The sequence below is a fragment of the Pelodiscus sinensis genome, chromosome 3, assembly GCF_052426305.1.
Source record: "Pelodiscus sinensis isolate ZL-2025 chromosome 3, ASM5242630v1, whole genome shotgun sequence".
Taxonomy (NCBI): Eukaryota; Metazoa; Chordata; order Testudines; family Trionychidae; genus Pelodiscus; species Pelodiscus sinensis.
This window is the reverse complement of record NC_143054.1, coordinates 70,488,221-70,560,309: the sequence shown is the minus strand read 5'-3', so window position 1 is coordinate 70,560,309 and position 72,089 is coordinate 70,488,221. Positions and strand designations below refer to the sequence as shown.

General features: G+C 41.7%; 1 protein-coding gene across 4 annotated transcripts; it reads left to right on the top strand.

Annotated features, from left to right (window-relative positions):
- The first annotated feature begins 12,395 nt into the window (after positions 1-12,395).
- Positions 12,396-60,136, top strand: GPR63 (G protein-coupled receptor 63). 4 transcript variants are annotated; one of them, XM_075923907.2, is made up of 4 exons: positions 12,396-12,707; positions 13,143-13,256; positions 46,448-46,564; positions 53,341-60,136. In XM_075923907.2, exon 4 carries the CDS (start codon positions 53,485-53,487, stop codon positions 54,742-54,744), a length of 1,260 nt encoding a protein of 419 aa, XP_075780022.1. In that variant the 5' UTR covers positions 12,396-12,707; positions 13,143-13,256; positions 46,448-46,564; positions 53,341-53,484; the 3' UTR covers positions 54,745-60,136. The 4 variants fall into 4 exon arrangements, 2 of the variants coding, with proteins under 2 accessions (XP_075780022.1, XP_075780026.1); XM_075923911.2 differs by lacking the exon at positions 46,448-46,564; XR_012902605.2 differs by lacking the exons at positions 46,448-46,564; positions 53,341-60,136 and adding an exon at positions 32,066-36,676 and having other exon boundaries at positions 12,400-12,707.
- The last annotated feature ends 11,953 nt before the right edge of the window (positions 60,137-72,089 follow it).

Genomic DNA, 72,089 nt, shown 5'->3' with positions numbered 1-72,089 from the left:
AGGAACCACAGACGTGCAACCCATGGCCCAGATTGTCCACCAGGGCTTGTTCCTGGAGGCCAATAATTTCGAAAGAAAGGGCTCCCCCCGTCCAGACTCACGTTCTTTCGACGGATCTCCCTCGAAAAAGGCGTTCTTCCTCGTGAAACGAGGTTTACCGCCGTCGAAAGAAAAGCCGCATTCTTTCGATTTAATTTCGAAAGAACGCGGCTTGAGTCTGGACGCAGGGGAAGTTCTTTCGAAAAAAGGGTACTTTTTTCGAAAGAACCCCTGAGTGTGGACACGGCCATGGTGGGGACAATGGGCATCTTTCAGGGAGGCTTCAGGACCCGACTGCTGAAACCCTGATCCCTGGCATTCTCCTTCCTCAGGGTTGAAACCAGGAGTGTCAGGCTGAAACCCTGATTCCCAGCATCCACCCGATGGGTGAAGCTATGAGTCGTGTGGGGCTGAAGCCCAGAACCCTGGTGCTCCTGTGTGGGGCTGAAGCTGGAAGCAACACAGGGCTGAAGCCTAGATCCACCCCACAGGGCTGAAACCAAGAGCAGCACAGAGCTTGAAACACTGAGCTCCCTTCCCCAACCTGGAGCAATAGATAGCTGAAATCCCAAGCTACCCTCCTCCCCACCTCATCCCTGACATGGGCAATAGCTCTGAGCCCATGGACAGAGTTGAGTGAGCATGAGAGTGTTGCCCCTGCAATTGCAGCGCCTTACCTAGAGTGGGGCAGTCCTGAAGAAGCTCCACCCTCCATCTCCTGCTCTCCCCTAGCCCCTTCAGGTCCCATCCTCTGGTCAGATTGTAGGTGGGAAGTCAGAGCCAGGCAATGGGGGGCTGCTGCTCCTCTGGCTGGTGGAGCATCAGCCATGGAGTGGGACTGTAGCATCAGCCACAGAGTGGCAGCCAAGGCATTCCCTCATCTGCTGCTCCTCAGCCCCCAAACCTATTTGACTGCTCCACGGCTGATTACAACTGTCCAGGCAGAGATTGGGCTCTGGAGCCAGCAGAGCCCTCAGGGAGCAGCCACTACTACACAGTCCCAGACAGGTGGGTGACTTGCTGAGGTGACTTGGGGTGGAAGTAGTGTTCCCTCCCTGGACCACTGTGCAGCCCTGCTGGCCCTTGCCCCTCTCCCCCTCCAGTAGAAGTCAAACTACGTCTATGTGCAAGGGTCCCACCTCGGCATGGAGCCCAAGTCATTCCCTATCCCAGTTGGGTCTACACACCAGGGCTAAAGTCAGAATCTTCAGCTATGTCAATTGCGTAGCTGAAGTCAAAATAACTTAATTTGGCTGTTGGTGTGGTCTACACAGCAGGAAGTTGAAGGAAGAACACTCTTCCTCCTACTTCCCTTACCCCTCGTAAAATGAGGGTTACCATGAGTTGTAGTAAGAAGTCCTCCAGCTTGATATTATTTCGAAATAAAGGCTTGTAGTGTATATGCACTCTTGTAATGTAGATATGTTATTCCGAAATTATGCTGCTGTGTAAAGGTACCCCTAGAGTTTTTATAGCATGGTGGAGGGGAGGGGCTCAGAAAGAAAAAGGTTGAGAATGCCTATGCTAAAGTATGCAAGACAACTTTAGCACTATGGCAAAATTTAGTTTTCCTAATAGTCTCCATGTTATATATAAAAACAAAGAGGATTGCTATTTTTCTGTCCTATTTTACTGTACATGCTTTCATCTTATAGCTATGAGTTTGCCTATGGAAAACTCCAGAGATTTTTGAAGAGTTCTGTGGGTGGATTCCTTTGTTTTTAAGTCATTAGAATGTCACTTTTTCAATCTTCACCAACCAATAATGTAGAGACTCCAAGATCTCTCCCACATAATAGTGATGAATATTTAATTTTCTGTTTGAAAGACAAGATTTTAAATTTTTAAAAAGCATCAGAGGCTGAAATGTAATATGAAAGTTCTATTGAGAATTGGGCTAATCCATATTAGTTTATGACTAATATTCTAGATTAACAGGCAAGAAACTAAATTATTCCTGGCAAGATCTGCTTACTAAAATCACAGTTGCATATAATCAGGGATCTGTTCCACCAGGCTTTGAGAAGCCTGCTCTTCCTGTTTTTTGCTCCGTAAAGCCTTGTAAAAGCCCATGAGAATTTGGATGGATGACTGATATTTTCCCAAATGCTATTTTTCTTTATTGGTCTCCCTCTTTCACTTCTTTCACCTATATGTAGCTCCGTGTTCCTGTCCTGCATCTGATATCTATTAAGAGATTAAATTCTTTGCAGTGATATTGGTGTGCCGGCCTCCAAAATACTTGGGAGTCCATAAAGGAAAGGCAGGCTTACAAGTGTGGGGTGAGGGGATGTGTGTGAAGACTGATTATGATCGTTGACGGGACTTGATGTTGAACATTTTTTCTCACTTGGATATTGACATAAGATTGGAAAAAGCATTGCCCTGCCTTTAGCTGATCCTTGCTTTCTCTCCTCCCCCGCCATTTCACCTGAGAAATTCATTACAGTACTCATGAACATCTAAATCAAATGCAGTAACTGCTCTTGTCATGCACATGAACATGATGGGAATCTCATACTTTTATTTGCACCTTCTATTTTTTCATTTACTCTACTAAGTAAAGACTTGCCTGTCCTATGCAAGAACACCACAATTATTGCTTTATAATTTGTGGAGGCTATTTCTTAGGTCTTTGAATTTTGTGGTGAGGCACATAGTCCATCTGTAAGTGGTTTTAGATGGTATTTCTCACCATGATATAGGAGTGCCTTTTGAGATTATATGGGGCTGCTACTGAGGGTGTTTTAAAGTAAGGGTTCTTTGCACCTGTTATTCATTAACAACCTGAATGTATTAGCTTTACAGAAATGTAAATGATTGTTCAAGGCAGCAGAAAATCAGGCTTGTAATTTCTGGCTTCCAGTGGAACTATTCTGTATTCTTCTTCTTTGTTGTCTCTGATTTTACAAGGAATGAGCAACAAAATAACATGGACACAGAAAACCAAAACCAAACCAAACCAAAACACTTCCAACAACCTCCATAATCTGAGTTTCTACTTCAAACATATTTGTTATTAGACTGCCTGGAAAGTACAACTAACAAGAAAGTCACAGATGCTGGCATAGTAGCAGAGAGCAGTGTACTAGAACCCAGTAGTGAGGCCTTACTCTGTTCTCCAACCATAAAGGATAGAAGTGGCAGTAAGATGCAGGGATTTGATAGCAGTTTTGTAGGTATCCCCAATGGTTTAGGTGAACATCACAACTTTTTAGAAGAGAACCACTGGCGGTTCATTCCTCACTTGAAAACTATAAAACAGAATATTTTAATGTATTAGTTCGAATTTCCGTCTTGGATGCATATTTGCTCCAATGGTAGAAATGAGGCCAGCCTTTTGACAAAGTTGAGGTAAAGGCTCTTTAGAATTTATGCTGCTTCTACAGTTTGGAACGTCACAGATTCAAGAAATATATAAAAGTGCATATTAAACACATGCACAAAGAGTAGCATCACAATTGCAGTGCTCATAGTTATGATTGAGAGTAAAAGGCAGTTTGTTTTTAATAGTTGTTTCAGTGATTTATAATTGCCTATCACTATTATCATTTAGAAGAATTTCTTATTTTATGTATCTGTTGCAATTTACAAGATATGAGAGGGTACCTTTCTGTTAATCTGGTGCTTTAGATATTATTTTAAATAACTCATAAAAAACAGAACCAGTAACAACCTCCTAGGAAAAATTACAACTCCTATTCAACATACTAGATGGGACATTCTCCACTAAATCTCCTTCCATCAGGTCCCAATTTATTCATCCACTCAGAAGAAAAATCACTGCAACACGTTTAGAAGACAAATGATTCCTGACTAATAAGGACCAAGGTGGAAGCTAAATGCAGGACAATGTAGCACTTTAAAGGTGGAAGCTGATTTCATAGATGAAAACTCATTGTGGAGAATATTCTACCATTCAGGTACTTGAATTACAAGCACAAAAATAGTATTTCTATAAATAGGAACAATTAAAACAGTGAAGTCAAGACTTGTGTGAATCAAGTGAGCAGGGTTTGAAGTGTGTGTCTGGGATAAAATGTTTAGTAATCTCTCTCCAGATCTTTATTATTTAGTTGAGTGTTGTTATATTTTGTTGTTCTTTTTCCCACCTCTGAACTATTAGAACTATTAGATGGTCCTTTTAAAATTATCTTAATCTTAGACTTATCACTTTATTTTAAAAGACTAGAATTTAAAGAGGGTATTAGTACAATAGATCATAGCTTACATGAGGAAGCATATGTTGATGACTGCGCTGTGATTGCTTCAGTGAGTGAAACTGCTTTATTTCAAATTAAATCAAGCACTCAGGTCTTCCCTGAGTCAGTTCTGTGCCATAACAATACCAAATAAAATGTGGTCACATATGATTTTTCTTACAGGATCAAGAACTACAGCCTGTTGTATAAGGCTCTCTACAAACATAGGAAGACAAAGGGGAAGACAAAGGGGCAGATATGTAAATGTATTCAGACACCTGAAGATGCAGATAGGCTCCCAACTCCATTGTCATAAAAGGGCATAAAAGTGGAAGATGGACTTTTGACATAGTTGAGGGAAAGGCTCTTTAGAATTTCAAGGTCATAAATGGCACCTTGAATTTCAACCAGATTAACAAGATGATGAAGATGGCACATATACACAACAGGATTTCTTTTGTCTAGACCAGTGTTTCCTTAGAAAAAAAATACCAGTCCTTAGAAAAATTATCATGCATAATCCTATTAATTTGTGTGACGGGGTAGCAGCACCCCGCACTGCCAAGCGGCCGGGCATGCTCTGTACCGGGCCTGCTCCCAGGTGGCGGGGTTAGATCTGGCGGGTGCTAGGACCCATGGAGAAGGCCGTGTGCTGTGCACACCAATGCAGAACACCCAGCGCCAGCCGATAAAGCAGCCGGGAATAGGGCTGGGGGGGAGGGGGCGGAACAAGCCTCTGGGTGCACCAACACAGAACACCCGGCGCCAGACGCAGCCAGGGGAGCCAGTGCCGGCCGATAAAGTGGCTGGGATTGGGACCGGGAAGGGGGGCGGGGTGGAACACTGGACCATTTATGTGCACCCGCCAAACAATCTGGGCCGGCCCCACCCCCGGGTATGTGGCACATGCTGGTGCCAGCCCTGGGTGCCAGGCGCATTGGCGGCCCCTGCCCCAGGGTCACGGCACATGCCAGTGCCGGCCCTAGGCGTGCGGTGCATGTGCCGGCCCCGCCCCCCGAGCATGCGGTACAAGCACGGCTCCGCCCCCGAATGCACAGCCCATGAGCGGCCCTGCCCCCAAACACGCGGTGCATGAACGGCCCCATCCCTGGGCGCCCAACAGCCTCAAAAGGTTGGGGACCACTGCTCCAGAGGGAGGGAGCATAACAGGCAATCCTCACATGATTCCTCTCCTGTCACCTATTTCCAGACAAACAGAGGCTAGAGACACCATTCCTACCCATCCCGGCCAATAGCCATTGAAGGACCTAACCTCCATGAATCTATCTAGCTATTTTTTGAACACTATTAAAGTCTTAGTTTTCACCGCATCCTCTGACAAGAAGTTCCACAGATTGTGCACTGAGTGAAGAAAAATTTTCTTTTGTTTGTTTTAAACCTGCTGCCTATTAATTTCATTTGGTGATCCCTCGTTCTTATATTGTAGGAATAAGGAAATAACTTTTCCTTATTCACTTTTTCCATATCAGTCATGATTTTATAGACGTCTATCATATCCCCTCTTACTGTCCTCTTTTGTAAGCTGAAAAGTCCAAGTCTTTTTAATCTCTCTTCATATGGGACCTCTTCCAAACCCCTAATAATTTTTGTTGCCCTTTTCTGAACCCTTTCCAATGCCAATATATCTCTTTTGAGATGAGGAGACCACATCTGTACACAGTATTCAAGATGTGGGTTTACCATGGTTTTATATAGAGGCAATAAGATATTTTCTGTCTTATTCTCTATCCCTTTTTTAATGATTCCTAACATTCTATTTGCTTTTCTGACTTGCGCTGCACACTGAGTGGATGTTTTCAGAGATCTATCCACAATGACTCCAAGATCTCTCTCTCTTGAGTAGCTGTAGCTAAATTTGTACCCCATCATATTGTATGTATAGTTGGAATGATTTTTTCCAATGTGCATTACTTTACATTTATCAACATTAAATTTCATTTGCCATTTTGTTGCCCAATCACTTAATTTGGCGAGATCTTTTCAAAGCTCTTCAGAGTCTGTTTTGGTCTTAACTATCCTGAGCAGTTTAGTATCATCTGCAAAGTTTGCCACCTCACTCTAAATCATTTTTACCCCTTTCTCTAGATCATTTATAAATAAGTTGAATAGGATTGGTCCCAGGACAGATCCTTGGGGAACCTCACTAGTTACCTCTCTCTACTCAGAAAACTTACCATTTATTCTTACCCTTTGTGTCCAGTCTTTTAAACAGTTATCAATTCATGAAAGAACCTTCCCTCTTATCCCATGACAACTTACTTTACATAAGAGCCGTTGGTGAGGCACCTTGTCAAAGGCTTTCTGGAAATCTAAGTATACTATATCCACAGGATCCCCCTTGTCCACATGTTTGTTGATCCCTTTAAAGAACTCTAGTAGATTAGTAAGGCATGATTTTCCTTTACAGAAACCATGTTGACTTTCCCCTCAAAAAATTATGTTCACCTATGCCAAAGTGCCACTGACTTCTGTGCACAGATAGATGGCAGGATATTATTTCATATAGTATCTTCAGCTTTGTCATTCTTTTCAGATTCATTGAAAAGGGGTTAATTTACAAATCCTTGCTGTGGAAATCTGAGTCTAAAGGCAAGTGAAGAAACAAGAGAGCCACTTTTTATCTATCCTCTTTATTCTTAAAAAACAGGATATGATTTATTTTGGGTTTTTTTAAGATTTGTCAATAACATTTTTTTAATCTCAGGTTTCTGAAGGTATGACCACTATCTCTGTCTTTCTGTTTTGTTGCCTACTAAGGGAGAGAGAATACTAGAACTGTGAAGAAATAATGTGGGAATAGGATGCTTGCATTTTAGCAACAGCAACTTCAGAACACATCACAAGATGACTTTGAGAGGTGTGAAATGATTTTCATGCTACATTTCAAGCTCAGCTCCAGTTCACCAGCCTTCTGCATCAGTTAACATATAAATGTCATATGCTTCCACTGGAAAATAGCAGTCTATTTTTTCAACATAACCCTTATTCATCTAATCTTTCTTCCTTTGGTTCAGTTATTGTGGAATGCATCTGTGGCCTAGATTCAGCAAAATAACTTAATCGTGTGCATAATTTTAGGTATGAGTCGTCATTTTCAAGTTCATGTAATTGTGCATGGGCTGTGCTAGACTGGAGCCCTAATTGTTGCTGCAAGTGTTTGCTTTTTTCATTATCTTCAAATGTAATCCACTAGTACATTGAACAAACAGACAGTAAGAGGGTGGACACCATAAATTCTAGGCACTAGAGACATGAAAAAACCAACCCCCCCAGATCCAAGCTTCTGCACACAGGGAAAGAAGTTCAGACTCAGAACAAGTATAGAAACTCAGATGCTGTTTTTGGTTAGTACATAATGGTACTTTATAAAGGACTCTGAATATTTAATATTATACAATTGCTTCATAATACAATAAGTGCTCTTTTCTGAAGTCTATGCAGCACCTCATCTTGTATGCCTAATTCCTGAATCTAGAGCTACCATTACAAAATATATTTGGTTTATTCCACCGTGAGCCACATTTTGACAATTTCCAAAGTATTTTGGGTGTGTGTGTAATTTTGATGTCAGACTTTCCTATATTATTGGTCTTTTGCCACTTTATGTAGCTACCTTCTCTCTCCTTTCAAAAACGCATGCAAAATCTTTTAAATTGTGTTAAGCTCCATTGTGAGGGAAGTCTGAATGGGATATGGCTCAGAATAGTACTTTCGCTGTTGAAAGCCACCCTCCCACCGCCACCTCTTATGCATGATTGAAAAAACAACATTGTAGATCAAAGAGAAATATTAATGCAGGTGTGAGCAAAATAATTCAAAACGTCTAAACAAAACACAAATATGCTCATGTAACATATTTGTGGGTAGTGATTGCTTCAAGGATTCTGACAGTTGTATTCACAGAAATAAATTGCATAGTACTTGTGCTAATCATTGTATATTATGCACTGTGAGTAAGACATGCCAATGGTATTTTAGATGAGTACCCACTGCTCTAAAAAATGAAAACCATGCCAGGTTAAGGGTAAACAAAGGTCTTAACTGTGGGGGTAGCATTCTGCAAAGTACCAAATCTAAAATGAGTCTTTCCAGTCATAATTGCCTATTCCCATAGATCAGGAATTAATATAGACCATTCTTTACTAGCATACTAGTCCACTGCTTCAGTTCTACAGATGCTAACAAAGGTGGGAATGTTGATATGGAGCAGCCACTAGCATTTTGAGCATTATGTTATTTAAACCTGCAGTCCTAGAAGAAACAGTAGTAAAAATGTCAATAGCCAGTCTTTACTTGCACTCTCACCACTGGAGAATATGAATTAATGTTGAGGCACTGGGATTTCAAAACACCTCCATGTAGATGTAGCCACCCATATAGATGTAGAGGGAAACTTTCCCTCCTCTTCCCCCTCATTCCTTCCCTCTCTTCCCTCCCCCCCACCTCCGCCACATTTGCTTCTGGGGTAAAATCACCAGAAAAATCCCTTTTTATTCAAAGGCATTAGCAGGTCTATTTTGACCCTTCTCTTACTTATTTTTTATTCCAGACAATGTGTTTTCCCTGGCATACCAGCTTAAAAACCCAAAATTTCCTCCAGCTACGGGCCAAAAGTAACCCTTCCCTGTATTTTTTGTACTATTAGTTTGTCAAAGAGCTCTCTTTCCAGACTTGGTATCTTATCTTGGGCAGTTATTATGCGATTGGCTTTTCTATTTCCCAATTCCAGGGAAATTTGTTAATCCCTTCCTGCTAGGTATGAATATGCCATAAATATTTATTGCTACGATCATTTTCTCATTATTTGGAGCTGTTCTGTGTGCTCTGAATGGGCATCATGGGTAAAAGGTTCCATACTCACTGAAGGCTATTTGAAAGGTTAGGAGGAAAAGAGCCCATTTGTATGCACTTTTTGACCAGCTCTGTGGGTATTGACTGCATAGTTGGTCCAGTGAAGAGACAGCTTACCTATTACAGGGCCTATCAGTGTTGCCATAATAATATTTTTGTAGGAGTTTCCTAAGCTAAGTTCTGAAAGACTAACAATCTACCAGTTGGTCTCCTTAGGCACTTTGAATTGCCAGTTGGGAAGACCAGCTGTATGAGTGTTTAAAGATGCACTTAAGAAGGGGAACCTTCTTTTGAAAAGCATAGCTTATATTCACTAGACAGCAGTGTTTCTCTAAGGGTGATATACAGCCCTCCATGGAATGACAAAGCTCTTCCCTCAGATAAGAAAGAAATAGAAGTGAAGCTGATGCATTAATTCACGGTAACAAAGAAGAACACCATGTGCCCATTGTATTCTATCCTGATGGACAGAAAATATAAAGGTCAAGGCAAGATTTATTCCTTTTCTCTGTGATGAAACTCCACTAACCATGCTGGCCTGATGGTTCAGGTACATTCAACTGAAGCATCTCTCAAGTAAAGCCCAAACTGTGTATGCATATAGTAAAATGAGTGAATAAATGAAGAATGCTGTGGGAATGTTGGTCTTGTGCAGTACAGGCTGTCAATGAAATAAGCTTTAAAGATGTTTTAAGAATATTCAGGGAGTTAATTTCCATCTGCATAGCCAATTATCCATCCAATCATGACTTATTTCTTTTATTTTGGCAGGGACTTACCAACCCTCTTCCCCATTGGGATTGTTAGTTTTGATCATTCAAAATAATTACTTTGTGTCTATATTGTTGTTTTTCCATGAGCTGCAGTGTAGTGAAAAAATCTGAGAGTTTTCAAACAGAAGCAGCACAATGTATCTTTCTTGCACAAGTAAAAACCATTAAAGATTTTAACCATCATGATCAGAAACCTCACTGAAGAACTCTTCTCCCTTTTCAGCTATGTTTCGTTTCAGATGTGTTGGTAACAAAGTGCATCTTATGAACCAAATGGAGCCTACAGCCACTCTTGCCTTGCAGCTAAAAATGCATATGATGTATTTTATGGATTACATATGATGGATTTTAAAGTCTTCACTGACTATGAACTCAAATAAGTCACTTCTAATAGTCTTTTAAAGACATACATAAACAAATATGGTTTTGTATGTAAGTTTCATTTTTCCCCTCTGATCTGGTGCTACCACTGTGATACTTATTTTTGTAACTTTGGGATACGGTTGGATGCCCGAGTGTGCCACCATTATTCATTCAAAATTGTGGTTCTTTCCTTTTGACTCTCACAAGTTATTTTTGGCTAAAATACTTAAATTAATTAAGATGTTATTTCTTAGATGAAAAGCAGTATGATCTTTTACAGGAAACAAATTTCATTTGAGTTCCACACCTAGTTCTGTCAATGGTTTACTGGGGGGCATCTGAAAAGTAACCTGGGTCAAATTTTCTAAGCAGTTGTTGATTTTAGGTGCCTTCAACCAAGTGTGCCCAAACTTGATTTTCAAAGTACCTAGTACCTGCAACTCCACCTAAACTTAATGGAAGCTACACGTGCTCAGCACCGAAAACACCCCCCCTCCAAAAATACCCTGTCCCAGCTTGGTCACATTTAGAAGCTACTACTCAAAGCACACGCCTTGCCTACGTTCTCAGTTAGCTGTGCAGCTACCTATTAAGCCCCACACAACCTCAGGGCTGTTTTAGGGAGAGATGCCTCTGCTTGCTGGCCCTAGGATGGAATTGCCCTGGACTTGCTGCAGCTGGGGGAGAGGCACCCCTCTCTTGGTCCGAACCCAGCCCGTGGCACAGACTTGCCACAGCAGGGGAGAAGTGTCCCTTCCCCAGCTCCCACTCAGCCTAGGTCAGATATACTAGGGCCATGGAGTGTTGGCCCTCCCCAGCCAGATCCTGCTGGAGCTGCTGTTGGGGAGAGGCACATCTCACCTGGCCCCAAGTGGCTGTGGTGAGAGGGCTGGGGGTAGTCCTCTCTCCTCAGAGCATCCTGTACCCCTGCCAAACCTCTCATCCCCAATCCCATCCTTGTGCCACATGCCAATCTGGAGCACCAACTCCAATCCCATACCTCAGCCCTGAGCCCCTTTCAGAACCAGCTCCCAACCCCAAATCCTGCATTTCTGGCCACACCCCAGAGCCTGAACCCCCGGCCAGAGCCCTCACCCCCCAATTCTCTGACCTAGTCCTGAACCCCTTCCACACTCTTAACCCCTTGGCCTGCTCCAACCACACACCACCCACATGTGGAGGTGTTTTGTGATATGTACCAATGTGGACATTATGTGTTACCTATCACCTTCATATTGAAGCACATAAAATTGATTCTACACCTTGGCATGAAAAAATAGAAGGAACGCTGGCTCTTACCTCTTTGTGTTACAATTCCACCATCTGTACAGTGTTACAAATTAATATGAGGGAACTTGAATCTTTCTGTAATCCTCATTTTTTTCTCTCTTTCATTTTGGGTTATGGTCCAATACTTGGAGATTGAATAGAGTCAAGTGTTGCATGCCTGCTATATTCACTGTAATAGCCATAGTGCAGCCTGATTTTGAAGAGCATCGTGTGGCTTGAAAGCTTGTCTCTCTCACTAAGAAAAGTTGGTCCAGTACAAGATATTAACTCACCTGTCTTGTCTGTGTAAAAATGGCATTCTAGATTTTGGCTCTCTCTGAGAGATGAAATGCAATATAAGTGAAAAAGAGAAGACTTTTCATAGCAGCATTATATCCTTCCATTCTTGAGACTGCTCCTATAAAAACAACTAGTCTTGCCACAAATTATTTTAACTGAAAATAGAATGTGACAATTAATTAATTAAAAGCTAAGCTCATCCTCTGCCTGAATTGTGTTACTGATGCAATTAACATGCATCTTGTTTGAAGATTCTGCAGTTAAATTTAGTTAACAGTTTTACTGATGATGTATGAGCCAAACTGAATATACCTTCTTCCTCTTGCTTGTATTGGCTCTGTGGGGAGTCGAAAGTAATACAAATTATTTTAGTCACTAAAGTCAGCATACATGACTCAATGCACAAAGGAAGCAGACCTATGGAGTGAGGAAATACTATTTTTACAGTCATTTTTCTGATCATAACTACAGTTGGGATAAGGCGGGGGGATTCCATTAGAGAAATGGAGCATATTGATATTTATGTGCCAAGCCAATGAGAGGCAAACGATTTGTTGTAAATAGCGAGCAGCAACATCCATCTCCCCTAATGGGAATGCCATGTGTGCATGTGCTTTAAGCATCCTATTTAATAGCGAGAACTTAATGCGAAGGTGAGGACCGAATAAAAGCGGGATCACCCACACTCAGTGTTTCCATAGCAGAGGCTGGTAATAATTTGCAGGTGGTGCCCAGAGCAGACTTTCCATTGCACGCCCCCCTTCCCCCCGCCGGTGCAGGCAGGTCCACTCCGGCTCTGAGCAGCACCTGGCTGGCAGCGAGCTCTTTCCCTCGGAAAGTACCAGCTCCTCCATTTCAGCGGGCCTCTGACAGCGAACGCAGGTGCAAGGTGCGCAGCTCCTACATACCTGGAGCGGCCGGCGTGGCGAGCCCGGCCCGGGGGATGCTCGGCGGAGCGCGCGGCCACTGGTGCACGCTCGCGGAGTCTCCTCCCCTCCCAGGCCGGGACCCGCCCCCGCAGCAGCAGCAGCAGCAGCAGCGCTGCTTAGCCCGGGACCGCCAACAGCAGGGAAGTGGTTAGTTGAAGGAGGCGGCTGGCAGGGAAACGTTCCCTCCCCCGACCGGGCTTCCAGCCGCTTTGCCCAGCAGCCGCAGATCCAGCCTCGAACCCATGGGGGAGGTGGCGCGGAGCGAGGCGCAGGCGGGCTACCGTGGGGGGCAGCCGCAAGCAGAGACAGCAGCTCGCGCTTGCAAGCAATGCGCCTCGCGGGCCGCCGCCTCCTCCTGCTGCTGCTCCCAGCTTTGAACCTTTTGTTTTCTCCAGTCGGGGGCAGCGAGCTGCTGCTGCTGCTGCGATGTCGGGAAAGTTCCGGGAGGCATCGGCTCAGGCCGGGCGTTTGCTCCGCCGGGATCCGCAAGGCGCGGCGCGTGCTCTGAGGTGAGACTTTGTTCTCTCGTGCACCCTTCGCCAGCTGGTCGAGCCGAGCGGCTCGCTCCAGTTGTGGGTGCGGGGCGGGCGGACGGGGTGGATGTGCCTGTGTGTATGCGCCAGCGCGAGTGGAATAGGAGAGAGGGCAGAGGTGAACCCCAGCACTGTGCCGGGCTCGCTTTCTTGATTTCGAGAGTCCTGCACAATTCTCCTCGGTGCATTTGTTTTATGTAACTTGCCGTGCGGGGGCACCTCCATGGGAACCCAGTCCTAGCCGAAGTCTCGCCTTTCTGACTGGGGCTGAGCTAGCAATGCAGCTTCTCCATGGCACCTGGGGCTCTTCCACTCGGGCTGTGGTCTCTAAGCAGCTAGGCCATTTTAGAAATCTGTACCCGAAACACTACTTAGACTCCTGGGCCCCAGGCGACTGGCTGTCAAACCCAACGCAAGCGGCTGATCCTCTCCAGCCTGCCTTCTAGGTGGAGAAAATCTGCTTCATCCTGGCTTTACTGCAGGCAGTAGCCTCCCCAGGAATTGAATTGGGGGGGGGGGGGGTGTTCGAATATACAAGGGGGTGGGTGTCAGGGCCGATAAGGGGTGACACCGTGAGGGTGAAGGTGGGCTGTATGGCACCATAGTTCACAAAACTGGGGGGCTGTTGGGGAAATTCAGGGGGTATACACCCCGATGGGCTGTGTGTGTGTGTGTGTGTGTGTGTGTGTGTGTGTGTAGGGGGGAAATCCCTGACTCCAGGAGCCCTTTATCTAGCTATTAATTAAATAGGCAGAGTGGTTACTAGGGTTTTGTGACAGTCTTCAGCAGTTGCACTGCTGGGGAGTTCAGCGGAAGACACAGACTCCTGTCCAAATCTAAAGGTGCTAAAAAGGAGAGGTTTTGTCAGAGATGAGGTAGGCACTTCAGGTTTCTCACACACTTGTTTCCCCAGACAAACCTGCACATGAAGCCTTTCAGTTTTTTCTGTTTTTTCCTTCAGCTGCCCCTTCAGATTCTGGCATTATTTTATATCTGCTTAAACTTGTCTATAGTGATCTTTGCAAAGGTGGCAAGAACCCACAGACCATATGTTTTCATTTATTGCCTGAGATGGGGATTTGGTCTGTGGGGTGGCTTCTAAATAAAAGCTGTAGGTCAGTATGTGATCCAAACACTAAAGCTCCCTATTATTCTCTAGACCAGTGTTTCTCAACCCGTGGTACGAGTCCCTTTAGGGGGTACTTGAGAGACGTTTTGGGGGGGGAGGGAGAGACACTGCTGCTAAAAGTACCAATGACTCTGAAGTTGTTGCAAATAGATAGTCAAAGTATCTTATGCTTAAATAGGATATTGAAATAATTTTTTTACATCCAATTAAGTTGCTTAAACGAATGTGTTGCAATGGTAGAAAAAAATTGTGTGTCTGAAAACTGTAGGTACTGAGAATACTTATATTTTTTTTCTTTGAAAAAGGAGTACAGTACTTTATAAAAAAAGTTAAGAAACACCGCTCTAGAAGATACATTTATAGTAGATATTTAAAGGGATCAATGTCATCTCTTGTCATTGCTTACCTTTTCAATTGTGTTTTTTTTATTTGATTTTATAGCTTATACGGTGTCCGTATTTCTCTGTTTTTTTTACTTCCAGTTCTCTCTCTCTTATGTATTGTGTCCACTTTGTCTGCAGAATTGCTGATTGAATTGGGTAGCTAGGGACCCAATTTCTATTTTAAAATATATTCTGTAGTTTTGAAATACAAAATACTTTTAACCAGAGGATTCATATTATTTATTTCCTAAGAAAAGAAGATTGTCAATTCTTTGTGAAAACTGCAACACAATCTAGTTATATTAAAATTTTCTGTAGTTGCCAGCAGTATTTTGTATCTATCATCTTGATTGTGCAAAGTTTTTGATTAGGCAAACATATGCACCCATTGATATATTTTTGATTAAAGAGTCTTTTAGTCAAAAAAGTGCCCTATATGAAAACATGAGAAATTGCATTTCTGATCAGGATAGAACAGTTTTATTTGTGGGCTTTGTGTAGGCAAAGCAACTTTTTGCCTAGCATCTTTCACACATGACTGTATAAAGTCAAATAATACAAGGCACGCTATGAAGTGTTTCAATAAGTAGAAGAGTAAGTCACTTCTAACAAATCAGTTACGGTATAGCTATTTTCCTATTAAAATGGAGTAAAACAAAGGAATATATATGCATAAAGCTACAGGTAACACCTTTGTTTGCAAAATGGAGCAGGAGAAGATGTGGCAAGCAAGCTGTGTGTGTTTGTGTGTGGCTGGCTGAGGGGGCTGTCAAAAATGTTTATTTTTATTGAAGAATAAATGTTTAAATACTGGGAAATACATTTTGTACAACGATTCTGTGCTATTGTGAGGGATATATGGTGCATCTTTCTCACATTAAATAGACCATTTTTGAATATCTGTTACAAGCCATTTTTCAAAGGCAGTTACATGGAAAAACTAAGCACTGCCAGCTCTTTAATGTGCTTTGCTTCAGTGTTTGCAAAGTGTTCTACTCTCTACTGTCAGTGATGTCAGGTTCAACAGGTCATATTAGACTTAAAAAAATCATTGTAATGAACCTATCTACAAAAGCAGATTTGACACTGATCAGTAGTATTAGAGTGTTTTTTATTCAGTGTGATCATCTTTGAATATTTGTTGCTGGTTTTCATAACTGAAAAATTGAATTTTTGCACTCATTATCTCACATCAGAAACCCAGATGCTTTGCTTATGCAATTTTACATGCATAAGTTACTAGGCAGTGTCTTTATGATCTCAATGTGTGTCAAATGTATAACTGCCTTTTTATAAATGAGAAAAAGTATATGAATCATGTCAACATTAGTGAATCACATGCACAATCTATATGTGAACAGTTTTAACCAAGAAGGACAAAACTGACAGGGACATACTCATTTCCCATTATCTGCTCATCTCTTAAGAGATGTTGACACTGTTAGGATTATGCCTAATAAAATTGCACATTTCATTTCTGTGCTATTCTGAAAATCTCCCTTTAATAATAAGAGTAAGTAATGTTTGTAGGCATAGCATATTAAAGGCTTCTTCTATATTCTACCACGTACTCAGTATAATTTATGTTGCTTTGGGGTGTGAATTAATTCTTGCCCCTTCTCCCCCGTTTCATCCTGAGTGACATTAGTATGGACAGCACTATATGGATAGCATCAGTATGCACAGCATATGTTAGCAGGAGAATGTCTCCTGCCAACATTGCTACTGCCTCTTATGGAGGTGGCTTTATTATGCTGGTGGGAGATCTCTTCACCAGACATGCTACAATGGTGCAGCTGTACTGGTGCTGTTGTAGACTAACCCTCAGTGATGAGAAGAGGTTTGGAGTTTTGAAGTTGGGGACAGGTAGCACTGTCGTGTAACCATTTGTGTGTAGATAGCTTTACTTACTGTAGTAGAAGGAAACATGGACGAGTCTCTTACATTCTGTGTAGGACATTGGTCCTTCTTTGAAGTGCTGTAGATACGATGGGGGCATTAAAACATAGGGATTCTCACATGCTTCTGATAACCTTATTTCACGGTAGACATTTTGCATATTCACTCCACTATATATTGTGTTCTCATTTGAACAAACAAAAGATCTTAAGATAAATTAAGATATTTAATTGTGTAGAATTTGCCTTTGCTCATTTCAGCTACATTCGGATACTCCAGTCCATTTTGAGTAATAACTTGATCAATAAGTAATCCCATTGATCTCAATGGGCTCACTTACAAGTGGCTGCTGCACTTGTCTGGGGGCGTAAGGAACTCTAAGGTTGTCCCTTATTCCCCTGTGTTTGCTACCCATAAGGTGAAATTATATAGGAGAGGTGGGGAATGCAGCTGTGTTTATGATGCTATTCTCTCCTGCACAGGTGATCAGACAAGGTGTGGAAAGGCTTGGCTTCATTTCTCTGCACCGTCACCTCATATACTGGCCCGTGCAGCAGAAGGGGAAATAAGCTGTGTTAGTGAGGAAAGAGTGGCACAACTTATTTTCCCTCCTCCCACTCCAAATTTGTTTCTGGGACGGACCCACTGGGCTGCTAGGGTTCCATTCAGCACTTAGTGGACTGATTTTTAAATCATTATTTAAATCACCCAAGAAAAAATCATTAATTTTTAAATCATGTTTCCTGCTGATACTACTGCACATATTTCTTAAACAATGGTGCAGATCTGATCACTAATATGTTAATTTACCACACAGTACAGCATTTTACAATATCTAATCTGTTTTTTTTATATAACTTGATTTCTATTAATGTAGGGAATAGTACCTAATGCTCATTACTTGTGTCAAGCTGCAGATGCAGCAGCAGTACATTAGGAATGGTAAGAACTAAATCATACACACAAACACAATAGAACCAATATTTTTTAAACTAAATATTCAATATTACATGATTTTTTCACATTTTCAGTTGCAGCGGTTTCCTGAGTTGCTGGCTGAGGGAAGTCCTTAAACTTTTTAAATTTTTAAATTTTATCAACTCTAACAGACACGTCCTCAGAGCAGTAATTGTGTAGTGCCCTTAAAACTTCTACAGCTAGTTCTCCTATTCCACACTCCCTCTGTCATTTTGATTCATAGACTGAAAAAAAATAAGAGTTCCTGCTTTTTTTTCAACTCCCAGTTGATTTTTTTTTTTACACTTTGAGTGAATAATAGCAAATGATGACAATAGTCTCTGTGCTTGCAGAGGAACTGACTGCTGTGAAAAGTTGTCTTAGCAACTGAAGGAACTCTGTATCAAGGTGCCTGGTTAATCATTTTCACCATTCAGGGGAGTGACTTTGTTCAAAACATCATCAGTAAACATACTGATTAAATGGTTTTGCTTCAGCCCTGACATTCATTATTACTGGCATCACTGAAGAGTGACTTTGAGATGCCCATGTCTTGGCAGTAGCATCATCTTCAGAATGTAGGCAGCTACCTTTATATGGTGGGGGAAGGGAGGTTAAGAATGTTCGCGAGAAAATGGGGTGGAGGTAGTGTTTGATCAATTTGCTTTCTTAATGCCTGTAGTTCCATTTTCTTGTGAGATTTCTTTTGTTAATATCTCTTGAAGTGCTTCACTTATCAAGGGTTAAATTGGTAAATTTCCTGTATTTATCTCTTGCACACTGTTCAAGCTCCTTCTCATACAGTGTATCTAGTAACCTTCCACCAATGTCTGCTGTACCAGGTGTGTAGCCTGGTCATAAGGACTCGACCATGTCAGTAAAAGGTTTTTATTGTTAACAATGTGAAAAGGAGAATTTGTGGTTTAAATGAGCCAGGCAGTCTTTTTCATCTATTATATATTGTTGATATTTTCTGGTCTTTACTACAAACTTATCCATGGTGATACTTTTACTGGATGTTTGAAATCTTTTGTTTGCTGTTGCTACTTGATTGTCTGAAATATGTTTAGTTGCAGCACTCCTGCTAAAAGTACCAGTGACTCTGAAGTTGTTGCAAATAGACAAAGTATCTTATGCTTAAATAGGATCTTGAAATAAATTTTAAAAATGATTTTGATAGTCATTCTTCTCACTCTATTCAGTTAATCATTTAAATTTTTTTAAAATTTTTTTTAGTAAGGATGCAGATAAGATTCCAAGTTACCAAAAAGGCTAAGACGGACGTGTGCTTACAAGGCACTTGCACCAAAACAAGTATAGGATAGAGATTCTTTGGGACAGCTGAGATAAGCTTAAGTTAAATAGGGAATAGATTTAAGGCATCACCATTATGATGTGTAGCAATGATGTTCCAAAATAAGGGGCATGTATTATGTAATATAAAATAATAAAATGTCAGCTGCTACAGTGTGTCAATTCTAAATTTCCTTTATTGCAGCTTTCAGTACCATATATTTGGATGATAGATTCTAAACCTACTTAACTAGTTCACTTTGCAATGAATCATTCTTCAAGACTCTCTTTATGCCTTTTAGTATAAGTGTGATTTAACAAGTAAATTTCCAAACTACATTGGTTGTTGCTAGAAAAAAAAAGTTGATCTTCGCTAATCCTTATGGCTTGTTTAATTAGTTAAGTTACTAACCAGTTGATCCACATTGTTCTTCAGACATATCCACATTTTAATCCACATCATTTTCTCCCAGTAAGCAGTTTTCTTGGTAATGCTTCATTCCTGTAATTAGTCCCTACATCACCATCTTGCACTGCTTACACTTGACAGGTTTTCCTTTTTTTACTCAAGGAGTGAATTTACCCAGATATGGTCTCCCTTACACTTAGAAGCCATGACAGTAAAAGTGTGGGGAATATAGGAAGCTTTCTAGTCTATTCTAAGGATGTTAAGAGGCAGGTAATTCACTAATCATGTAGTCGATAAGGGAAGGCTTGCTCAGTCCCAGCTCGTGCCATGTCCCTGAACTACCCCCCACTGCAGCTCTTCAGTTTGAATGTCGTAAGAGTCGAGCATGCAGGCAGCTCGGCTCCTACTACATTTAAATTGCAGAGCCGCAGCAGTGAGAGCTCCTGAACCTGGAGTAATCCGGGACTGAGCTGGGCTTGCTCAGTCCCAGCTTGTGCTGGGTCCAGTATCCCCTGCCTGCGGCAAGCCTGGCCCACCCTACCCCCTCCCTGCTGCCTCTGATTGATAGAAGTAGCAGCATGATGGGGGGAGAGGTGGCTCTCCAGAGACGGTGCTGGGGAGAACCGGCTTTTAAGCCGGTTTCCCCCAGCACCGGCTCCTGTTTCCCTCCCTGCTTGCTGCCTCTGATACAGAGGCAACAAAGTGGGGGGGGGGGGGAGTGAGTAGCCAACTTGACTACTTGCTTGCATTTCTAATCCAGTCTACAGTTCCTTTCTCTTCTGCCTCTCTCCTTTCTAGGGTTGCCAGGTGTCCGGTTTTGAACCGGACAGTCTGGTATTTCAGCTTTCTGTCCAGGAAACAAATTGAGAAAATACTGGACATATAAATGTATTTTCTAATTAAGTTTTATTATTATCATGAGTATCAGTACGTAGCTGCGTACTGTCTGGCCGGTAGACATGCTCACACTGCGTGAGCGTGTCTACCAAACAGGCAGTATGCAACTACACAGTAGAGAGGAGGGGGGCGGGGCCAGAGCCGGATGGAATCCCCGGGGCCGGACTCTCCCGTGCACCCCGCTGGGACTGTGCACGGGATGGGCAGCACCCCAGGATCTGCTTGCGCCCGGGCTAGTCCCACTCTCTGCCGGCCGATTCTCCCCCCGGCCAGCCCCACTCCCCCTGGCCAGCCCCGCTCTTCGCCAGCCGGTCTTCTCCCCACCCTGCCCCCTGGCCATCCCCACTCCCCCGACCTCCTCCTGGCCAGCCCCGCTTGCCTCCCAGCCGGTCCACCCCCACTTCCCCAAATCTGAGATCAAGTGTGTCCGGTATTTTTTTGAAACCATCTGGTAACCCTACTCCTTTCCTATATATTGTGTCTCTGTCTTTAAATCATCTTAACCTAACTCCTCTGCTGTGCTTGGCTGAAGTCCATCACTTCATAAGCACAGAACAAAAACAATCCTATCCAACTTGGCTCTTCCTTTGTACATGTTACTGTAGTCTGCTGAGAAACAGAAATTGAAAGCCAGGAATTTAAAGAAGCAAGAGCTAATAGGCTGGACAGACTAGGGCCATTAATTCATTTTTTGAGACAGCAAGTGTATGTGTAGTGTGTTTGTGATGAGATTTAATTGTAAACAAGAAATTTAGTATTAAATTGGATTTTTTTAATAATCAATAAAAGTAAAATCAGATTTTTTTTACATTTTTTAAAAATAATTGATTTTTATCTACCTTGATTCAACGTGAGTAAGGGTATTAGAACCAACCCCAAAGCTTGACAATATTCTTATCCCAATGCCTTTATTTAATTGCAAGGAACAATTTCAATAGAACAGGTTTTTTTTTACTTGACAGCAAATTATTTACTCTGCAACAACTAGCATGACAGAATGCTTGGGCTAAATGGTTCGAAGCAGGTTTTAAAGTAGCTAGCATGGCTGAAGTCCAAGTAGCTTTCTTGATGCACATATTCTTTTTCATCAGAATTATGAACAAATCTTGGGCATGTGAATATCAGTCTGGAATTTTGTAAACATGCATTTTGCTTTTTTGTTCAAATCTATGGTGTTTTGCATATTCTTGGTCACATCTTGATTGTAGAATATGTGTATACAGTATATTATGGTTTGGATTTGTTTTTATTAGGATAGTAATGGAAGATATCTCAATGTGTCTAGATAATAGTCCTAGTTCTTACATTGAGGTCGTCTGATGAAAAGCACTGAGTACTTTGCAAAGGAAGTCAGAGTGGAGTGTTAACTGCAGGGTGAGGCCGAGGGATTTGGAATATAGGAGGGGGCTTCAGGCTGAGTCTGGGGTAAGAAGTTGGGGTACAGGAGGGGATGTGGAGGGTGGTGATTGCCATGTGTGGTTCCCAAAAGCAACGGACAGATCCCTCTGGCAGCGACTTATACTCAATAGTAAGGTGTTATTCAACAGCGGCTCCTAGGCAGAGAGGGCCAGGAAGCTCTGTGTGCTGCTCCGTTCTGCAGGCACCACCCCTGCAGCTCCTGCTGCTGCAGTTCCCGGCCAATGGAAGCTGCGGAGTCAGCACCTGAGGCACAGGCAGTGCTCAGAGACTCCATGCCCCCTCCTAGGGCTGTAGGGACCTTGCCATGCCTGCTTCTGAGAACAGCATGGAAGGAGGGAAAGCAGGAAGCCTGCCTTCTTCCTGATGCACTGCTGGACTGTTCGTGCCCAAAATCTCCCAGTTTGGCTGCAGTAGCCTCTGGCAGACGGAGCCTGAATCTGGGAGATTCTCAGTGAAAATGGGACAAGCCTAATTTGACGTATGGGAGTAATCCAATTGACTTTAATGGCACTTTTGAGGTACTTTGCTGAATCGGGTATAATTTGCTGTTGAAATAAACATTAAGATTGCAAAGGCAAGCACTCAAACATTAGGGGTTGCCTGTGTTCTTTTAACTTAGCTTGTGGGTGTCATTCCTAGGCTTTCTAAAAAGCACACTGAAAAAGTAGAAATTCCATCATGTTGCATCCTGTTGATGCCTGGACCGTTGACATGTGTAGGGTATGAACCTTGAATCACATGCAGACTTTTGCCACTTAAGCTAATGGGCTAACTGATAGTAATACTATGTTGTCGTTCTGCAAGATGTTTTCACAAGTATTTGTTGGCAGCAAAGGAATGGCGAGACTCCAAAAAATTGAGATCTATTTGACCATTTGAGGCTCTGATGGGAAGTATGCTGTAGTGGGTGCAGACTTTTCTGCCAGGGTGGATTTGATTTAAATCTTTAGACAGGAAGACGTGACGTAACCATGATTTCAATCACTAGTAAGGAAGGCTCAACTTAATCATGGGTTTTCTACATAAAAATACGTTTTTGTTGGTTGTCATAACCTTGATAAACGTTCTTCACAACTCAGACATAGATGTAGGTTTCATTTTAAAATGTAGACGCTGTACATTTTTAAACAGTGTTTTGAAAACTTTTGAGATTAGTTTTACAGATATATGAGAAAATGAATGATTGTTATTTCATTTATCAAAGGTAATCGAAGCAGATATTTATGGAGTCATTGGGAGGTAAACTATCTCCAATTTAACAGGTTAATCAATAATATTTGGAGGATTTTCTTGCCATGCTGTATTGGGAGGAGAACATCACCAAACAGACATTTAAATTGTTTTATTAAACTAAAACAACAATATTATGTATTCTGGATTTTTTTTCTTCAACAGTAAATACATATAATTGAACAAAACAAGCCTATGATTTTTTTCAATTTAGTTAAACATTCAAGTTTTTTTTTAAATCAGGTTTGTTTTGTTAAAACTGTTCTTAACTAAAATGGAGATAGGGACAATAGGATTGTCTGGTATTTCTCACATCTTTCTTTCTCTCAACATGCTTGTTGAAAGCAAAAATATTATTTCTGGAGACACAAATCCACAGTTTGAGAACTGCAAAACTGTGCATATCTAATGGTATCTACTGAACACTGACTCCCATTGGGTAGACAGAAAGATAAACCTTAATGTAATCAGAAGCCTCTGGAACCCCCATAAGATTGAATCCCTAATCCATGAACTATTGGAACTCAATTACAATTTTTTTTCTTAAAAATTACATGGATTAGAATTTATAATCCCTATTCCATGATGATCTTTAAGCTATCATGTATCTTAATTAAAATTGTCTTTATATAGGTTTTTCCTCAAAGAGCATTTTATCAAAAATCCAATTTAATATTTTTTTTAATAATTGATTTTTATCCACCCTGTTTTCTGCCCATTTCTCTCCCAAAGTGTGACTCTTCTGCCTTATCCCCTTTAACCTGTCTCTGCCCCACATCTGGCTCTTCAATCTTAATACCATTCTCCTTGTCTACCCATTCCCAGTTTCGTCAGGTTTTTTTTTTTTCAATCCCAGTTTCCTTGATTAGCCAATCAGTTTTCCCACAGCTCCTATTTCCAACCTTCTTGCCTAGTAGATCCAAGTGTCCTTCCCAAAACACATCCTTATAACCCCTCCTGGTGTCATGCACAGTCTGGCTACGTCTACAATATAGGCTTCTTGCACAAGAAGCCTTTTGTGCTAGAGTTTTTGTGCAAAAACTTCTTGCGCAAGAGCACGTCCACACCTCAAAGCACATCACAAAAGCAATGTGCTTTTGCGCAAGAGAGCATCCACTCTGCTGACGCTCTTCCACAAAAAAGCTCTGATGGCCATTTACAAAATGGCCGTCAGAGCAGCTGTGCCTTTTTTCCATAGGGCAGTGATCCCCAACCTTTTGGGGCTCCCGGGCGTCCCGTGGTGGGGCCGCGCATGCGCCACGTGCCTGGGGGCAGCACCGCGCATGTGCCACATGCCCAGGGTGGGGGCTGCACATGCGCCGGAGCCCGGGGCGCAATAATGGCTCAGGCTGGCCCTGATCTCTAGGCAGGCGAACATAAATGCAATGGCAGGTGCCATGGTGCCTTCGGGTGCCATGTTGGGGACCACTGCCATAGGGATTTCTAGCACAAGAAATCTGGAGCGTCCTCACTTGCCACCTTGCACAATAGCTGTAGCGTTAAAAGCAGTTATGCATCAGAAAAGGAGGTTTACCTATGACATAAAAAGCCCTCTGTTCTGCTATTTAACTGCCCATTTAGTTGTGCAAGAGCTCATTTGAGGTGTGGCTGCTCCCCAGGTTTTTGTACAAAAACAGCTGTTTTTGCTCAAAAACCTTGTAGTGTAGACGTAGCCTCTGTGTCTCCACAGCTTCTGCTCTTAGTCCCTTTTTCCCTTTTCTCCAGCTGTTCTGCCTATTTTCATTGCAGGTCTGTCTCTCTCCCCCCCCCCCCATTCAAATCAGGCATCCTATTGCTTCATTCTTTCTTGGTACCATCAGGGGCTGGGATATCATTGAAAACACGGGAGAGACTGGCTTCCTGCTCTCAGTTCTGGTACCCAAACCTAGCAAGGCCTAAAATAGCCCAAAATTACAATTTTAGGGAAAGTTTTACTCAGACCTGTATTGCCAGTGTGGAGGGAGTCTTAGGGAATTTAGTAGCTGACCATGTTCATATGGTAATACGCCCCTCCCTCCCCCAGTTTTATAATTTAGCCAAATCTGTGTGGATTTTCTTGGTGACAGCAAAGGGCACATTCACGGTGCAAAGACCAAACCTCTGCCAAGTTTAAAATCCTTGCTTTGAAACATAGTGGCATAAGAACTTTTCAAAGGAAGGATGCTGGATATTTTTAATAGCTACCCTGGGGGAATTCTGTGCCTAAAAATTTAAGTTATGCACCAACAATTACAAGTACTGCCCACAATATTTTAAAATTCTGTAATTTTTGTCAAAATAACACCCAAATAATCACACCAGTTTCAGGTTTTTTGGTGGTTTATTTCCAAATACTCGTCAGCAGTATGTCTGTAAAAATACAGACACACACAAAAAATTGTTCCCTGAATAGAGAATTGAAGAAACCCCTATGACGATCTAGTTCCTGTGACCTCTTCCCCATCCTCCTCCTCCCCCCCCCCCGATCCTAGTTGTGGGGTTCCCCTTAGGATTGTCAGATGGTTTCAACAAAAATACTGGACACACTTGACATGACATCACAGTCTACATGATATCTTATTTAGAAAGTACATTTATATTTTCTCAATTTGTTTCCTGAACAGAAAGCTCAAATACTGGACTGTCCGGTTCAAAACCGGACACCTGGCAACCCTAGTCCCCCTTGCCCAGATACCTGCACCCTCCCCCCTCATACCTCAGACATGCCCTCCCCCCCAGCCAAGACACCTGCCTCCCTCCCCCAAAAGCAAGGGATCCAGAGGAAGAAACAGCCTGATGTCTGTCCCAGGTTTGCAAGGAGTTTCTTGTATGCTGCCCTCAAGCTCTGTCTTCTATGTGTGAGCTGGGCTCTGTCAGGTCCAGTTGCCCCTTGTGGTGGCTAGCAGCACTGTAGCTCATTTTTGTGGGGAAAATAAAGTTTATGCACGTAATATTAATTTCTGCAAAATTCTTTATTGCACAGTGGTGCAGAATTTACTCCATAATATGTGCATATTTATCCTTTTTTCTTGGACGTCGCTGAACTATTTTCACTGGAATTTTCCCAGAAATACTGAGTTGAATTTTTCTGGCAAAGTCCAAAAGCAAGTGAAAATAGGGTCTTATAATGAGAAATATCTGGCAATCTCAATCAGCAGCAGTAACAACCCTGCCTATAATATCACACATACAAAACTGTGTTAAAAACATTAAGGTTGCAAAATCAAGCACTCAGAATTTACGAAAAATCCTAGAATTAAAGTTGCATGTGCAGCCTTAATTCAGCTTTGTATACACTCTGGGCCATATTAGAGGCAGGAGACCCAAGGGGTGCCATGCTTGGAAGGCATCTGGCTCAGGGTGCTGTTTTTGTTGTTGGCATCTTGTGTGAAAGAGATAAATCATGCACCCAAATTACTAAATGAGCTACAAATTCAATTAAAAAAAGTTTAACAAACGGGTTGGAGTGCTAAAGAGCCTCTTCGCCCAGGGTCCCATTTGGTCTCAGGCCAGCACTGATAATACAGTCTTTAATTACATGATCACATACTATTTCCACAAGATTCCTTCCTCATTCAGTGCACAGGATGGCTTAATGAGCATCTATTCAATATTTTGTTTTCTCCTCTTTGTTCAGTTTGTGGTCCCATGCTTTATGTGCTGCACACTATTCAAACCATGCTCTGAAGACAGAATTATTCATTTTATCATTAATTTTCTATAGCGTTTATCACTATACTATCAAGGTGCTTTGTAAACATTAATTAATTTATCCTCACTGCTCAGAACACTTCTGTGAGGCCAGGAGGTGGTATTATTTACATTTTATGATGGGAAGCTGAAGAACAGAAAAAAATTAGGTCAAAAGTATCCACTAATTTAGGGTGTTCAATTTAAGTTATTTTAAAGTCCACAGAGGAAAATTTATGCAACAGACCTACAAAGAAAAAAACAGATTTTTATATGAAGATTGTAAAAATTGTACTTTCTAAGGCTGAATTGACTGGATTATAAAAAAAAAACTATTAGAGCAGTTTATTGCATTAGGATTTATTGTACTCCATAAAATAGTAAGATGTTCAAAAAGCTATATAGTTCTTTGTTTATGTTCTGAAATCACGCTTTTCCATTATTATAAAGTCCATACTGGGTCAGAACAAAGTGGCCAATGCTAGGTGCCCCAGAGGGAATGAAAAGAGCAGGTAATCATCAGGCAATCCATCCCCTGTGTCTGTCAAACAGAGGTCAGAGACACCATTCCTTCCCATCCTGGCTAATAGTCATTAATGGACCTATCCTCCATACATGTATCTAGCTCTTTTTTTTTTAAACCCTGTTTTAGTTATGTTCTGCACAACATCTTCTCGCGTGGTGTTCCACAGGTTGTCTGTGCTGTGTGTGAAATGCTTGATTTTGCTTGTTTTAAACCTGCTACCTATTAATGTCATTTGGTGACACCTCATTCTTGTAACATGGGAAGGAATACATAACTCTTCTTTATTCACTTTTTCCACATCACCAGTCATGATTTTATAGACCTCTATCATATCTCCACTTAGTCATCTCTTTTCTAAGATGAAAAGTCCTAGTATTATTAATCTGTCTTCATATGGCAGCTTGTTCCATACCCCTTAGCATTATGTTGCCCTTTTCTCAACTTTTTCCAGTGCCAAAAATAGTAAAAATGCCTTTTTAAAATGTTGAAATTATTCTACATTCTGATGCTCTTTGGACAATTTATTACTTAGCCTTTTTCCATTGAGTTTTGTATTTTATCAAATCACTTAGGTTTAAGGTCTTCTGTGTTGTTTGTTACTTTTGAAGTTTCCATCAATTTGTGATTTTTTTTTTTTTTTTTTTTTTTGCATGTTGATGGTCGGTGTGTATTTGGCTATTAAATTATATTTTTCTGACTATTTTAAATTATATTTAGATCATAATTTACAAAAGACTAATCAAAAACCTTCCTTGAGGCTTTTAAAGAGGGCACTCAGGCATGCTTGCGCTCAATCATCAGACGTTTGCGTGTGTATATGTGAAGAAAGTGCTTTAGAAAGGTGTATGTAGCAACAGCACTAGAAATGGACTCCCTCTTTGTTTACAGAGCAGAATCTGTACATCTAGTGAAAATGAAAGCCCCCTCTCCCAGAATGCCCTAACTCATTTGAACAGCTCACCATTAGAGCTCAAAAGTTAGTGTAACCCTTCTGCCAGGTAGAGTTGGCAGCAATAAGGGCCTGGTTCAGTATTTAAGGGACCCTTTTCAATAATACAATACCCAAACCAGCTTGAGTCCCCATCCAGTGACCTGGGACAATCACACATCACACTCTGGGCACCTTCAAAAGGCAATACAGGCAGTCCCCGGGTTACATGGATCCGACTTACATCAGATCCCTACTTACAAACGGGGTGAGGCAACCCCGCACTAGCTGCTTCCCCCCAGCAGACCAGGGAGACACGAAGCTAGCGCCGCCCCCAGCAGACCAGGGAGACGCGGAGCGGCTTTTCTCAGCAGACACCTCAGCTTGAGAATAAAGGACTGAGGGAAGTGAGGTGTGGGAGAATAAAACTGAGCTCTGGAGAAATGTTTGGCTAGAGTTTCCCCTACAATATGTACCAGTTCCGACTTACATACAAATTCAACTTAAGAACAAACCTACAGTCCCTATCTTGTACGTAACCCGGGGACTGCCTGTACTTCTCTTCTCAGAAGCACAGAGTCAGAGTGTAGCAAAAAAACTTTAATAAAAGGAGGGAAGTAACTCAGCATTAATTTGGAAAAATGCTACAACTAGGGTTCATGGACGTAAAACATGAATTTTGCATTGAAAATGTATTTCTTAAGCAAAATAAATGTTATCTATAGTCCATTGAACTGCATGTTTCCTTTGCCCATGGCCTTCAAGGTTTTAGAACTGGTAGATTTCATCCTCTCACCTACTTTTTTCCAATCAATCAATTGATTTTTAACTTTGAAGTAGGGATGTAAGTGACGAGTTGACCACCCGATAAGCCTAGGCTTATCAGGTAGTCGAGTCACTACTCAGGTAGTCGAGTCACTACTCAACTAGTCACTTCCCTCCCTTTTGCTGCGTCTGTATCTTATAAGCCCATTTCCTCCATCACCATCTCTGCAGGTGGGCAGGAGAGGCAAAGTTGCAATGGGGGAAATGGCGTGAGCACGGACTCAAGCAGTCTCCCCTCATGCCAGGTCCCAACTGCTGCACCTCTGCCCTTTAAATATAGTAAGAGCTAAAAGGCAAAGGTGCAGCAGTCAGCACACAGCACAAGCGGGGACTGCTTGAGTCCCTGCGTTCCCCACTGCCCCTCTGCCTTTTAAATGTAGTTTAAAAGGCAGAGGAGCAGCAGTTAGGACCCGGCACATTTAGTTGTTCAATCAAAATTTACCATCCCTACAATGAAGTAGTCACTGAACTAAACTACTTGAAACGAAGAAAATGTTTTCAGTGAACCTGCAGAAGAGACTACTGTCAAAAGCAGATGGGACACATGAGCAAACTCTGATTCCAGGTGCTGAGCCAATGACTTGTCCTAGTTAAGTAGTTTGACTTTCTTTAAACCTTGGTAGCAAAGATACACGCCTTTATAATTTTTGTTGAAATAATTTTAATAGATTATAATAGGTTTAGACTTCCACCTATGTTTTCCAATTTCAAATTTAATTTTAATTTTATAAAATATATTTTAGATTTTTTTAATGCACTCTGTATGGGAACATCATAATTTCCCTGAATAATAATAGCAACATTAATGGAAGCATTAATCTACACTGAGAGTTAGGTCAGCATAGTTTGTGGATTTTGCAGCCTAAATGTTAAAGGTGGGCTGACTTGAATCTTTGGAGTATCTTCTAAGAGTGTGTCTAGATTAGAAATACTTTGGCTTTTCTAGTGTAGACACTTAGTACAATGATTCTTCTATTGCTTAGCATATCTATCCCTCTGATGTCTGGTCTATGCTACAAAGTTATGATAATTCAATGTAAGCTGCCTTGAATCAACCTAGTTGTGCAGGGGTTGATACTTGAGGTTTTTCTCCCACTAACGTAAGTTCTCTATTAGGGCAACACAGTTACACTGGCATCCATGTGAGGTACTGAGGGTGACAGTATAAGTGCAGACCTGTGTCAACCCTGCTAGTTCTTCAGCAGCTTCCCCACAATACCTGACAGTGTCTACTCTGGTCACAATTAGGAACTCCACTGCCCACAATTAGGAACTCCACTGCCCACGAGTCGCTGAGACTGGAAACTTTCTCCCTCTTCTTCCCCGCCCTCTCATACTTCAAAAGTTCAAATATTTTTAAAATGTCTTCTCCTGACTGTCCAGCTTACTGAGCAGATCTCCATTGTTGTCTGCAACTGATATTGGATCTCCTGAACTTATGGGGAGAAGAGGTTGTGCAAGCAGAGCTATGGACCAGCCACAGAAATGTGGACCTCTATGAGCAGATCTCACAGTAGTTGCAGAAGAAGGGAAATGACAGAGAACAGCAGCAGTGCCACATGAAAGTGAAGGAGCTGTGGCAGGCATATCAGAAGGCTTGGGAAGACAACAGTCAGTATGGTGCTGAGTCGCAGACCAACTGCTTTTACAAACAGCTGCATGCCATTGATGGCAGAGACCCTACAAATATTTCACATTGTATAACTCTGAGGAGCTGGTGTCACAGAAGAAGAGAAGAAAGGGGAGCATGAAAAATGAGTAGGGGGTTCACTATGCTAAAAGAAAAACACCCTTTTGGGACTCTGCCATAGTCCAGCAAAAGCTCAGGTGAGCCTGATGCAGGGGAACAAACCTTAGGTAAGTGTGTAAATGTATTTCCCATTACAATGAAATCCTAATGGTGCCCCAAACTTAACAGGGTGCAGCTACTGACTTTTCACTGTTTTACTCCTACTAGAAGAGATAGCAGTATACCTAGAGAGAGATCAACTTTCAGGGGAGTGGCCATGTTAGTCTGCTTCAGCAAAAGCAAGGAAGAGTCCTATGGCACCTTAAAGACTAACAAATTCATTTGGTCATACATTTTAATGGGCTGGAGCCCACTTTGGCAAGTATCTGTTTCATGCATCTGACAAATTGATGTTTCCATACATGTGGAAAGATGGGAGTGTTACATTTCCATGAGGAAGACCAGTGCTAGTGAGGTCAATTCAGTCAGGGTGGATGTGGCCCATTCCTAACAGTTGTTGAAGTGTGAATACTAAAAGATGGAAAATTACTTTTTGTAGTGAGCTAGCCACTCCCAATCTCTATTCAGACCCAGTTTGATTATGTCAAGTTTGCATATGAATTTCAGCTCTGCAGTTTGGTTGTGAAGGTTTTCTTTTGTTTTGTTTGTCCTGTTTTGTTTGTTCCGGCTTGCTTTTTGTTTTTGTTTGCTGTAGTCTGTTACTGAGTGTCCAGGGAGATTGAAGTGCTTTATTGCATTTTGAATGTTACCATTCTTGATGCCTGATTACTTATTTTGCATAGAAGCAGTCCGGTTTGGCTAATGTCACTGGTCCTTTAAGGTGCCATACGCTCCTTGTTGTTTTTACAGAAGAGGTAATGTTGTTATCTGTTTTTTGTTCCCTTGTGGGATTAGGTAGGGGTGGATGGGCATGCAGAGCAGTTTGTTTATGCATGCAGGGATGTCCTTTGAATTCCCCTGAGAGAAATTGATAAAACTGTTATGAAATACTCTCTACTCCTTTCCTGAAGGTTTCTATGAATGGCATCCCTATTTCTTTCTGCGCAGTAGGGCACTTTTCCATGCTGGTCAACAATAACTTTAGCAGTAAACAGGCTAACAGCATGTGGACCCTGACAGCTTTGGGATGCCAGCATTAGCTGTATTGTTGGTGGCTTCATCAATCTCGGAGTGAGAGATCAGCTAAAATCACCACTGCCTGTTGAAAATGGTGTCAGTATTTAGTACCATTTCCCTTTGCTCAGTTGCTCAAAACCATTAGTTATCCCCTTCTCACTTCTTTCACTTGTGGCAGGCTATGCTCATCAGGGCTGGTGCAGTGAGTGGTGCAGTGCGCAAGCTCTCCAACGCAGAAGTATCAATAAGCATGTTTGGTTAACATTTTAGGGGAGCAAAGGAAGGGAGTTCTGACTCTTTACTCTTGCTTTCTACTGTGACTACTCACAATGATACCTCTGTGTTTCATCTGTAGTTGCTGCTTTTATGACCTTGAGTGGTTTCTGCTCCACACCTGCAGAATGTCTGAGCCAGTTAAGAAAAAGAGGACTTGGGATGACAAGTTCAATGAGATCTTGCGAGCCAGTGCTGTATCAGACCATGAGCAGAGGGCATGGAGGATCACTATAGCAGACTATATGGAGAAGGAATGAGCAGAAACTCTGATCCAGGAAGAGGAGAAGGAGATGCAGTAGTACACAATGGAGCTTCTCCAACAGCTAAAACAGCTACTGCAAATTCTTGTGGATCTAAAGATTCAATGGTCATGGGTTCATCTCCCTTGTCAGCCTCTGGAGAACTGCACTATAGCACCTCCCTATGTCCTCCTCAACCTTCCAAGTAGCATCTGGAGGTGCAGTTCCACACCAGGGGAGACTTGGGACAAACACATCTTCATGTACGCTGACCTATGAGAGCAGCAGTTACTAAAATAGAAATAAATATTCTTAAGCTTGGTTTCACACGTTTATTGTGTTTTTAATGTACTTGCTTTTAACTTGCACATAATTTTGCAGTTGTTTTGTTACTCAATACAAATTGTATTGTTTGGAAAATAATTTGTCCTTATTAGCTCCCAACATCTGCTGCCAAATGGCTAGCAGTTTTAAAAGTGTCCACTTCCTTGGTGGTGTTCAGTGTGATACAACATATAGGATCAGTAACAAACACAGTGTAATGATAAATGTACAGCAAATGCCATAAAATTAGTAGGTGCATTGACACTACAGTCATACATGTACAACAAGCACCACAGGGTTCCTAACAGGCACCAAAACAGCAGGGAGAGGTAGAACACAGTACATCACAATGCACTACTGTGGCTCACTACTAAAGGGCTCTTTAGAAGCCTCCCTGAGTTGCACAGCTTTGCACTGAGTTCTTCTAATTGCCTTTGTGTCTAGCTCTTCAAATTCAGATGCTCCACTTCCACCCACCATCCTGGCTGCAATATTTTCCCTTTGCTTCAAAGATGTTCTTATGCAGGTCACAGCAGGCAGCTATAACCACTGGGCTGTTGTTTTCACTCAGATCCAGCCCTGTGAATAAACAATGCCAGCCTCCCTTCAATTTACCAAAAGCTCATTCAACTATCATTCTGCACCTGCTGAGGCAGTAGATTATTTTTTCCTTCATGCTGTCAAGGCGGCAGGCATTCAGATTACTGAGTTTAGGTAGGCTGGGTTGCCCAGGATCTCTTTGACATTGCAACATCACCAGTAGTAGTCCACTAATGGGGAAAGAGTTTCTGCTAGTTTCTTTCAGAACAGTCTTATGCTCTTAATGTGAGCATCTGTGGCATGGTGATATGGTGCCAAAATAGATACAAATTCTGTCCATTGCTCCATTGTAGTTCAGGAAACCCACTGCTACAAATCCATCTTTCTCAGATAGTTGAGAGTCACGGTCCTGCTTGGCAGGAGATAATGGACTTACAGGCTGGCAAGGCAAGGATTTTCCAACTTCAAAATTATTTTCCACTAACTGGTAGCATTCTGTGGTTATAGGCTTCCAGAGTGATTGCCAATTGCTTCTCCTCTGTCAGTGAAACTCTCATTCTGATGTCCCTATGTAGAAGGGCTGTTTCAAGCTTCCCATATAGATCCAGGAATGTGGCCTTCCACATCCAAAAATTCTGAAGCTATTGCATGTCATCCCAAATCTGGTGGGATCGTATTGTAATACAATTTCTGCTTGTTTCTCAGAGCCAGAAGTAATACTCCACCATCTGCAGCTGCTCTTTAAATACTACCAACAATTTGAAATGGATCTTGCTGTGTACCCCAGCAATCTGTCCTCCACAGAATCATCATGCTGTCCTCTGATTTGGTGATTCTTGTGGCTCCACAAATACTGAATGATTGTGCACACTGTGTTTGCCAGTAGTGTAAAACTGTGCAGGCTCCATGTTTCTGTCGGTGAGGGTGAACAGTGAATTTGAGGGCTGGTGTGTTTTTTTTTTTTTAAATAAAGGTGCAAAAATTATAGGATACAGATGTTATGAGATGGAGAAAGTTGCATACTGGGAAGTTGACTCCTTGCATCTAGACAGAAAAGTATAACTCATTTCTTTGCCTTCCCACTCCCCCCTTGCATTGTCAAAACTTCCCAAAAAAGTGCATGGGGCGATAATTGATTAATTGCATTCTTGATGTACCACTCTGTGTATTACCACAAGCATGGCTGCTGAGTACACGCAGCGCCAACAAAGGGAGCCAAGTATGCACAGGCGTAAGTGATATACTCACTGTGGCGGCATTATGCTTATGCAATTTGCGTTGGTAAAGGTTTGCATTGTAGACATGCAATGAGAAGTGGTAGCTAGGTTGATGGAATAATTCTTCTTTCAGCGTTGCAGTGTCTACAGTGGGGCTCAGGTCAACCTGATTACATTACACAGTGTGAATTTTTTTTACTTCAGAACTTTCATTCATGCTTAAATTTGACACTTTACGAATGGGCCTTAAGAAAGATGCTAATTACCTTACACATTACAAAGATAGCTTCCCACTTATCACCCCTGATTAGCCATTCATTGTCTCATAAATAGCTATTCCCTCCCTCCCTCTCCCTCGCCCACCTTCTGTACTAAATCTGATTTGTCAGTTGAATAATGTGTTCACTTTTTTCATTGTATTTCTTTGGTATATATGGTCATGCCAATTCTCTTCCAGAATATGATCTGAGGAAATGGGTCTGGCCCACGAAAGCTCATCACCTATTAAACCATCTTGTTAGTGCTACATAGTTTTTCCTTTTGTTTTAGCAAGATCAGACTAACACAGCTACCTCTCTGTTACTGTTTAACTGTAGTGTAGACCAGCTCTGTGACTCTAGATGTTGTTTGTGTTGTGAAGGTGGATGTCAGCTGAAAGTTTGGCAATACTGTACTCAATACTAACTCACCTCAGCATTTTTAAGTGTTTGAGAGCAGGGAAGTATTGTACTCTGCCTGACTTGTAAGACTTGGCAGGCAAACCTATCTCTTTATTCTGAGAGGTTTCCACTGCAGCTACTATGGTTCCTGCAGCTACCAGGAACTAGGTAATATCCATTCATTTCATTTCACAGAGATTAGGAAACATCAGTTTTGTAGAAGTGCATGAGTGCTACTGATCTGGGCTGGCTTTGTTTATTTAGCAAGTTCTAGGTACCTGTACAATTATCTTAAACATTCCCCCAGTAAAAAAAACTCAAGTCGAAATATCCTTACCATACATGATTTTTGCTTCCAGGCCTCTTCATGTAGCCTGCTTAGTTGCATGAGAAGCCTGTATGACACTTAATAGCTTGCCATATGTATCACCATACCCCAACTTCCTCAAAAGTGCCCGTCCCAGAAAGGCCCAAGTAAAAATGAGCATTGTAGTGCTTCCTAAAGGCTGTTAAATCTGGGCTGTGTAGGATGAAGATGAAGGAAGAGTTCTAAAATTGAAAATCATTCTTGAAAAATGACCTGTCAGCATCTCTCTCCCTTTGTAACCAAGGCACTGTCATCTTGAGCAACTCTGCTGATTGCAAGGAGAGGAGAAAGGGTTTTCAGGCAGTCCAGTGAAAGACTGTATCCTGTCATCAGTTCTCTGAGGCATCCAGTCCATCAAGCCAACGTGTGTACTTTTTGTCCCCTTGAGTACCAATACATTTTTTGTGTTATTAGCATACTCAGTTATCATAGTAACTACATACTTTAAAATATAAATGCCTTTTTAGTCTATTTGTGTTATAGATGAGAATATGGTATTAGAATTTAGCTGTGTGCAGCCAGATGGCTTATAGTGTTGCTAAGGAAAACAGACTATAAATGTAGTGGTAGCTGAATGTCCCCAGAATTATCAGGCAGTTTGAAGCCAGTATTTTAACCCATGTAGGCAGGTAAACAAATACATACAATTATGAAATATTAATTTCCTGGGTTTATACTTCATTAATTTTATTGTTTATTTTATATTTACTAAAGGTGCATCAATTTCTTACTGTGCCTTCCAAGGTACATGGGGTATTTCACTATGGCTTACAATTAAATGGTAAAATTAACATTAAGAAATGACAATAAAATATCTACCATAAAAGGAATCTGCAAAATTATTGTTTGATGGATGGGTAAAGATATAAAAACCCAAAAGCAGTAGTTCTATGGAAAAATTCCTTTGTGGGCAGAGAAGAATTGAATATACTTAGTGTGGAAGAAGTAGAGCTACCAAAGAGGAGGATAGAGAGAGAGATATGGCTGTATTACAATTTGTCACTGTTTGGCCTTTGTAACAGCCTGTCAAACTGCCCGCCAGACAGCCCTTCCAGAAAAGGAGTTTGACAACTTGTTGAAGGATTATCATTGAGAAGGTAAGAAGTCTGCAAGTTCAGGCCATACACTTTGACTCTCATATATTGGCCTACCACTATATAGTAGATTTTTTTTTTTAAACATATTGGTGTATATGACTGGGAGGCGGAGGGGGAGGAAGAGGCGGAGGGTGTGTGTGTCCTTAAGGTATGCTGCTGTATCATTACACATCCAGAGGACTTGCTGGAGAGGGAGAAGGCATAAGTGACACTGACAAATTCTCATCAAATAAAGATTCTGAAAAAATGTCCTTTGGAAACATTTAAATGTTTTGTTTCAATATGCTAAAATGTTTTCTTTTGATAACCTCAATACATCATTGTATTATTTATATTTATATATTGGGTTAAAATAAAACTGGTTGAAAAGTAGTGCTTTTACTTTATCAAAGTGAAACATTTTGACACACAAAATGAGTCTAAATGAACGGTTTTGACAAACATGGAGAAAGTCAAAGCAAATCCTTTCTACTTTCTTTCATGATAACTTTTTGTGGTAATGTGTCATTTTTAAAAGGTCTTTATTTGACAACTTTTTTCAATGGAAAACCATTTGCAATTAACATTTTTTTTAAAAATAGGTTTTAACATAAATTGAGTTTTAAACAGATTAGACCACTCTCCCAGTTGCTCAAAATATGAGGTGTTCGCTCTCTAGTTTTGTATGATGTCATTTCACTTGTTTCCCCAGTTGTCCCAGGCCATACATTTTAAGTAAACAACAGAATTTTTGAGTAAAACTTGTCATTTTCAGCCAGATATCTCAGCAGACCTTGAGCACCACAATTTGACACCATTTATTGCTTTACCGTCATTGCTGTATTTAATTGTAACAGATACAATAAGTCAATAGATTCTAGAAATTATATCTGTAGAATCAGATGTTAAAATCAAAACCAAATGAGCTTCTCCTTAACTCATTTTAATATTGGCAGCATGAGTTAACTGAAATACCTTTAAGCTGTAATGGTCTTGCATTACTAAAGTGTAAGAAAACACGAGTTAATGTATAACTGCTTCCAGTTATGGATTCCTGACCTTTCCAGACTTTTAATTAATATTACAGAAAGAATTCTGAATATTCTTTTGATTTCATTTGTGTAAGAGTCAGTGGAGATGTGGTAGGATAATTGAGAAAGTTTGGGACCCTCCAGGTTGTTTCCTTTTAGGAGGAGAAATTGCTGATGAAGTCTGCTATTTGATAGAATTCTGTTTGTTTATGGATTGTACAAAGAACCATCCCTCTGAACTCTGGAGATAACAAATGAGATTGTGCACATAAACTGTTTGAAGCTCCCTTTCAGCCAAAATTCAACCCAAAAGCTCTTTCTCTAAACTTTTTCCAGTACCACACATTCAGTGCTGATGACTGGTGTTGTATGCTGCCTTCTCTCTCGTCGTCTTTGAAGTTTCTCTCCTGCTTCTTTTAGGCTATGTCCACACTGACAAATGTAGAGTACTGGCAGTTACAGCACTGCTCAAAAAGCGCTAAGGGAAACTGTTGTTGTGTGTCCACATTATGTTCCTTATGACAGTGGAATGCATCCACATTAGCAGTTCTTGCAATGTCGTACAGAGCAATGCATTATGGTAGCTATCCCACAGTGCAACTGGCCATGGGGTGCTTTGGAAAGGGCAGTCAGTATCACATGATGCAAGTTTGCCGATCATATTGCTCCATAGTCATCCTACTGCATTGACAGCTGCTTTCCAACTGAAGTCCAGAGGGAGGGGGAAGAGTGAATGTGTGTCCATCCTGAGGAAACCCCAACATCAGCTCTCCCCTGCCTCTCTCCCCGGCACTCTGCACAGCATCTCTCTCACTCGCAGACACAGATACCTCTTGTGTTCAACAGCACAAGCATTCCAACTGAATGGTTTGCTCTGTGTCTGGGAACAGATCAGCGCAGCATGCAGGTTTTCTGAAAGAGGATATGCCCAGTGTAGGACAGTCAGCTGAGTTCAAAACAATGACCATGAGAGAGCTTATGATACCATCTACATGGTTGGTTAGTCTCTAAGTGCTGCAAGACTATTTGTTGTTTTTTAAGTTTTTCCAGAGTGGCCGCTGTAAGCCACCATATTCCATTTCCAGAGGCCAGTCACAACTCAATTGAAGTGTCTACACTGTCACCCAGTGCTGTATCCAGAGTGCAGAAAGTGGTAAGCGTCTTAGTCCAGGTGGTTTACCAAAGTTCGTGCACAGTAAGTATCTTGCCATTGTGGACACTCTGGGAGTTACAGCGCTGGGAGCTGACTTACTGGGCTGTAACTTGCCAATGTAGACTTGGCCTTACACACACAGACTTCCACTACAAACAGTATCCAGCCAGGCAATGGCACCTCTTCCTATAATTCAAACCCCTGAGCAGCTGCCCTTTGCCTTGGTTTGGAGTGGTGAAATGTATCCGAATTTGTGGTGGAAGCCACTAGTTGTGTTTCTTATAGCTATGTTAAATGAAAGAGTGACAGTTATGCCTATCGGTTTCAGCACATTTTGCCCACTCCACAGTAATATATTAAATATATTGGTAGAATTTATCATAGCAGAACAGCAGCTTTCTGTCGTTAAGGTTAAGACCAGCTTTCTGTTTAAAGCTATACTCTTAAGTGCTCCAGAAAGTACATAGTTACTGTGTTTTGTAAGAAAAAAAAGCTTATTTTTATTCACTGAGAGAAATTAAACCATAGTTCAGATCATCACACCAACATTTCAGATTATCAAGGCTTCCCCAAAACAGAACCCACCACACTTTGGGGGAAATCAAATTAATATGTTATTTTCAAAAACAGCTAACTTCTCCTCTTAAGTACTTGAGAAGGCTATTACTCCTATTTGCATGTCTAGTAAAATGTGTTCAGAACCAGAGCGTCCCAGCTAGTTAGCCCGTTTGTGTCACAGGATTTCTGTGGCTGAGAGGATCTTTTATTCTTTAAAACTAAGTTTCAGCCTAGGCACTGAGAGTTCCAGTATCACCCAGGCAGGTAATCTGGAGTAGATTGGCTTTTTTTTAAAAGCAGATATATTGCTCTAAAATGTCTTGTCAAAAGGGGATTTTTTTATTTTTGAGGAAATGTAATCTGGATACAGCACAATATTTAGAAAGCACTGAGACTATTTTGAGAAGAAAATAAACTATGCAAGCTTACTGGGAAGGTAGGGTGATTTGGGGTGGAAAGGGATTAGGAATCAGGTGATGGGAGGGGATGTGGAGTGGGGAAGTGGGAGGGGAGCAGTGGAACACTGGGAATGGTGCTGGGGGCAAGTGAGGGGAAGAATGGGGCAGAAATTCCTGTCAGCCCCATATTACTCTTCTGAGTGTGCTCTGATGTGGGGTCATCAGCCCGTCTATGGGGATGTGAAGGCAAAGACTTTTCAAGACTCCTTGAACAACATAACTTTAAGACCCCACCCACTGTGTATTGGGGAAATTTCTGACAGGCAAATAGAAATGCTCTTTAACTGTCCTCCTATGCCCCTTGGTGTGGACACACTTATTGGGAATTATTCCTCTGATTCATTTTAGTGCCTTTTTTTAACTTGCTGTCTTGAGAGAATTATTCTTCTTAGTTAGTTTGAAAAGTGAAACATGTCCACAAATTATTCAAGCAATTAAATAGCTTAACTTAATAGGCACCTATAGCTTTTATTTAGAGTCTACTTTTTTGCATTAAGACGAATAGGTTAATGTTCCATCATGATTCTGACTTTGTAGACTATCCTAGGTTAATTTAGCAAATTAAGCATAAAGTAATTATTGTTGGAATTCAAGTGAACAATAATGACTTGGGAGAGTATTTTATATTTTTGTACTTAAAAAAAGAAATGCTATATATTTCATACAAAACAAGTAACAAACTGTATATTTTAAATTACCCCTTTTTATTCCGAAGGATTCTGTGATACTTTCTAGTCTGCAGGCTGCACTCTTCTATCACTGAAACAGTTAGCAATGCTACTTGGCTAGCCACAATCACCCAAACACTTTCTTGACCCAAACGCTATAGGGCTTGAAATATTAACAAAGGGCAAGAATGCTAATATCTGTTTCCTTGGAATATGGGTTGGGTAAAAGTCCTGGGAAGCAGCAGAATTTTGTCTCTAGTGATGGTTACAGCAAGAATGATAATGGCATGGTTCTGTAGCGTTCCTTTCCAACCTATGCACTGACAAGCCAGGACACTATTGTCATGTTAAAGCTATAGCCTAGGAAACAGGGACCCTGAAATAAAGAATGAATAGTCAAAAAAAAAATGGACGTAACTCAACAGGAAAGTGTATAAATAAATGATAAAACTGGAAAAAACCAGGAAAAGGTTTAAAACAAAATAAAAATAAAAAAGGCAGTAGGAGAAAAATCAGTTAAACAATGGGCAAAGATTAAAATTAGAAAATGGGTAAAAGTCATCACCATGGTGACAAAAACATCTGAGTCCTGTTAACGCTGTTATTGTCTCGGGTGGGTCATTGTGGCTGCAGTTTGCTAGTACAGATACTGCCAAAAGGCTTTTGTGAACCCTCTGTGCCACAGGTAGCAGGCTCAGTCATTCACTAGACACCAGGTGACCAACATATCCAGCCTACAATTTGAAAAGAATACAAAATTGTAATGCTTTTTTTTTAGTCATTCTAATTCCCCCCCCCCCTACATCCTTCCCAATTCACAATTCTTACTCTTTCACAGCCAGGCAAGTATCTATGAAAGCAAAAATGAGATACGTGTACATATTTGGCCTAGCTCTGTCAATAATGAAAGTTAAGACATATCATTAGTGGCTTGTATTGTCACAAAAATGACAAACAGGTGTGCATGTAAGTTTCATTCACAAATAGCTGCTAACAATTTGTTAAACTATTAATGACTAAGGAGTAAATCCTGCCAGCTCCCTGGTTTTTGGCAGCAGCGTAGGTACACTTCCAGGATGCAAATGTGTAAAAGTATGAGGGGAGCCACTGAAGAAATACGCCTCTTTCCTTCCATAGAAGCTGGGTCAGTAGATTCCCTGTGCTAGGCAATGGTCAAAGACAGAAAGCCACATGGATCGTCTGATCTTCCCAAAATCCCATGCCACAGAAGAGTATGTTAGGTCATTTGTAGGCTGTCTCAGCCAGGAGGCTGAGATAGCTTTTTGAGAACAGCTCTGTAGCTGCTCCTAAACATGCCTATCACCTTCTCAGTGTGCAGACCAAGTCTTTAGGTGTGGCATGAAAAGTTTTATTTGATCCTAATTATGCAGTTTAATTCAAGGTAAGCATAGTTTGGTTTATTTATGTATAAGAGTTCAGACATTGTACCATATGTTACATTCCCAAAATGACCAAACCAATTTAATGAAACGTATCAAAATATTTTTGTTGGACTGATACCAAGCATGGAAAATGGTCAGAAAATAAAATGTGGTTAAGTGATGACCTATTTTATAAAGACATCATCTGTGTTTGGAGCTTTTTTGTGCTTGACATTGTCTGGACGCATAGTAAGGACTGTCCTACACTGGTAATTTTCCACATTTCTGAGGAGATGTAGCTATGCTGACCTCATCCTTCGTGTAGACAGTGCAAGGTTGGCAAAGAAATTCTTCTGTAAACCTAACTACTTGCTTCTTGGGAGATGCATTAATAACAGTAATGGGAGAATCCATCCCATCACTGTAGTGAGTGTCTACATTGAAGAACAATCAGTAGCATTTGAAGTGTAGACATACCCTAAGAGACAGTCACCATCTTTAAGAGCAAGGAGAGGTTAAGTAATCCAAATGCTCATTATTAGTGCAGTAAAGTATTGGGGTTTGACCTTGACATCAAAGTAATTAGTGTATTCTTCTAATTTCTTGGAATACCTCCATTAATATATGATATGGTAGTGGAATTGAGGCAAGCTGCCTTGTATGCCTTCACAGAGCCCTATTGACATGAGTGGGCAGGGTATGCATGGGGTTCTGTCCATGCAGAACTCCATTGTAGGATCAGGGCAATTTTTTTTCCATTTTGATAGATTGTACGAGAGTTTCTCAGTACATACAACTGGGAATATCATTTGGACACAGTTTAAACTGTTCAGATTCACTTTCATTTCTTTTACAAAAATCCTTCATTTATATCCACCTGCTTGACAGCTTGAGGTTAAAGTTATTCCTAGGTGTGTCAGATATTCTAGATTACTTTTTTTTAATTGGCTTTTAAAAACACTAGCAGCTCTTACTGATGGCATCTTCTCTTAGCAGGCAAGTAATGAGAAGAAATAAAAAAAATCCACATAATATGGTTACCTTGTTGGAAGATCTGACAAGCTGAATTTTAAATTTAATCCTTCCAAGTTCTTGGCAGAACCTGCCTGCTGGCAAACCTGTTCACTTAGCTAACACTTTAGTGATGCTGGGAGAAAAGATTAACAGTTTATAATGCTGATCTTGTTAAACAGGGAGCAGTTCAGTGATAAAAGCCTCTCATAATCTTAGCACTGCATTTTATCTATGTGTTTTTATACATGACTAAATAATATTCCCTCTTATCCTTGGAATAAATAATTTGTTAATTTTGAGCTGATTGCAAAATAACATCCATTAGTACTGACTTCTAATCATTTGGAAAAACTGTGACAGAAGGACTGTGAAACAGGTCAAAGCCTTTCCAGCCATTTAAAAATCAGAAAGACACATGTCCATAAACATTCTAGTCAAATGCAATTCTGTCATTCACTATATTTGCTTTGTGCTTTGATTGTTATGTATTAACAATAATTATAAATAACTGAGATCATTGGGAACTGCCCAAAAGCATTAAGATGTTTTAGCTTTCCGGGTTTGCTGATATTCTCTCATTTCCCTTTGAGAATAAGTAGAAGAGTCTGCCAAACAGCTCATTTGAAAATGAATGGTGTGAATTCATTAGAGCCATATGAAAAAGTAAGACTCAAGCCTCCTAGCCCATTTGACAGATGTCACATTAGATATTTGTTACAGTAGAACAATATTCTGTTGATGGCAAGGTGGCTAGAATCTGATGAGATATACAAAAATAGGAGGCACACTGATAATGTGAGTGAAACTCAGTAGTGTCCATTCCTATTACTGTAGCTGTCGAGGAATTTTCACTCCTCAAATATGGTTGTGTTGGTGTTACTTTCTGGAAACTTTATTCCCTGTCCTTATGAAATTCCACAGCAGCCTGTTTATTTAAACGGTGTTTCTTTCCATTGATTTCAGAGTACTTTGGATTAGGCCCTTAACATAGTAAGGCTACGTCTACACTGTCCAGTCTTGTGCAAGAACATATGCAAATGAGGCACGGCAATTAATATCACTGTGGCTCATTTGCATACTTAATGAGCTTACTTTAAGTATGCAAATGATGCATTATGTGCTGTCATTTTTGTGCAAAAAGGAGCAGTCTACACTTCCCTTGTGCAGGAGATGTTCTGCCGCTTGTTTTCATTTGCATATGTTCTTGCGCAAGATTGGGTGGTATAGACGTAGCCCTAGGTTTTTAAGCATGTTCCTAACTTTGAAGTCAGTTGGAACACTCTTGTGCTTAAACTTAGGATACATGCTTAAATTCCCAGCTGAACTAGGGCATAAAATATACTTAACAGAATGTTAACTACTTCTAGTCATAAAAGTATCTTTTTCAGTTTTACTGGGAAGGGCAAACTGCTGCCATTCTGCCTTATGTTTAGACATTAGTTGTTACAGTTTAAGAATAACTGCCTTTTAAACAATATCCAGGGCCAGAATGTTCTTTGTGGTCTCTAGCTGTCCCCCTCTCTGGGCTAAGTATGTAAGGGTATGTCTACACTAGCTTGTTAATTCGAGCTAGGTAGGCAAATCAGGGAACCGGGGTAGCAAATGAAGCCCGGGATTTAAATATCCCGGTCTTTATTTGCATGTTCCCGTCCGGCCGCCATTTTTAAATCCCCCTTAGTCCGAACGCACTGCCCGCGGCTACATGCAGCAGTTTAAAGTTAATCTGAACTAAGTCCTTAGTTCGGATTAACTGTTACTCCTTGTGGAATTAACGAGCTAGTGTAGACATACCCTAATAGTGTAGTCAATTAACAGATAAGCAAAAGCTAATAGGTTACTGCTATAGACTACATACATTTTCCTCCTGCCCCCCGATAGTAAATTTTTTAGCAGGCTGGCCAGCAGCCCGGCTCAATCCTGGCTTGCGACAGGTCTGGTACCTACCCTTGCTGTAGCTCTGCATTTAAAGTATATTTGGAGACAGGAGGGCAGGCAGCCTTGCTCAGTTCCAGCTCACACTAGGTCCAGAAGCTCAAACCACTCCCCCCAATGGGCTTCTGCCGCCATGCACTGCTGCCTCTGCAGCATGGAGCAACAGGCAGCTGGTCCATGAGGGGAGCTGGTTTTTAAACTGGCTCCCCTCACTGACCAGCTCCCACCTGGCGCCCCACACTGCTGCCTCTGTAACACAGTGTCAGGGGGCAATGTGAGAGGGCACTACTTCTGGGCACTATATAATAATCACATAACTGATAAAAATGTATGAGTTTACTTGACTGTTCAATTGACCAATATTTAACATCCCTATTCCAGGCAGGGACCCATATTGCTTCTTTTAGACCAGGGCTGGGCGAACTGAGTCCTGGGGACCACATCTAGCCCACCAAGCATTTCTCTCCAGCTTGCCCGGAGGTACATAATTACAGCCACCAGCTTGTGTTTAGTTGCCTTTCCCCCAGACCTACCTTACTCCATCCTGTAGTAGAGCTGTTTCTGGGAGTCTCCTGCTAGCTGTGCAGAGCAGGGGGCGGAGGGGAGAGGGAAGTGCTGAAGTCAGGGTGTTCCCTTGCTCCTGTACTCCATCTCAGCATCATAAACAGAAACACACAGCAGAGCTCCTCCAATCTGAAGCATGTGATTTAAAGAAGTGGGGGTGGGGAGACAACAGAACAGGACATATTTCCCTTAGAGACAGAGTGTGGCTTCTCTCAGAAACTTAGCCAGCACACACACTCTGTGTCACTGTCACACACACCCAGTCTGTGCCACATTGTCTCTGTGCCACACAAACATTCATTGTCCTATACATACTGCGACACATACTCAATCTGTGTCACAAAGTCTCTCTCTCTCTCACACACACAAAATATCTGTCTGTCTGTCTCTCTCTCTGTAGTTCCAGCCCCACCCCTTTTGCCTGATGCCCTGCCCCTTCCAGAGGCCTGGAGTTAGCTCGTGACCACGTACCAAAATTTCACAAGACTCCCCCCTGTGAAAATTATTACCCACCCCTGTTTTAGACTTATATTTTAGGCTACAGTCCCTTGGCACTCACTGTGATTCTCTCCAATCAGGTCTGACTAGCATCCAGCCTCTGGACTTTGCTTTTTCTTCAAGGACAATGTCAGTGGTTTACCAGAGGTTATAAGTGACTGTCCGAATCTTTCTTAGCAGAGTACATTTAATTAAGGGCAGAAATGTATAGTGAAAACATGTGAAACAAATACAAGGTATCAGTGCATACTAATCATACCAGTAGATGCTCATCAGTAGACTCTGGCAGGTTCCAGTCTTTCTAAACCTTCAACAGGGTGGGATGTTGCTAGGGATGAAAGGTCATGCTCCTTTGGAAAGATCAGAAAGAAGACCCCTGAGTCTGCTTAATCTCAGCTATTGAATCCCACAGATCATTGTCTTTCAGACTCTTGAAAATAGGTAAAAACCTGTTAGTGCTCTTTTCCTTGGGAGGTAAGACTTTGAAGACTGCATAATTAGGGCTAGGAGTTTGCATTAATCACCACCTAGTCATTCCAGATTCCCCCAGTGACCAGGAATACACATTACATGTAACATATAGTGATACAAAAGGCTATGGGTATTCAGTAGGTTTGTATCATCTGACACGTCTCAATATAATGGTCTTTGACATTTTCATCCTTTCAAAGTTGGCTCAAGCATTCAAATAACATTCATAACATTTAATACAGTCACCTCAAGAGAGGCCTGTATTTGTCTTATCTGTGTCAGTAGTATTGATTTACTTACTTTTTAACAGGTTGCTTGGAAAGGGAAGATTCTGCTGAACACCGGTGCATACAATCTCACAAAGAGCGCCAAAACATGACTTATTCACACTATTACGTATTCTGTTCAAGGACTCCTGCCTGGATTGGTATGTTTTGGATTTTGTCAGGATGTCGTTGCATGTTTAAATTGAAGCTATACTTAAATATTAATTTATATACATTGGATACAAATCTAGTGGAAATTTGAGAATGAGGTCGTGAAGTTAAAAATGGATCTTCCTATTGGCCAATCTAACAACAAAGGCCATGGAATACCGTGTAACTGGCAGTGCAAGTTTTCAGCAATAATTTGTTCTCCTTTAAGGGCATATTATTTGATGATACTGAAGAGAGTCCTAAACTCTTAATTCTAGTTATCATAACATCCCTGTGAAGCAGGCTAACAATTGTTTTACAGTCGGGAAACTGGGGTACAGCAAGTCAGTTGCAGTTCTAGCAATTAACCCAGAATGTTGATGTCCTTTCTCATGATCTATAGACTATCCCATGCTCTTTCTATAGAATGAAGTAAACGCTGTTTTTTTAACCTTTTATATCTATACGTGGTTTGTAATATCACTTCCATATTGGACACTTCTTGACCACTAAACATCATCTGACTTAAGGACAGAAAGCATACTATTCCAGAGGATAATTAAATATCATTAATTACTCAGTGCAGAGGTGGTAGTTGTTGCCTGAGTACTTTTTGACTTTGAAAATACATAGTTGTAGTAAAATGTAAATGTAGTAAAATGCTCTTATTTTAAATAAGCTCTCTTGATGAATAGTTCTGCTAAAATCGTACCACTTGTGTGCTTTCTCTGTTAATGAAATCAAATGTTTTCTTAAAGTCAATGAATCTCCAGAACAGAGGTTAATTGAATTCTGCATCTCTCCAAGATTTTATTTAAAAAACCAAGTATGCAAGTTCATATCTAAAGCCAGCTTGCGACTCAAAGGGATTTCCTATGCTCTTCTTTGCATTTGGTTTAGAATCAGTCTACAGACTACTTTGAAAGGAATACTTACAAGATATATTTCTCTGTAGTTGTTAAAATATGTTGGGTCACCTGTTTTAAAGAGTGATACAGTGACTGAGCACTTACCTCATTTGGGTAAAAAATGTGGTTTGCAAAGGAGCATGACTGTGCCTGTTCTGCCCGTGTTTTAACACTTCAGATGGATACCATCTGAACCAAGTACCTTGTTGTTTTTCCAGAGACCTGATTATTTTCAGAACCTGATAGTGGTGTGGGTTTAGAAGCAAGTTGATTCAGATATGCAATACAAGGCAGTGATGAGTCGATATAGTGGTTTGAAGTGAAAATTGAAGTCAAACAGGGATTGCGTGCTCAATCCAAGATTTTTTGCTCTACAGTTGGGCCTGGGCTACACTCTAAAGGTCGACGTAGGTATAATGCTCAGAAATGTGAAAAATCCACACTCTATAGTGCCGTAACTTTGCCATCTGATGCCACAGTGTAGAGATAACTATGTTGATAGATATATGCTTCTGTTGAACTTTCTGCCTTCATTCGGGATGGTGGAGTTTCTACAACAATGGAAATTCTCTTCCATCACATTAGTAAGGATCTAAACCGTGGCACTAAGGCAGGATAACTACAGCACCCAAGTAGTGCTTCTGTAGTGTAGATATGACCTAAGAAAATACCCTGTTCTAGTTCCTTAGTTAACATTGGTGGAGGCTGCTGGATATCCTGGCAAATTATTAATCATCTTGACTTTCCAGATATCGTAATTATAATTCTGGTCATAATGATACTGCAGTCAAGGATCAGCATTTAATCTGTGCATACCATCCAGAGAATGGGATTAAAAATGAACAAAAAAACCAAACTCGTGAAATTAATGAGATCAGAAACTGACTAAACTAGTCATTTAATAAACTACATTAATGGTATAGACTTCACACAAGTAGACGGTTTTTGCTACATGGATTTTATTATAACATTGGACAGCTACCATGAAGATGACATTGACAAGCCTCTAGCTACTGCCTGGAGACCATTCATATAACAGAATAAAAATGTTCGGAATGTAAAACAGCACTCGTATACCCACATTACATTATGGTTGCAAAACATCGAGCAAAAGCTGCAGACATTGGTACTCATGTGTCTGTGCCATATCCTAGGAATGACATGGCTTGATAGACTAAGAAATGATGACATCCTTAAAGGACTGAAATTTTAGAGTCATCAAAAAAATGCACACAACAATGGTTTGGCTATATTTCTACACTGACACCCATATTAGCTGCCTAAATTTGTTCACAATGGAAGAGTGCATGGAGAGAGAAGCTGTGGATATCCAGTGAGGCAGTGGTATAACATGGTATATAGGATCAACCAGGATCAGACAGGACACCCCAACAAGTTCAAATGGAAATGGTGACTCAAAACAGATAGGGATGGAATTTGTTCATAGCCTTGGCCCAATCTTGGTATTTGAAAAAGAGTTGGATGAATGGATGAGTTAATGGTGGTACTGCACACACAAGTCTTCATGATTAGAGACTAGCTATGAAAATTCAATTGTCTAACCAGTGGAAAGTCACTTAGGTTGACAAATGAATCACCCAGTCCTATTAAGCCCCTCTCCTTGCTCTGAATTGAATATTAAGGCATTGAAGAAGTCCTTTCCCACCTGTGTAACAAAAAAATCTGCCAGGTCTTCTTACACAGGTATGGAAATCAAAGAAAGGATACAGTTTAGTTACATTAATTATAGCATTTTGGTTTTATATTTAAAAAATGTTTCCCTAATCTGTACTACATGCCTATATCCTTGTTTATGCTAAATGTATTTGTTACCCTGGTTATTTAGTATAGCGAGGACATAGACTTAAGTAAAAATAAACACAGTAAAAAATGAACAGAACACATCTTTAACACAACCAAAGGTGACTTAAAATTAACCATTCATGGCAATTATAAAAAAAATCAAAACCTAAGTGGGACCATATAAAAGAGGTATGTTACAGTTCTTCCTTTTTATGTGTTTATATCACCTGCCATCTTTAAACTTTTGAAGAAAATCAGTGTTAGGTGGCTTGAATTTGGCATATAAACAGGTGAAACTTAAATTTAATGGCATAGTTGAGCAATACCAAATGTACTGTGCCCCAAACACAATTGTTGCTGCAGTACTATATTTACAAATAAAAGTCTTCCACTATTTGATGGTTACTGGCTTTCTACATGAAACATAATCTTTGACAGTTGGGCAAACTTTCCAAATTCTTAACAGATAATTTTTTGCCTTTGGCTTCAAAATCTGCTAAATTCAAACAGAGATCTAGTAATAATTATATTTAATGAATGAAATTTGTGAGAGATTTATCTATAAGTTTACACTACATCAGAAGCAATCATCTGTATAATGCTCCATTAAAAAGAAAGTTGCATTTGAATAAGAAATTTGCTTAAGAGGAAATGTGCATACTCAGTAATTTTCTGTGTTGAAAAGGGAAACAGTAATTTGGATTGTAGCTTTTTGCTGCACTTGAAAAGAATCAATGAAAGCGCATGTTCCTAAAATAAGAATACAGTGAGGAAAAATTTATCAGCATCATATTTGTCCACTTTTACCAAAATATGTTTGCTGATTTAGATTATCTTAAATCCATAGGCTCATTTATACTCAATTCAATAACCATTGTCCAATGCACCCCTCTGTCTGAAACTGTAGGATTTGGTCTTCATGGCTAGTTACTGAAGAATGAAACAAAATCTCTGTGAATTCCTCTTAGCTCCTTTCTGACTTCATTTCAACCCTTGTTTCTGTTACCAATTTTTTTTTTTTTTTTTGCATTGGGAAACACAAGATGGGTGATAGAACAAAAGTGAGTTGTTCTCACCTCTTACCATCAAGAACATAATCATTTCTAAGTTTCTCTCTGTGGAAAAAAAACTGATTGCTCAGGCCTTTTTGGAGGAACTCCGTGGGGTTGGATGAAGGGAATCCTAGCCACTCCCTCAACTCACAGATAGAGCATAGAGCTGAAGCTCAGCTCTTCCTTGCTTCGTACTCAATCCTCACGGACTAGGAAAAGATCTAAAGCCATTCTGTGGACCTATGTAGCTGTTTTTACTCATGAACATAGCAGCTTATCCAAAATTCTACCTTATTTGGAATCAGTGAGTAGACCATGCCCTCCATATCTGTTTCATTTGCAAGGAGTGAAACTTAATACAGAGTAAATTGAACAAATGGAGCTGCTTTAAGCCCCATGCATTGCTTGGTCTATATGGCTGAATTGCTCCTAGCATAACTATTATGTTGCCTGTTTTTCTGATGTCCCATCACCAATGATAGCAGTCCTTCTAGGGAACATGGGTTCTCCAGTCTCCAATTCCATTGACCATATTCTGGTACTCAGAAGGCTCAGAGGTACCCCCCAACACAGCCTGTCAGAAGGGATTAAATGGTGAGGAAAACCTTTCAATGGTACTCTTCGCTTGTGTGAATGTAACCCTTTCTATGTTGCATATATTAGCTACTAGGATTTAAATAGACAGAAAGGGACAGCACATGTATGCTTGTGAGTTGGTACAGGATATGTAAAATAAGCTTTGCGGCTCATACTTTTTTCCCCAAACTTGTTTCTGCTATTGTTAAAGGGGTAATTAATTATACAAACTTTATATTTTTAAACTCCCTATTTCCAAATAAGAATACCTTTGATTGATTGATTTCTGTCTAACATTTTGTGCAAAACCCTCTGCTATAGTATGTGAGCACCTAACAATATCCTAAATTTAAAACATTAGAGTTGGATTAGATTTATGAAGCTGTTTAAAGCCCTGATCCTGCAGACTTGGATGGTTAACTTTAAGCAAGTCTTATTGTCTTCACTGGGATAAAGCTTAATAATAAGCTTAAGTACCTTGCTTAACTGAAGCTTGAAGGTGGACCTACTAACACTTTCATACTGAACTCTATCCCTCACCTCCAATCAGAACAGGATATCTTCCATTTGCCACTCATAGGCTGTGTCTACACTGCACCCCTTTTCCGGAAAAGGGATGCATATTAGACACATCGGAATAGCAAAATCCGCAGGGGATTTAAATATCCCCCGCGGCATTTGCATTTACATGGCTGCCGCTTTTTTCCGGCTTGGGGATAAGCCGGAGAAAAGCGCCAGTCTAGACGTGATTCTCCGGAAAATAAGTAGGAATAAGAGATCCTCTGGAATAAGAGATCCTTTCAAGTAGGAATAAGAGATCCTCCAGAAAAGGGCTTATTTTCCAGAGAATCACGTCTAGACTAGCGCTTTTCTCCGGCTTATCCCCAAGCTGGAAAAAAGCGGCAGCCATGTAAATGCAAATGCCGCGGGGGATATTTAAATCCCCCGCGGATTTTGCTATTCTGATGTGTCTAATCTGCATCCCTTTTCCGGAAAAGGGGTGCAGTGTAGACACAGCCATAATGTATACAGAGTATTAGGCTTTTTCCCTTCCTAGTTATCCACTCTGACTTCTGGTTCCCATACCCTATAGAGGCCTACCAGACATCATTACTGAGACCTTATTTTCAGTTATTTACCATTCTAAACCATGAATTATTTGTGGGTTTTATGCTTCCTTTCAAATCACATCTTATGGAACATTGATGCTACTTTCTCTCTTCATAGTGTCTATTAAGTAATGGCCTTTGAGTCTTCTAATCAGGATTTTGATGCTTATACTGTCAAAATCACTATTCGACTGAACCAGAAAACAGCAGGATCAGTTGTTGTTAGATGTTGATTACCAACAGAATTCTAACATTTTGGTAGAGAAGATAACAGGTTGAATCTTTTTAGTCTGGCATCCTCGGGACCTGATTGGTGCCAAAACAGAGAATCTGCTGGACATTGGGAGGTCAATATTGTCTAAAAGCATTACCAACACTTCCACTGATTACTGATTTCTAAGAAGACAAATTAGTGCTAAATAACAGCACAAAACACTGAAAGCTAGAAGTAGTGTCTGTAAACAAACTTTATGGGGCCATGGAAAACTTGGCCACACCCATGTTAAGTTGACATCCAGCTAACTAAAATCATGCTGGATCATGGATGTTGCGGAACTGAAGAGTCCTGGACAAGACAGGTTCAACCTGTATTAGAGGAAAGATTTCTAAATTGACTTTTTTTCTCAGTAAGTCCTGGAGCACTTGCTCACTTTGGGTCTACTGTTTGTGCTTTAATTTATTATTAACATTTATGTTTGTTTCAGAGGAGTTAATATGAAGTAGAAATTAAAGGTGAGAAATGAGAAGAAATTTGAAACTTAGTTTATCTGGCATTTTTAAACAATCTCAGTACAGAATTTAGGAGAACAATCTGCTTTCCTTGAGCTACCATCAGGGCTCTGAAATAATGAAGGATAGGAGTAAAAAATATCCTCTTCCCTTCAAGCAGTAAGGGAAAATAATTAAACTTGCAAATCAACAGTATAGTTACATTCATAGTAATAATGTACCTTCCTGTAAAGGAGTGAACAAACACCATACTGAACCAGAATAGGAAGAGATTAAAGATCTGAAACAGAAGCTGAAAGTGTCCTGGTCCTGCAACAGCTCCCAGCATTATCGAGCTTGTAGGGAAGCCATTCTTTCTGGGGGCATTTGAAGTGGAGGAAGTTGGGGTTTGAGAAGACCTAAACAACTAGGAACCGTAGGAGAAGACTGGAGAAAAGTCTGGACTTATTGTTCATGATTTGTTTTTATTATTGTTAATTTCTCTATCAACATCAGAAGACGGGGTTCTCAAACTTATTATATTACTTGTGCTTAATGATGTCTAATAACCAATTATTTTTCTGTTCATGTTAAGTTTCATTCCTATGTTTGTTTGTTTTTGTTTTCTCAGGCATAAATATTGGCACAAAAGTTGGAGCTCTGCTGTTTTCAGTTGTGAAATCCTGATTTGGTTCATGGCCAAGGAACATGATACTGCCCTTAGAAGCTGAAATGCCTTGAGGACTTTGGCTCTGCATTCGTTCCTCCTGTAACAATGGTTTTCTCTGCAATGTTGACATCTGCCCACTCTAGGATACTGAATGCTACTTTTATTGTCTATGAAAATGCCTACATGAATTTTACCACTCCCCAATTTTTGCTTCGTAGTGACACAACACAGCCTTTGATGCACAGTTCAGGGGCCATGGTCACCACTGAGATAAGTACTTTACTAGTGACCAGCCCAGCTATCCTGCCAACACAGGAAGTTTTCAAGAGTTTGAGTCTGCCACTCCAGATCATTCTGTCTGCTGCTATGGTATTTATACTGTTGGTGTCTTTTCTTGGAAACTTTGTTGTCTGCCTCATGGTCTACCAGAAGGCTGCCATGCGATCTGCAATTAATATTCTCTTAGCGAGCCTGGCTTTTGCAGACATGTTGCTTGCAGTGATGAACATGCCTTTTGCTCTGATAACCATCATTACCACGCGATGGATTTTTGGGGATATATTCTGCAGAGTCTCTGCCATGTTTTTCTGGCTGTTTGTCATAGAGGGGGTAGCCATCCTACTCATTATTAGCATTGATAGATTCCTAATTATAGTTCAGAGGCAAGATAAGCTGAATCCTTACCGTGCAAAGATTCTTATTGCTGTTTCATGGGCTGCGTCCTTTGTTGTGGCTTTTCCATTATCTGTGGGAAACCCCAACCTGCAGATACCTTCTAGAGCACCTCAGTGTGTTTTTGGCTACACCACTAGTCCTGGGTACCAGGCATATGTGATTCTAGTTGTACTAATTTCTTTTTTTATTCCATTCATGGTGATGCTGTACTCCTTTATGGGCATACTCAACACTGTACGCCACAATGCAGTGCGTATCCACAGCCATCCTGACAGCATATGCCTCAGCCAGGCTAGCAAGCTTGGTCTTATGAGCCTTCAGAGACCTTTTCAAATGAGCATTGATATGAGCTTTAAAACTCGTGCCTTTACGACCATATTGATTTTGTTCATCGTTTTCATAGTCTGTTGGGCACCTTTCACCACATACAGCCTTATTGCCACATTCAACAGTCACTTTTACTACAAGCACAACTTTTTTGAGATAAGCACTTGGCTCCTTTGGCTCTGCTACCTCAAGTCTGCACTGAACCCATTGATTTACTACTGGAGGATTAAGAAATTTCATGATGCGTGCTTAGACTTGATGCCCAAGTACTTCAAGTTTTTGCCACAGCTCCCTGGTCACACAAGAAGACGCATTCGGCCCAGTGCCATCTATGTGTGTGGGGAGCACCGGTCAGTCGTGTAAAAATTGGAACTATTTGACATGACAGTCGTTTTCTGGGATTGTTTGTTCTATGTACTGTTTTATTTGAATATGGCCCTTAAACTGCCGTATCTTATAACTTGAGTATGTTTTCCAATATCTTGTGCAATTTTATGGAAAAGTGATTGATTAGAACTGGGTTTACTGTCAGAAACAATGTAAACAAAATTACAGCTATTACCTCCAGAATTCAATGGAAACCCAGACTTCTTTTAAAAATTACATTTCTAATATTTTGTCAGTTTTCTGCTTATTATGCCTGCAATTGCATCTAATTGTAGGGGTTTTTAATGCTGCTATGGCACAGTGTATTTAGTTGGTGTAATTTTGCTGAGATGTTGCTGCTTTCTGCCAAGATATTAGAGCCAAAAAGTCACATTTAGGTAACTTCTATTTAATTTTAACAACATTTCAAGAGTTTTGATGACAATGAGAACCCTTTAAAAATATTTCCATTAATATTTTGTGCACTTTATGGAACTTACCACAAAATCTGTTTTTCAGAATTCTTGTGATACCTGTAGAGGAGGTTTTAAAATGTTGTTTTTACACATTATAGTGACAGTTTAATAGAAGATATGTTTATTTTCTAGGAGGGCAAATTTACAATGGTGCATCTACAACTACAGATACTGCTGGACATTGTTTCTGAAAATTAACCTAATGGGATATTAATTCCTTAACCCTGGTGGATGGGAAAATTGAGGCAAAGAAGAAGGGGGGAAAAAAAAAAAAGATCATGTCCAAAATGTAAGGCTGACACAAGTTCTGAAAAAATTGACCCATGAAAAAATTGATACTTTTGATCATTGCATGCATTTTAAAATGTTGGTGTTTATGAAAATTCCAAATCTTTTGCTGTGTCCAAAAGTCAGGTATAAATTATGGCTCTTATCCTACAATTTATTTATCGTATATGGAAAGATGGCTGTTCCTTTTCAGAGCTCTAAGAAAGTTAGTGTGACTCTGAGTGATATACTGCATCCAGACTTTCTAAGGCTAGGTCTACACTCCAAGGAAAAGTTGGAAAAAGATATGCAACTTGCATAACTTTTTCCACTTTTCTTTCAAAAGAGGCTTTTCTGAAATTTAGCATGTCTACCCAGCACTAAATTTCGGAAAAACCTTCTCTTTTGAGCTATCCCTTCCTTCCTAGTGAAACAAGGTTTATGGGGATGGTAAAAGAACGCATCTGCTTTTCTGATTTTTTGGGGGGAAAAGTGGATGCGTTCCTTGGATGCAGCATAGCTTTTCTGGGATACCTCCTGTATCCCGGAAAGGAGCTGTGGTCTAGACATAGACTAAATGGGCAGGATTAGAGCCTTTGAGAGTCTATGGTCAATGGATAATTGGAATGGGTGTTTTGGGGTGCATGAACCATGGTTTGGACAGGGGCAATAATAAACATCTTCATGTAACATTCTTCACCACAGTTCTACAGTTTATAACAATGAAAAAAATTGAGAGAGCCTTTTAATGAAAGAATCTGATTTTTAATTATAAGAAGTTGGGGAGGTGATTTAACAAATGGGGAAAGGTTGGGAAGCTAGTTCAGAATTTATGAGGGAGAATTTGGCAATGAGATCAAATTAGTCAAATTTGCTGCCTCTCTCCTGCATTTCTTTGTTTTTCTTTGCCGTCTCTCATTCCCATTTCTAATACCCTTCTTATTTACTCTGTATTACAAATCTGCTTGTGTTCAGTGGAAGCTTCTTTTGCTCGAATGCCAAACCATCTTTTGGATTCTCATCAGATACTGACTTTGCCTTTCTTGATAATTGCCTTGAAAACATCCATTCTTATCTGAGAATAGGAAAAATGTTGGTGGATTTCCCTCAGTGATTATTATGTATTTTTATCAAGTACAAAAACTTATATGTGACCGGTGAATCAGATAAACAGGGAAAATTTGAGGCATTTAACAGAGAACCTGACTTGTGTACTGGGGTGACAGGAACAGGGAACATTGTCCTTGTGGAAGGTACATTGTCTACTGGGCTATATATTTGTGCATGGGAGGTGTGCGGCCTGCTCCATCCGCACAGAATCCCACTGGCTGCTAACTGACGGAGCCTGTGTTACCACCCTGCTCCATGTATGTGGTAGAGTCATCACCCTGCTTCCTGCCTACTCCCTTTTTTTCAATATCTAGCTCTCCAGGAGTGTGCAGTCCCTGTGATCTCCTGAGTACAGTGTCCGTTCTGAGTGTCCCCTTCTGAGCTGCATAAGGCTTGTGCGTGTGTCTGTGGGCATGCACACATGCCCAAAGCTTCTTGTTCTAAATGAATGCATAGGGACTCTCTGGAGAACGTCTCCTGGATTAGATTTTATGAAGCTATTCAGAGAAGGGTATTTGTATTTTGAATACTTTAAAGGAGGAATTTTGCCTTGGCTTATTTCATTTTTAAGAGTGTCTGGCTTTGAACAAATAAATGAAGTCTGCCACTTGATTCAGATTTGACAAGGCACCAGGGAAAAGTATTGTTAAAACAAAAAGGCCCCTTGAAATCTGCTCTTACATCCCCATTTAATTACTGGTGATGCCATTGAAACAATAATCCTCTGATCAGACAACAGGCAACACTGGAGTTTTAGTGCAAAACAACTTGGGTTTTGTGTGCCTCTTAGAGTAGAACTCTTATTTTTAATTAATTTTGCATCTGTGGCTTCAGTTTATGGCTGGGCTTTGTATAGTTGTTGTATTGCAGACATACCCCTCCTTTTTCTCTCTGAATATAGAAATAAAATGTGCTTTAATTAATGTAATATTCTGGGAGTATATATACTTTACCACTAACAGGAACATATTTTTACTCTGTCTTCCAGAGAAACAAAACTGGTTTGAATGGATATAGTAAAATATGATAATTGAAAGGGAAAAGAGGAGAAGTAATCCAGTGAGGCTGGTTAAATCATTCCTTGAAGGGAGAATGTTATCTTTTGGGGATTCCATAATCTTTGATCAGTGCAAACTGTGAAGTAGAAATTGCATCTGTCAAAAATGTGATGTGTCTTGGTAATGTTTAAGCCTACACTGGAAATGTTTTCTCTCAGTGCTTGATCTGTTAATGTCAACTCTGAATTAGGTCAGATTCAGAGCAGTCTTATAGTGGGACGTAACATACACTTTGAATAGAGTTTGGGGAATGGGAGGTTAGCATAAAAAAACAAACCAGATAACTAAGAGAGAATACAATAAACGAAAGGTGTCTTGCACATAAATCAGGCCTGTTTACCAGTGTGTTATTTACAGCACCAGTTGGCTTATTGTATTCAATTGGCTGTTACAAAGCAGTGCCTTGTTAATTTCAGTTGAATTCCTTGGATCAAGTTAAAGAGTGATAAACTGCTTACTCTCACAGCCGTGATCCTTCAAACACATGATAATTTTATACACAAGTGTTTGCAGTATTAGGACCATTATGTAAGAAAAAACTTTAGCTGTGGGGAAGAGGAGGTTAAAATCTGAAATAAATTTACTAATTTTAAAGTCTAGGGGATGAAAATATTCTTCATCCTCTCCAAAAATGATTTTTTTAATTCATACTTGTATTTATATTTTGAAGATTCCTTGGTGATGAAGATAAACGTATTTCTATTACTTTTCAGTTATCTCAGTGTTGTTCAGTCAAAGCATGAAGCTGTCACAACTTTCATGTATACAAATCTGTTGCTAAAATGAGTTTGGTTTTTTTAATACCCTTAAGGGATGTTGCATATTCTTTTATAGCTTTTGCTATTTATATAAAGGTATTTAGGCATAGAGAGAGGGGGAAATGCTTTTATCTTTTTCTTCCTCTGTTGATTTTCACTTTTATGCCTGATACTTTTATAATTTCTATTATTTGGTTTTATGTTTAAATGACTGCCAGATTTTATTGTTCTTTCTAAGAACCGGTGAGATTTTTCACTCTGAAATCATGTAATGTAGCCCTCCTTAAAATATGTATAGGTTTACTTTCACGTGAAAGAGCTCCAGAACACACATTGTTGCAGCCAAACTAGTGAAGAATTTTCTTAAGTCAGTTTTTTCTGGAGCCTTTACTTTATCATTACGAACTGGTTTAATCTTTTTGAGCACTAGTAATTTTACCTATGTGGAGAAACCTTGAATTCATTGTTTTAAAAATAAATTGTTAAGTAGAATTGTGTTGTATTTTTCTGTACAAATCACACTTATGACAATAACTGAAAAACAGAAAAGAAAAATAAACATTGATACCATGTGGAAAAAGTTCTGACATTAAGTTGTTATATTTGCACTCAAATGGAGGCCTGTCAAATGACTGTAATTTTAATATCTGTTTTTATCATTTCAAATATTCTTAAAGCTTACTTTGTAATTCATATAATGGCAAATGGTGAAAACATCAGTTGAAACTTCCCTCATTTATAGCTGTTTTTGTTTAACTGAAAACATTATTTCCTTGATGGCAAGTGTACAACAAAATGCAGTAATGCTAAAACTGCTATGGAGATGGTACCAATATATCTGAAACATATGTTAGCATTGTTAATTAAGGAAAGAGTGAAAGCCTAAAGGAGGATACATAACTTCATTTCCATATTAAGTAGATATGCTGCCTTTTTAGCTGTGGCTGAGTAATTAAAATCATTGTGAGGTGGAATAAATAGAACATATGCCCCAGGCAGTGGTATGGTAAAGTATGATTCATTTCCAGACACGACCGCAACCTTTATGACTCAATTTTTGCCTATTTGTAACTGACTGATTATTTTAGTCAGTAGTGGAAGTAAGAATTGGTTGAATTGGATGATAAACCACTCATGGTTTTATGAGAATTTTCAGTTAGTAAATGCCTCTGTCAATATATATATTTTAAATTATGGAGAATGCATGTTGCACTAAAAGACTAGTACAAGATGAAGTGATACTGGTCTAAGGACTTGTCTACAGAGGGAAACTTTGCAACTGGTAATTGTAGTGGGAGTTCAGGTTTAAACAGGATTCTGCTCACATTTTAAGCAGGGATCTAATGCAGGATTTGGGATCCAATATGTCTCTGTTATCAGTACTTAGAGTCTCATAATGAAGTGTATAGATAACAGATTATGTTCACCAATATACGTCCCAGTTTAACTGAGCATTTTGTGCTTATGTACCATTGACTTAAGTTGGACTAAAATACTTGCATAAGTGTTTTTCTGTATTGGGCCCATAGAGTATAAGTAAATGTGCACAATTCTAATAAATTGCCAGTATGAACATGTCTGGCAGAAAATGTGATGAACTACAATTCATTTCTGGTAAAACTAATACTTTCCCTTAAGCTCATCTGCTCTAAATAGCAAATGTTGTCTCTAGCAAGTATTGTTTTTAGTGCAGTCTGAACAAATAGAGTAATCTCCGTATTTCAATCAAAAAAGTTGAAAAGACACAAAATCCATGGCATGGCTAGTACTTTAAAAACAAATCAATATTGGTATTTTTGCATACTTCTAAAATTTTATGCAGATTTAGCAAAACAACAGAATTATAGATTGCTACCAGAAGAATGTGACAGAATTCAGATGCTATTATGAAAGATACTGATAGTTGGCTTGTATGCACAAATGTTATTTTTAAGTAAGTCATGCAACCATTTTATAATACACTATATTTAAATCTTCAGAAATTGAAATATTGCAGATTATATAATATTCTACAACTGTGAGATTTTCATAATGTAACAGTTCTAATGCAGCATATTTTATTTGACAGTGTCTAATCAGTTTACTGCTATGTGAGTGAAGGACATAACAACAATGGGGCAATCATACTTGGAGCTCTCACCTGGCATTCAAGTAGATTATTGCATGGAAAACCTCTATGGTTGGCTTGATTATAATGTAGTTTAGCTCATCAATAATACAAATTGTAATTCTCTTCGCCCATAGCCACCTTATCCCACCTTCCCTTTCCAACATTTTCCAGAGCTATGGGCCCCCTTTTATTTGACCAGCTGACATTTTTATGTGTTTGGGATGTTTGTGTGTAAGAGTAAGACAAAAAGATTGTGTGAAACCTGTGAAAGTGGACTGTATTGCAGCCCTAAGTGATGTAGCTAGAGCAACCTAAATTTTAGGTGTAGACCAGGCCTTACTTTGCTTAATCCTAGAATTTCCTCTGGTAATAAGGGCCTGTCTATACTACAGCTTTTCCGTAAAAGGGATGCAAATAGACACAGCGCAATTGCAAATGAAGCGGGGATTTAAATCTTCCCCACTTCATTTGCATAAACATGGCTGCCGCTTTTTTCCGGCTCAGAGCTTTGCCAGCAAAAAGCGCCAGTCTAGACGGAGATCTTTCGGAAAATAAAGCCTTTTCCAAAAGATCCCTTATTCCTGATTTTAAGAGGAATAAGGGATCTTTGGGAAAAGGCTTTATTTTCCGAAAGATCTCCGTCTAGACTGGCGCTTTTTGCCGGCAAAGCCCCGAGCCGGAAAAAAGTGGCAGCCATGTTTATGCAAATGAAGTGGGGAAGATTTAAATCCCCGCTTCATTTGCAATTGTGCTGTGTCTAATTTGCATCCCTTTTACGGAAAAGGGGTGCAATCTAGACACAGCCCTGTAGTGTAGATGTTTCCTACATCAATGGAAGAAAGATGTTTACATCAGTGTAAGTAATCCATTTATTTTATAGGTGATAGCTAAGTCAGGGGAAGAGTTCCATCATTGATCTAGCTGTCTCTACATTTGGGGTTAGGTCCACCTAAATACAGTGCTCATTATGAAATGTTTTTACAGCCCTGAAAAACTCAATCTAATTTTAAATTGTTAACTAGGCCTAAACTAAAGCCACTTCTGAATGTGAAACTATCCACACAGGAGAGTTAATGTTCTTTAACTTCACACTATTAGTAAATTGGTCTTTCCTCAGCACTCTTGTGAAGTCCTTAATGTAATAGAGCAACTTTAGAGTCTAATTGTCACCATTATAGCAAGGCTCTTTGTAGAGGGGTTTTATAAGTAAACATGTTTGGATCATTGTTTTATTTTTGTCTTTGGAATACACAGTTGCACTTATTTCATATTCTGAAAACTAAAAGATCTAGGTGTTTGGCTATCAATTTTATTGTGTTGTACAATTTTGTATGTTTCTCAACACTCTAATCAACCTCATCCTATAGCAATATCCTATTGTAATCAAAATAACCAGATCATCATCCTATTCTGTAGATGCATATATAAATATAATGTCTTTAGGAATACTTAGTGTTGTCATTGTAGAAGACAGGGCACCAGACTGGACAGGACTCTAGTTTGTTCCTCTATGGCAATTTTTTTATTCTGAGATATCAGAAATTATATATGTGTCACTGTTGAAATGTATTGTTGCTCATAGTTGAATTTATAAGGTTACTAATGGTCTTTAAAAGGTCATTTCTTTATATCTCTTTATTTACTTTTGAGATTCTATTCATAGGTTCACCTTGACAATGGTGGTTGGAAACTTCAGTGTCTTTGTATGCACAATGGAAGGCCTCTCTCAGTGGTGTTGATTGCAGAAGGCTGGTTTTCATAATCAGCTTTCTCAGAGGAATTCATTACCTTGAAACTTGTGACTAATAAGAGATGTTTTCAGCTTTTGAATTTCAACTAATTTCCATGAAGGATACTATTACTAAGCAACAGATTCTGTGGAGTGTCTCGAGGGGCGAAAGACAGTAGATACAAGTAAAAGAAAAATCCAACACCAGAAGTAGCAGGGAAAAGAACTGATGAAATGACATCCTCGATAGAGCAATCAGACCTAACATCACAAACAACATATCTTTCCACGAGACTAGTACTGTACTGTGGAATGAACTGTTCCAGGAACTAAGGGCCATCACAAATATCATTACCTCTGTTCCAGAAGAAGATGCATTTCTTTGACCTTGCCTTTTCTAACATAAATCCATAGCAACATATACAATTTAAAAAAACCCTAAGGAAGCAAAGCTCTGTGTTGTGCACACAATTTTCCCCCAGAAGAAAGCTAACCATACATGCCACAAGTTAGTCTTATCACTTAATGAACTACTGGGAGGTACACGGATATTATGGCAATGAGGGGGATATAAGAATCTATATAGAATAAAACAGAATGTGGGAATGCTTGTTTCTTAGGGTACGTCTAGACTACATGCCTCTGTCGCCAGAGGCATGTAGATTAGGCTACCAGACATAGTAAAATGAAGCGGCGATTTAAATAATCGACGCTTCATTTAAATTTACATGGCTGCCGTGCTGAGCCGACAAACAGCTGATTAGCTGTTTGTCGGCTCAGCGCGATAGTCTAGACGCGCGGGTGTCGACATCAAAGGTATTTGTCGACCACACAGGTAAACCTCATCCCAGGAGGCATACCTGCGTGGTCGACAAATACCTTTGATGTCGACACCCGCGCGTCCAGACTATCGCGCTGAGCCGACAAACAGCTGATCAGCTGTTTGTCGGCTCAGCGCAGCAGCCATGTAAATTTAAATGAAGTGGCGATTATTTAAATCGCTGCTTCATTTTACTATGTCTGGTAGCCTAATCTACATGCCTCTGGCGATAGAGGCATGTAGTCTAGACGTACCCTAAGGTCATAAAGCATAATGTCACTTCTCCATATTGATGTTGCTGTCTCGCTTTACTGTGGCCAAGTTGACACTAGCACTTTTGTTCGTATAATTTGTCACTCAAGGTCTGGGGAAAGAAGTCTCCCTGAGCAACAGGAGGTGTCAGTGTGTACAGGGCTATTGGTAGAAAACAATATACAGGCAATATATTGGTAGAAAACAATATACAGTATACAGGCAGTCCCCAACTTACGCGGATCCGACTTATGTCGGATCCGCAGTTACGAACGGGGCTCGCCCTGGAGGACACGGACTGCGGGACCTTGCGGTCCTGCCGCCCGTGTACTCCGGGGCTTTCTCCGCGTCTCCCTGGTCTGCAGACCAGGAAGATGCGGAGCAAAGCCACGGAGGGGCTCGGGCAGCGGGGCAGCCCAGGCGCGCTTGGGCTGCCTCGCTGCCCGAGCCCCCCCGTGGCTTTGCAAAGCCTCGGGGGAAGCCGGCAGCGGGACAGCCCAGATGCCCCTCGGCTGTCCCGCTGCTGGCGTCCTCAGAGGCTTTGCTCCCCGTCTCCTTGGTCTGCTGGTCTCCAGCAGACCAGGGAGACGGGGAGCAAAGCCGCGGAGGACCCAGGCAGCGGGACTGCGGTGCGTCTCGGTCCGCCGCCCGCGTCTTCCTGGTCTGCTGGGGTGGGGGTGGGGCGCAGCTAGTACGCCCCCCAGCAGACTAGGCTTTTCTCCGGACGCCTGTGGCAGAGCAGCTGGGGCACTGCCGGTTGGTCCCACAGCGCCGCTCTGGGCGCTACTGGACCAACCTGGCAGCACCCCAGCTGCTCTGCCCCAGGCGTCCTGATTCAGCCGCTGCTGGTCAGTTTCAGCAGCGGCTGAATCGGGACGCCTGGGGCAGAGCAGATGGGGTGCTGCCGGGTTGGTCCAGTAGCGCCGAGGAGCGGCGCTACTGGAGCAACCCAGCAGCACCCCAGCTGCTCTGTCCCAGGTGTCCAAGTCAGCTGCTGCTGAAACTGACCAGCGCTGACTACAGGAAGCCAGAGGCAGAGTTGCTCTGCCCCGGGCTTCCTGGAATCAGCTGCTGATCAGTTTCAGCAGCAGCTGACTTGGGGACACTTGGGGTTCTTAAGTTGAATCTGTATGTAAGTCGGAACTGGCGGTCAGTTTCAGCAGCGGCTGAATCTGGACGCCAGTTCCGACTTATATACAGATTCAACTTAAGAACAAACCTACAGTCCCTATCTTGTACGTAACCCGGGGACTGCCTGTAGTTGCCATTGCTCTTTGGAGGTGGTTTAATTACGTTGTCCAAAGAGATCTCTCCCATTGGCATAGAGCGACTACATGAGCGATCTTACCATGGCGCATATCAGTACAGCTGAGTATAATACAGCACGGTTGGAATTATGACGGTTACATTTTCTAGAACCTTTGACAGTTGTGTACTTGTTTGACTTTGTCCTAGAGGTCACCCTACATCCTAGTAGCAGGTGAGCATGCAGAAAACAAAACAGCCTCTGCTCCCCCGCCCCTCAATGTTTCACTGTGAATTTGCATTTTTACATGATTTGTTTTAACCTTTTTGTGTTCTGTTTGAGCCAACATTCAAGCTCTGTGTATTTTACTGGTACAAATTTTGCATTATGTGAATGTCAGTATTCATGGCAGAAATGTTTTATATAGTAATCCAATCAGATAAGAAAGGCTATACGATGTGATTTAGGTGGCTAATTCCAGATAAGCACTCTGGAATACATTTTGGATAACTATGATCAAGCTACAAAATAAAACATTCTAAAAGACAGGTTTGACAAATCTGAATAGTCAGTACATTCAAGCATATCAATCTAATCGTGAATGTTCTGGAGAGAGAGAGAGAGGCAATCTACAGTACATTTGACAAACAGGTGGTCATCCAGGCTATGTCTACGCTGAGGGGGTTTTGGCAGAAGATATGCAAATGAAGCGCTCATTAGTATATCTCATGCTCTTGTTTCCATATCCTCTTCTGATCCTATTTGCAGAAGAGATTTTGCTGTTAAGCCCTGTGTAGATGGGGCCATTTGTCAGAAGAAAACTCTTTTGCGCAAGAGCTCTTATTCCTCAAAAAATGAGGTTTACAGGCTCTTGTGCAAAATGGTTTTTCTCTGACAAATGGCCCCATCTACACAGGGCTTTTTATCGCAAAAATTTCTTCTGCAAAAAAGATCGGAAGATACGCAAATGAGTGAGATATGTAAATATGTGCTCCATTTGCATTTCCTTTTCCGCAAAAAACACACAGTGTAGAGACATAGCCCCTGTGATTAAATGAACCAATGAGTATTCAAAGCTCCCGATTTTACATTGCTTTCTCCCAGTCTAACATCCAATCGTGCCCTAAAGCAGCAAGAAACAAATCTCATTTGGTCTACTATTCAACTGAGAAGACCCTGAAAAATATGCCTATTCAATATGCTCTCTAGAAAGGAAAAGAGCTAGATTCTTACTATAACACTTCCCACCCCTTGCAAGCAAAGCAAAACCAATCCAAACACACCCATGTCTGAAATGCCATTACTCTGATGGAAGGCATCTATTGAATCACACCTGCCCATTATGACAAATTGTTTCAGACTGGGCCGTGGATTTTATATGTGCACAAATTATAAGGATAAGGCTGAGACAATCAGACTCAAACCCAAGGGGATTAACAATGGCATAAAATGTATCATTAAGCTACAGTACAGCACTCCATCTGGTATAAACACCTACCTTCTCAAAGCATAAATACTTTTTGTCTTCCCTGCTGTTTCAATATGTTGACCTTTCAAATAATTTTATTGTTTAATATAACATAGGTTTGTTTCTGACCCACAGATCCAAATGTTGTGGAAGTTCAGATGTGAACTGGATTCAGACTTCATGGCTCAAGGCCCTGCCCCTTTTCCCCTCCTCCCCCATTTATATATGGGTTGAACTGAAGCCAGGCTGAATATTCCAAGCCACAGATTTTTGAAGTAACTGAATCTGAATCCTCTAAGTTTACAGGAGTTCAGAGCTACATCTGATGTGAACTTCACAGCATGGGCTTGCTTCTATTTAAAGATCGCATTCTGTATCTGCTGGATGTATTATGTATGTCACATATAATTAATTTTTCAAAAATTATTCAGAAGTAAGAAACAGTTCTCTTTTTGAATGTAGCATCATTCTGGGTGTGCCTATACAGCAAAGTTATGTTGGAATAACGGCTGTTGTTCTGAAATAACTATGCGAGCATCTATCCAGAAATTCTGTTATTTTGGAATTATTTCAAAATAACAGATGGCTTATTCCAACTTCTGTAAACATCATTCTACAAAGAATAGTTATTTCAGAATAGGGATGGAATAGACAGGGCAAAAGCTGTTATTTCAAAATAGGGGGGCCTCTAGCCCTGCCCAGGGTGCTCTGCCTACACTCAGCCAAACTTTATTCCCTCCCTCCCCTAAAGCCCTTAAAGCTGCAGCCTCTGCAGAAAGGGGTTATGGCACACAGGAGTCCCTGACAGCCCTGAGCCACCCTGCAGCTGCACCTGCCTTGCTTTTCCCTCAATATGAACCAGTCTGCTGCTCCCACCCAGCACTTCACTGCTCCCAGGGAGCAGTCAGACAACTCCCAGGAGCCTGCAAGGCTACCAGGGGCTGAAAGAGACGTGCACCTTCCTGGTCGGGTGAGGAGATCATGGACCTTATTGAAGCCAACCTCCAGGATCTCCGCACCAGATGCAAGAATGCGGATGTCTATGGCTGGATGGCCGAGAGCCTGGCCAACAAGGGGCACATCCACACACAGGAGCAGGTGTGGAAGAAGGTTAAGGAGCTCTTCCAGGCATATGCCAGGGCAAGGGAGGGCAGCTCCCGCTCTGGGGCAGAACCCCCCCACACCTGGCCTTATTGTAAAGGCTTGTACCGCATCCTGGGGAGCGGGACAATCCCTTCCCTTCTCTCCTCGTCCCCCCCCTGCTTGTGGACTCTGGGCTCGAGACACCCGTCATCATCCTCACAGGGGGGGAGGGGAGAAGGAGGAGCTGGACGAGGCCAGCACCAGCACCCTCCTGACCCTGAAGCTGGTACCCCTCTCAGGCAACATCCGAGGCTAGGGATCATGCAGCAGCCTGTGCATGTGGGAGTATGTGTTGCGTCATTCCTGACCATACATCCCCAGGCAGCTGCTACAGAGGATCCTTGTGCTATTGGCCACTGGGTGTCTGGAGAGGCCTGCAGTGCTCAAGACCCTAGGGTTGGGACATGAGACACCCTCCCACCGCAAGCCACCTCTAAAAGGAGGGTAGGGACATTCCCCGCTGACACACACAGCAGTCCAACACACAGCATACAGGCATGCTCACACTCTCAGGGCAGTATGATCTCCTAGGGACATCTGGGCCTCTATAGGAATGTGCCCACTGGCCAGAGTGCACATGGCCTTGCTCCAAGCACGTCGCCTTCTACCGAGCTAAGAACTATTGCTCTCAGCTCACAAATGAGAGCTAGGCTTCAGGCACAGTATCCCCTGGAATGACTGACCATCTCTCTTTATTCTCCATAGTTGGGCCACCTACAAGCTTGGGTAAGTCAATACCACCTAGGCACCACAAACCTGTGGATGAGTTCCAGAGGCAGCACTTCGCAGCACACTGATTCCTGGAGCAGACCATCATCCACAGGTTCCAGGACATCCAGCTGTGGCAAGACATCTGGTGGGAGCTGCTGGAGCAGGGCCATTCCATGGATGTGCACACTCTGTTGTCAGCATGATGCCTGCTCCTGCTTCTGCTTCCACCCTTGCCATTTCTGTAGCTCCTCCACCCACTCACTCCTTGTCCCACCCACCCCCTGTGGATGCCAAGGTCCCCGCACCTGTGGCAGTGGGATCAGCAGAGCCAGGCATCACTCCCAGTCCCAGGCCTGAGCCTTTCCTCACCCCTTCTCCCCCTTCCAGCTTCTTCCTCCTTCCTCCAAGGTTCTTATGACCACCTGACATAGATGTTGGTGAACTGTCCTCAGTAGTCCATCATGGCCTGCAGGACCATTAAAAAGTATCCCTTGCGGTTGATATATAGAGATGCCCAGTGGTCAGGGGCCCAGATGGGGGTGTGGGTGCTGTCAATAGCCCTCCTGCAGTGGGGGAAACCCATGTCAGCAAACCCAGTGATCAATGGCATCAGTGTTTCCAAGGCGGATGACTGTGAAGCCGGATGGTGTTGATGGCCCTGACCACCTGCAGAAGGAGACAAACAAATAGAGAATCACAGGGATACCAAGGTCCCTGAGATCTCTCCAGGTCCACCCTCCTGGTCCCCTTCCCACCACCACTCAGGAGCAATCCCCCCAATCACCCGAACCCCTGGCAGGGATTAGTGAGGACGGGACTGAAAAAACCTCTTGGGGAAGGGGCTTGCACCACCCTCTCCCTCCACCCCTCTTTCCCTAGGGAAGCCCATTCCTTCAGTCCACCCTCTCTCCTAGGACAATAGCCCGAGGATGCCATACCTGCATGACCAGGGTCCCGCTGGTCCATCTCCCCACGCTGATCTGCTTCCCCACAGATCTGTAGCTATCTGGTGTGGAGAGCTTCCGTGGGCGATGGCAACACACTTCTGGAGTTGGATGGCAGGTCTCATATGAATGTCCCATAGCCTGAGGGCAGGGGTGAGCCACTCTCAGAGCTCCATAAATATGTTCTCCTTCATCCTACAGTTCTGGAGCCATTTCTGGTCTCTCCATCGCTCCATGACAATCCGGTCCCACCAGTCTGCACTGGTGTCCAGACTCTAGATGTGGCGGTGTACGGTGTCCAGGGGAGGTTGGGTGGGATCTAGAAGCATGAGTCGTGCCCACAGAGAGCTGAGAAGGGTCTCCAAGTGGAGCAGGAGGTTGGGTTCCTACAGAGCCTGGGAGACAGGCTGCAGAAACTGCTGCGTGACTTGCAGTACAAGCTGCAATAGCTGAAGACTGCCTGGAGGCAGCTCCAGCTCCATAGCAGGGAGTGCTGTTGTGTCCAGAAGCAGGGTAACCAAAGCACGCAGTGCAAATGCTTTGCTATCCCTCAGGGTATGTCTACACTACCCCGCTAGTTCGAACTAGCGGGGTAATGTAGGCATACCGCACTTGCAAATGAAGCCCGGGATTTGAATTTCCCAGGCTTCATTTGCATAAGCGGGGAGCTGCCATTTTTAAAACCCTGCTGGTTCGAACCCCGTGCAGCGCGGCTACAAGGGGCACAAACTAGGTATTTCGAACTAGGCTTCCTAGTTCGAACTACCGTTACTCCTCGTGAAATGAGGTAAATGTGCATGGGCAATAAAGTGGTTCTGTTTACCCCATCCACTCCTGGGTCACCTGTTTCCTTGTAATACCCGGTACCTGCTGTGGGGCTGAAATCTTGATCCCCAGTGTCTCCAAGGCTGAAGTCCTGCTCTAGGGTGCATCTCCTGAATTCCCAGGCTGAAGCCCTGATCTCAAGTGCAACCTCCCCTTTAGATACTCGCCCCAATCCCTGATGTGCCCCTCCTTCCAAGTGAAGCCCCAATCCCCTGCACTCCCCCAAGGGCTGAAGACACAAGCCCAGCCAACTCCTGCACAACTGAAAGCAGGAACTGAGGGCTGAAGTTCCTATCCTCTGTTTTACCTATTATTAGTTACTAGAGAATTTACACAGGTCCTTGTGGGGGTCAGATGTGGCAGTCAAGGCAAGGAGCTGGGTGGTGTGTGGGGGGCCCAAAACAGGGTATGGGAGGTACAGGACTCAGAGAAGATTTTGGGGGGGGGGGCAGGAATAAGGGCAGAGGGTGGAGACTCAGGGCAGGGGATGGGAAGTTTGGTGAGGCTGAGGACTAAGCCTGGTTGTGGAGGAGACAAGCCAGGGGGTGGGGGCTCAGGGCAGGGGACTGGGAGGTGGGGGATTACCAGAATCACCTGTGGTGGAGAGAGCAGTGCTGCTCCAGCTGTGGCTCCTCCAGGAGGGCAGGAGAATGGCTCATGCCAGGGAAGCTGGGGCTGCACTGTCTAGTTCCCCCAGATGATGGTTCCTTGGGGGAGAAGGAGTTGGATGCCCACATTTTCCAGCCCCTACTCTCCTGGGTGGCGGGGCTGTGCTTTCCAGCCCCGGGGTGGTCCCAGAAGGTGCCACAGCAGTGGGGCCAGTGGCCAACAGGGCTCTCCTCTCTCCTCTCAGCCCCCGCCAAGTCTGGCATTGCAACTGATATCCAGGGGCAAGGTTTGGTGCATGGGGGCCACTTATCCGGTTCAATGGCCAGCAAGATTGTGAGCCCCATCCCCAGCTGGCCACTATCTTGCTGGCGCAGCTCCCCCCCCCCCCCCCATGGTCTCGGCAGTACAGCTCTCCTCCAGTCAGCCCTCTCCCTTTCCACATTACAGAAAACAATAGAAGTCCAGATACATCTCATTTTCCTGGCACAACCAGACTCTGAGGTTGCTTTAACAGGAAGCTGCATACTAAATTTGGTGATCCTCGCTGTTACTGTTTAGGGGGCAGTTCTTGAACAAATGGAGTCATGGACAGATGGATGGACAGAGAGATGATAATGCAGTATGCCTTTTAATGGGTGCTCAATCAATTTAAAGTTATTTTGAAAGTTTGTGGTGCATAGCATCCTGATTTCTATTGAATTCACTTAAATCACAGAAGTTTTACCAGGTGTCCCATATTTGGCATAGGGAAATATAGTCACCCTAGTTCATGGGTTCCCAAACTTTTTGACACGGGGACCAGTAAATCCATTCATGAGCTTTTGGAGGACCGGTAACATTCATTTGCATACTTGCATATTCAATAAGAAAATGATGAATATTCAAATAAGTTGTTTCTGGTCCTCCCAAAGCCCCCAGTGTCAGCATTAGCAAAGCTTTTGATACAGTCACCCACAATATTCTTGCTAGCTAGCATGTTAAGGGAATATGGATTGGATAAATGGACTGTAAGATGGATAGAAAGCTGGCTAGACCAGGGTTTCCCAAACTTTTTACTTTAGTTGGAACCCGTTTTTTTCAGTACTGTCTTTTGCAGCCCTTAAAATATAAACTCATATAAAAAAAAAGAATGAAAAATGAATAAATTTTCAGTGTTTCATCCGGCTGCATCGCCCACCCAGCCTGGGTCACGGCTTGGGGGACCCGGCGCCACATGAGCACTCCAGGAGGCGGGAGCAGGAGCAGATTGGGGGTAGGGTATCTGGCTAGGAAGGAGGGTGCAAGGAAGGGTAGGGTTGCCAGGTGTCTGGTTTTGTACTTGACAGTCTGGTATTTGAAGGTTTTGTCTGGGAAAGAAATTGAGAAATTACCAGACATATAAAGTGCCTGGTATTTTCTAATTAGGTACATTTTATTATAATTAGGTGTATCAGTCCTTAGCTGCCTAGCTGGGAGATGTGCTCACACTGTCTGAGTGTGTCTACCTCCCAGGCAGTTTGCAACTATTCCAGGAAGGGTATGTGGGGGGTGGGGGAATGGAATCCCTGGCCAGACTCCCTCGTGTGCCAGGGTCTGCCCGCTCCCCCACCTTTCTCTTCCTGATCTCCCCAGTCCAGTCCTGCTGCCCCCGTCCAGCCCTGCTTCCAGCGGCCAGTTCCCCCCACCACCCACCAATCTCCCCCCGGTCAGCCCTGCTCCCCCGACGACTCCCTCCACCACCAGCCCTGCTGCCCCGTCCAGCCCTGCTTCCGGCAGCTGATTCTCTCCTCCTCCTCCTCCTGATCTCCCCCCAGCCAGCTCCCGCTCCCCACGTGCA

Bases quoted from the DNA above. Each gene is read 5' to 3' on its own strand.
- GPR63 (XM_075923911.2), top strand. From the start codon at position 53,485: ATGGTTTTCTCTGCAATGTTGACATCTGCCCACTCTAGGATACTGAAT.